At 38.5% G+C, this 61323-nt stretch overlaps 1 long non-coding RNA gene across 2 annotated transcripts; it reads left to right on the forward strand.

Moving 5' to 3' along the window:
- The first annotated feature begins 6638 nt into the window (after positions 1 to 6638).
- On the forward strand, positions 6639 to 54192 carry LOC127491035 (uncharacterized). Of its 2 annotated transcripts, XR_011380012.1 has the most exons (5): positions 6639 to 7010; positions 42643 to 43736; positions 48481 to 48649; positions 50497 to 50737; positions 53708 to 54192. It is a non-coding gene; the product is annotated as an uncharacterized lncRNA (long non-coding RNA). The 2 variants fall into 2 exon arrangements; XR_011380011.1 differs by lacking the exons at positions 48481 to 48649; positions 50497 to 50737; positions 53708 to 54192 and having other exon boundaries at positions 42643 to 44606.
- Positions 54193 to 61323: the final 7131 nt, after the last annotated feature.

The raw sequence follows: 61323 nt of genomic DNA on the forward strand, positions 1-61323 counted from the left end.
ATGCTAAAAAACAGCTCTTAAAATAACTACCATTTCTAATTAGACATATAAACTCCAGATTAGAGAGAGCGAGAGAGCAAGAGAGAGAGAGAAAATGCAGTAACACTTCAGACTGTTCAATTAACAACAATAGAAAATATCATATTAAAAAGAAATACTAAAATAATTAGCATTGAAAAGTAGAAAACAAAGACACAATGATAATTTAAATAATGTGACAATGTTGTCTGGACAGACTCTCAGATAGTATTAAAATAATATATACTAACAATGGAAAGAGACAAAATATTATTTGCATGTATGTAATTGTATATCTGGCAACAAAAGACTAGAAAATACCAATTACAGCAATAACAGATTTGACAATGTGATTGGAAATTAAATGAATAAATTGAAGGAAACAGTATGGCCTGGATCAAAAAAATACTATATATTCAAGTTATTTCTTCTCATATTAATATAGAGATTAAATGAATTCCCATCAAACATCTAATTGGACTATCTATTTGGAACTAGACAAAATGAATTGAAGGCTCATTTGCAAAATAAATACAAGGTAAATGCCAAGAAATCTGTGAATATAAGAATAACCGGAGAGGGCCCTTTCTCATACTAGACTGTTAGACTTTGGGATGTAAGGATCCAGAGAGAAGGCATTTTGCCCCAGTGGTTTCCTAGAATGTCTACAATGATTGGAGCACAGTGTGCACTCAATACTTGTCACTTTAATATTTAAATAATTTAAACAAATGTGATCATAGGGGTACGCCTTTGGCCTGTGAAGAAGCAGGTCAGCTCAGTGGGAAGAGAGTCCAGAAGGCAAGGTAAGTTTTTATTGTGTAATGAAAGGCACATTCAGCTTGGTAGAGGGAAGATTCAGGATTTAACGAAAGGTTTTAAGAATGATGGCTTTCCTAACAAACTGAGATTCCTACTACAAAAATTACCAATAAACCAAGGATTTAAAATGTAAATATAAATGCTCAAGACATGCATTACCTAAACTTCACTTATACTGGAGATCCCTGACTCACATCTGCCTGAATCCTCCAAGTCCCCAGGTTTCACAGGCCTGGTGGGATTTCCTCATTCAAATTAAACTTGACTCCCTTTCACCCTCTTTTCACCAGCCAGCACCTGCTCTTTCTTTCTGGTTCGTGTGATTATTCTCCAGATCCATACTCCAATGGGATGAAATGTTCTTAGGAGGAATTTGCTTTCCAGATGTGTCTTCCTGACTGTATTATCGTGTCCTAATTCATCAAGTAGGATTTGACAGAAAAACAAATGTGTAAATGTGTACAAATTAGTAAGATTGTAATATTAAGTGTCTATTGTGTAACTGTATGTTCTGAAATCATCTGTGTTGGGAAAATGATTATTAAAGGAAACAAAAAATAAACTGCCCATTGTGAGATAATGCAAGCAATGCAATAAGGTAATTTTAAAAGAGAGCAGAAAGTTAATGGATTAAAAATGAAGAAGGAAGAGAAATGAGGGGGCTTCAGAAAGTTCACAGAAAAATAGAATTAAAAGATTATGGGGTGGAAGTTGATATGCAGCAGGTTAAGCTACAACTTGCGACACCAGATCCCCTATCAGGATACTGTTTCAAGTCCCAGTTGTTCCACTACTGATCTAGCTCCCTGTTAATGTGCCTGGGAAAGCAGCAGATAATTACTCAAGTACTTGAGTCCCCTTTCACCCATGTGGGAAATCCAGATGTTATTCCTGGGTACTGGCTTCAGGCTGGTTCAGACCTGATTATTGCGATCATCTGGGGAATGAACCAGTGGATAGAAGATCTCCCTTTTTATCTTTCCCGTTCTCTCTCTCTCTCTCTTTCTCTCTCTCCTTATCTCTCTATTCCTCTGCCTTTCAAATAAATAAATCAAATAATTTTAAAAGGATAAGTTTAGTTTGGTGACAAAGTTTTTGAAATGCAGGAATTATTTTCATAAGTCCTATTTTCCAGGAATTTTTGAAGACCCCTCATAGGGATGAACAGAACTGTCACTCAGTGCTGAAAAAAATCAATTTTCAAAGTCCTTGTGGTCTTGTAGTCATTGTCTGATGATTTTTACATGCAACGACCTCTAGGCTGGGAAGTGTGAAGCTAACCTAAGTGTCTGGAAGACTGCTTTTCTATTCATTAATTACTTCCTGGAAAATAGGGACACTCAAATCTGTGAGAAATATCCTAACCATGAGACTGAACAAGAACTTGATACCGTTCTCCACTGCAGTGAACGGCTCACACTTTCAGAACCTGTTACTGACATGAGAAAGCCTGATCTCATGTCCTGGCCCCGCTTTTGAGTCCAGCTTTCTGTTAACATGCATCCTGGAGGTAGCAAATATGGCACAAGCACTTGGATCACTGCCACCCACATGGGAGACATGTACTGTGTTCTGATATCCTGCCTTCTGCCTAACCCAACCCTGACTGTTGCTGGCATTTTGGGAGTGAACCAGTAGATAGAAGATCTCTGTCAGTCTTTGTGTACCCCTTTCTGTCTATTTGCCTTTCAAATGAATAAAGAAACAAATAAGAACTTGTTATTGAGAGTATGATTAGCTTTATGTTGATAGAGATGAAGAAATAAAAATCAGAGTGGGACTTAACAAAACCTCACACTACCTACCTTTCCCAACAGGTAACCTGGTTTGAGGGAGGACAATGCAGTTGATTGTTCTGAAATCCTAAGTTCCTATATTTGTTTCACCTCTTGGGGAAATTCTTTAACTTTTCAGAACCTGTTTTCTTATATCTAAAACACACTCAATAACCCTCTCATTTGCAATGGTTTTCCCAGGACAATAGAATTCATTCCTTCTCCCTTCACAGCGCTTCCCAGCAGAATTTTTGAACAGGAGAAAAAGGAGCATTTTCAAGAATTCCATCTCTAATACAGAGAAAATGCATATCCAATTTGCTATTAGATAAGGCTCATTCGAAATAAGTGTCCAAGGCATTTTGTAAGCACCAATTTCATCAAAAGACATGTAGTCCAACAACAGCATATTGATTTTATTCTACATAGGCTCTCTGCAGATTCAAACATTTGTTGTACTGTGGGACAAGATTTTTGGCATCAGTTTAGTAAAATGTTGGGTTCTTAGTTTGCATAACTGTTGCGCCTGTAATGAGCAGATACAAAGCCTTGGCTCATTTTGCTGCCCTCCACTCACTTTGGAGCAGTGGCGATTTCTCTTTCCCATCTGCAGCCTAGGAAGGCTTTGTAAGGCCCTGCCAAAGCACCGAAACCTATGCTGAAACTGTAAAATCATCCACAATAAAGAATTTACCAAAAAAAAATCCATCTTTCAGTGTCCTGTAGGTTAAATTAGTGTTCAATGCCATTGTCATCAAAAATGTATTCACAACTCCAGTTATTGCAACTCTTTCCACATACAATCAGCACAGAAATTTTTGTAAGCCTCATGGATGTCACCAGAAATAGCTTCTACATGAGCTGTTAATGGTGATTAAAATCTCATCTACATTTTTCTTTTAAAACTAGTATCTGCTTTGATTGGGAGAGACAAAAATTGTTCTGATGAAACTGTTCATTTTGTGAAGCTCTGGTATGGGAAGATATCATTCAGCCTTTTATTTAAATGGCAAGTAGTAAGCATTTTCTTCAATAGTAGTCTTAGGAAGAGTTAGTTGGAATAGCTGTATATCATAGCCATTATGGCATGTGACAATACTACTCAAGAAATGTAACAATATTCCTAATAGCTCACATTTTCACATATATCACCTTGTCAGTTCTAATTCGTTCTCCCAATAGGTATTTATTGTGTAAATCATATATTTCAAACTTTGTATTAGGCTCCGAGGAAATGGATAAAATACAGCTCCTGCCCTGAAAGGAATGACAGATGTGTAAACACTCCTTTTCAGCACAGCATGGCAGGTACCACAATAGCAGTGAGAACAAGGAACTATGGGGGCACTCAGAATGCATACTTAACCCAATCTTAGCAGGGAAACGGGGTATTTCTTTCCTGTTCATTTTGCAAAGTGAACTGAATGAAAAAGTCAACTCTTTCTTGGTAATCTCTTTTAGGCTAAAATCTGAGAAGTGAGAAGAAGTATTCTATGCAGGAGGTACTTTTTTTTTCAATTCTTAGGACTAGAGTAGCACTATTAAGAGCAATTAATGGCTGATGAGTATTAGCAGCTGATTTGTATATTTGCCTTGGGCTAGGCATTGTATTAAGCACTGAATATGGAATATCTTATACAGCAAACCTATGAGGTAAATTTGATTGCCTTTGCCTACATACAAGGAAAGTAAGACTTAAATTTTATAACTTTCCCCATCAACCTCACACAGCTCAAAATAATGAGTCCGGGAAACCAACTTGGCCTGTGCTTTGGTTCTTTAAGCTGTTTCCAAATAGTGCTTCCAAATACCCACTTAGTCTCAGTAGGCTTTCTTTTTTAAAGACTCTGTCCAAAACTCTTCAAACTCTTCCCTCTTCTTTTATTATTTTCCTTAAATTTTATCTTGTCCAGTTCTAAAAGCATCAAAGGCACAATTAAAAACTCTCAACCTATATGGCACTTTATGTATATCATTTGAGTAGTTTTCCACTGTTGCCAAGGACAGAGGAGGAATCACCTTGTCATAACAAAAAGCCAGTGGTATAGAAATGGGCTTTCTCTATAGTATGCCCAGACTTCAATTATCCTGTGTCTTTCTCCTGTCCTGCAACTATCAGGAGTAAGAGTGGAAAGAATTCCATATTCTTGACTTAATTCAACTGCAACAGCATATCTCAGGAGATTTGCAGATTCTCCTAAATGTTAGGTGCAACAGAAATCCTGAGATGGGAATAGACAAATAGGTCCTGGGAAACAAGTGGCAGAAAAATACAGGAATGATTTGAAGGGATATCCCCATTCCTGTTCACATGTGCAGCCCCAGTTGCTCATTAAGTGATTAAAAAGTCGTTTCTTATAACAAATTTGGTAGAGGCAACCTTGTTGACAAGATTCTAAGTTTTGGAGTGGGAGCAACTGGGAACTGAATCTTTGTTCTGTAAGTTATTTCCTGTCTATAGATGATTTACGAAATGGGTCTGAGTCTAGTTTCTCTTGCCAGCAGAGTAAGGATAAAAAGAATTGCCCACAAGGTTTTCAAGAACATTAGATTAAAACATTTATGGAAACTGCTGAGCATGGGACCTGGAGACTACTGGGTAAATAAGAGTCCGCATAGCTATTAGGTTTAGGATTATAGTGTCTGATGAAGAGTAACAATCCAAGACATTTTTCAACTGTAGGTTTTAAAAACTTATAGCTTCATAACTCCCCTGTAATATTCCTGCTCATATTGATTGTTTTCAAATGGAAATATTTTTAAAGATCTTTTCTTAGTCTCATTCCTTGAGTTGAACCAACGTGAATGCTCTATTCACTAAGGACTTTCAATGTTTGATGCTAATATAAGAATCTGAAATGAGAGTCTTAGAGAATTTATGGCTAAATGAGTTAAGGGCACATAAAAGCTCAAAATGATTTGTTCAAGGAAGAATAGCTACTCTTTCTCATTCGCCTCATTCAGGGGGTGAACTGCTCCTTCTCTTCCTCTTCATCCCCCACATCCTAAACAGATTTCCTGAAAGACCTTCTGGTTAAGTTCTCATCCCCTTGGCAAGGCAACTTGTGTGCTGAGCCAGTCAGCTGTCTCATTGAGATTCACTGCCAGGTGGACAGCTTTGATGGCAAGGAGGTGGCGTTCCGCCCAGTTAAGCAGCTTTCAAGCCTCAAGCCATAAAGATGAGCTCCTGGCCCTCCTTCCTCCAGGAGGATACTGCAGACATATTGCCTGCCCTTGGAAGTATGGCTTTCCTGTGGTGCAAATCATTGAGCTGTGCAGAGCACCTTACTTACTGCTCGCTCCTCAGAGCACTGGAGACAGAGACCTTGTCCAGTTTCTTGCGTCAGCTTTTCTCTGTTAAAGATGCTGTTCAAGTAATTAACTTGAGTTCGAAGCAAGCAATAAGTACGTTAGGGGAATTTTTTTTTCCCCAGGAAAAGCTGATTTTTCTATTCACCAGAAAAAAAGACATGTAGGAAATAAAAGATCCCACATTTCTGAATGAAACATCCTCTTCAATAGACCTTGCATAAATTTTCAGCTAAATAAACCAATAGCTATTACACTTGAGTTATGATGTTACCATTTCATCTGTACTTTATAGACATGAACCTGAGAACAAAAGACAGTCGTATGTTCAGCATGATACCTTAAAACTGAAACTCTCTTCTACATGTGTCTTCACATCACATACTGAATACGTGTCCATTAAAAATACAGATAATTAAGAGGAAGGGGAAATTACTCAATAAATCACCAATCAAAGAGAAGCACAATGGAGGAGACCTGTTTAGATGGCTCACCCACAAAGAACAGGCAGTTGCGGATTTTGCAATGAGGACTTGTTGGGCATGGAAAATGCCACACTTTCACCAACTCGCTGCCTCTCATAACTACAAGTGAGAGAAGTTTTCAAGGCCACTTCAGGCCTTGCCGTGCTTATGCAAGAGTTTGGTGAGTGAAGCCTGCCAATGTCCAACATTCATCTGGAAAATCTAAGAGGCAGAGGTGAGTCATCCAGCTGTGCAACTACTGAAACAAAAGCGATGAGTTGCCACACTGGGGTTAGCTGCATGCCCAGAGTGTGTCAAGCTGAAAGATGTGTGAATATTTACTGGGGGCGGAGGGTAGATCCAGCCGAACTTGACACCTTTTAAATCCTGCCCAAGTGCACACCCTACAAAGGGCTCTGGGCCCCTGATAGAGACAGCCAATGTGGAGGACCATGGGCAAACAGGAGGAGGAGCAGCTGAAAGCAAGTGGATTGACTACATCATGAGCTATTCAGTCAAACCGGGCTCCAAAAAGAAACAACATAGGCACACACATGTCCAAAAATGAGTGAGTCTTCCAAGCTGAGAAAATGTGCTGCTACCTAATAGGAGCACCAGTGAGGTAAGAATGTTTCTGTCTGTCTTTGCCAGTCTCCCTGGCCTCTATGTGTTTTTTTTTTTCACTCTCTTTGGGGTTAGTAGGATAAAGAAGAAAAGGTGAGAGGCAGCAGTGGAAATGGAGGAAAGTAAGGCTATATTTCCCAGTGTTACCTACAGACAGCTTGGCTAGAGTTCCTCCTAGCTGTCCAACTGAACTCCTGGGACAAAGTGAAGAGTGACATGTTGGTTCATATGGTAGATGGGCTTTTTTGAATTAATAGTTTGCATTACAACCTAATGTCATTGTATGATTTTTTTCCTTAATAGTGACCAAAAATATCATAGTACTCCAGAGACAAGAAAAGAACTTGAGTAAAAATTAAAAGGCTAGTAAGAGACATAAAAGAGTGTCATGTGTTCTCTTTCATAATGACTCAGTTCCACTGCTGTGGCTCCAAATGCATCCATAGAAAATATAGCAATGAATGGTTTGGCGGTTCTCTCATAAAAGTTTATTTACAGGTATAAGCAGTGGGTCAATTTGGCCCATGGACTACAGTTTGCCAAGTCTTGTTTTTATTGACTGCATGGAATTCCATTTGCAATTTTAACCAGATCTTATCTAGGCATTCCATGATTGTTGGACACTACGTTGATTTCTAGATTCTGCTATGAAAGGTGATGCTCAGTTGCATATCTTTGTCTGATGCTATTTTAATTACTTATAGTATGTTCCTGAAGTGCAATTCCTGGGTCAGGTTCCCTTTTAAGGGCTTTTGAACAATGTCGCCAGATTAGTCTCAAGAAAAGTTGGACCAGCTTTTAGAGTAACCAATGGTTGCCATGGAGAATACTTTGCACACACATCCCATAAATTTGAGGCTAAGGATATGGAAGCTGGGGCAGACAGCGTGCCTACAATGGTCTGTTCATTGCAGTCTTTGGACTAGAAGACAGTGAGGGCAAACTCTATTTCCTGACACTGCTTCTAACAGACATGCTGAGAATGGATTATTCCCAATGTCTGAATTCTCTGGCTACTGTCTGGCATCATACTTTGTTGATTTTGTTTCCATGGGCTGCCACGGTTACAAGCAGAGTGAACAAGTGAACCAAACCGAGAGTGGGCACACATGGCAAATGCTAACCCTACTCTAACCTTGTCGCACAGTGTGACCCTGGGCAAGGCCCTGCACCTCAGCTGTGTGGCAGCTTCGCTGCAGAAAATGGAATAGTGGCCTCCAGGAAGGAAGCAGAAGTTAAATGATGACACTACAAATATCAGGCATTAAGGAAAAGAGGTTTTTGACTTCATGGCAAGGAAGAGGCACACAAACTCTTTGTTTAGAGACAGATGTCTACAAATTCATCTAAAAATGGCAAGACAATAGAACCTTACTGCTTTTCCATTGTTTTAGAAAGCCAACAGAGTTGCTCACTCTAATCGTGAATTCAAAAAATCTTCTTCATCTTGCTAATCTATCTATAACTTCACCCATCAGTCTGGTCCTGTTTAAGCCCCAGGAAAACATGCATTGTGGACATGTGAAAGAGCTGCTCAGGCACAGTCACCCTTCCCTGCTCCCAGAAGTAGCCAACCATCTTCCTTGCTTTTGCTTGCTGCTTCCTGCCTCCTTCTGCTTCTGCACAGCTATTTTATTCCAACCTCATCTTCTAGAGGGTGGATCTGACCTCTTTATGCTAATAACCATTTCCTCACTGCTTGACAGGTGGACACTCCTTCATCTTTGAGAGTCTGGCTTACGCCCCACCTGCTACAACCTTCAATCCAATTCTAAGAGCAGTAGGGTGAGGTTATCACCCTTAGTCATTCCCCTACAAAGGTGCAATGTCCATGTTCATGACTAGACAATCATCTCCAAAAAGGAAGGCACAGATCAGGACTCCAGGGCTTTGAAAACATCTCCTTTAAAAGTTTTATAGTGTCTGGATAAACCCAAAAAGGTTGACTACTCAATAGCGTAATATCTACTCCAGCCTACCTACGCAATTACATCTATGTTTCTGCCAGCCTGCTTTTCTAAGATAGGAATCAGAAAAATTCACTTTCCTGTCTGAAATCTTTCAGTGACTGCTTTCCACCCTCAGGATTAAGTCCAATCTCCTTGGCAGGATCTAATGGGGCATGTTGCCATCTGACCTTCACCTTGCCAATCTCCTTGCTCATCGAGTTCATTTTCCTCCTCCAGTTCTCTGCACCCTCTACTCTCAAAACCAACTGTTTCCATACTCTAGATTTTAGCCAAGAAGGTGGAAGCCAGGCTGTGCATTGGAAACCTGTGGAGTGTTTTAAAAATAATGTTAATGTGAGAGGGAATGCATGGGAACTCTCTGTGCTCTCTGCTCATTGCTATTTCTGTTAACCTAAATCCATTCTGAGCAAAATAAACTGTACTAAATATTGCCAGAATATTTGGAGTGGATGACTGGTAGGTCTGTTGCACATTCAGGGTTAAGACCACTGCTGAGTCCATCCTGACAACTCATTCTTCAGAATAAGACACAGAACCTGAATGCTTCTACCAAGTCACTCGGGTTGTTATTTCCAGCAAGTGATTAGTCAGTTATCCAAGTCTTCATTTATATGTTACTCCATTGTGAAAACCTCTGACTTCCCAGATGAGACAGATTGCTCTCTCCATGCTGTTCCATATTTCTCTGGACATGCCCTGTTATGGCATTTGTCACAGAGTAAAATCACATCTCCTCTGTCAGGGTAGCTCTGTCAAGGACGAAGCTAAGATTTCCTTATATTGCATCCTGCACGTCCATGGTTAGTGCCAGACATACAGAGAACCTTGAAATGCTCAAGGAAGGAATGTACATGATTTGTTTTGTGAATACAAAAAGTGATTAGGTGGATAATAGCCAATATAATTTGAGAACTTATTATGTGTTGGCCCTGTTATATCAGCTAAATGAACATGCTATCTAAGTCAACATTTACAAGTTGGAGTGTATATTTTAATTTTTCATTTGATACAAGAGTTAAGTAATTTGTCACACAGCTAATATGAAATCAGTTCAGCCCAGAGCTAGTGGCCATTATTTTCTATGTAGTTGCCCATATATGCAAGGAGCATCAAAGCTTCAGAGTCTCTGCTATTAAGGATATTTTAATCATTTCTAAGAATTTAGTCTATTTGAATCTAGAGTATTCAAAATTATCACCCACTGTCATGTATGTATGAGAGATTGGTTTAATTAAAGAATGTAATGAATGTCACATTACAATAAACCCACAAGTACAGAATGGTTCAGGAAACCAAACTTCTTAGGTTTAAATTCTAGCTCTATTACTAACTGTGTAACCTTGAGCAAGTTTTTGCTAAGGACCTCTCCTTAAGGCAGGGATATCAATAGTACTATTTAACTGCTATGAGGAATAAATATGTTTAGCTGTTAGAACAAGGTAGGACATATAGAAAGTACTATGTATACAAGAGCTATGGGTGTGCTTTCTTTTTTTACATTTTAAATTTACATAAAGGGAACAAATTTCATGTATTTCATATACACAGTTTTAAGAGCATATACTGCCCACCTCCTTTCCCTGCCTCCCCACCTCCTCATTTTCTTCTTTTTAATTTTTATAGTAACATACTTTCAATTTACTTTTTTTTTTTTGACAAGAACAAATACCTTTATTGCATTCAAGGGTAAAATGTGAAATTGTACTTTTTTTAAATTTTTTTATTTTTTTTAACTTTTATTTAATGAATATAAATTTCCAAAGTACAGCTTATGGATTACAATGGCTTCCCCCCCATAACGTCCTTCCAACCCGCAACCCTCCCCTTATCCACTCCCTCTCCCCTTCCATTCACATCAAGATTCATTTTCGATTCTCTTTATGTACAGAAGATCAGTTTAGCATACATTAAGTAAAGATTTCAACAGTTTGCTCCCACACAGAAACATAAAGTGAAAAATACTGTTTGAGTACTAGTTATAGCATTAAATCACAATGTACAGCACACTAAGGACAGAGATCCTACATGAGGAGTAAGTGCACAGTGACTCCTGTTGTTGACTTAACAAATTGACACTCTTGTTTATGGCATCGGTAATCACCCTAGGCTCTTGTCATGAGCTGCCAAGGCTATGGAAGCCCCCTGAGTTCACTGACTCTGATCATATTTAGACAAGGCCATGGTCAAAGTGGAAGTTCTCTCCTCCCTTCAGAGAAAGGTACCTCCTTCTTTGATGACTCATTCTTTCCACTGGGATCTCACTCGTGGAGATCTTTCATTTAGGTTTTTTTTTTTTTCCCCCAGAGTGTCTTGGCTTTCCATGCCTGAAATACTCTCATGGGCATTTCAGCCAGATCTGCATGCCTTAAGGGCTGATTCTGAGGCCAGAGTGCTGTTTAGGACATCTGCCATTCTATGGGTCTGCTGTGTATCTCACTTCCAATGTTGGATCATTCTCTCCCTTTTTGATTCTATCAGCTAGTATTTGCAGACACTAGTCTTGTTTATGTGATCCCTTTGGTTCTTAGTCCTATCATTATGATCAATTGTGAACAGAAATTGATCACTGGGACTAGTGAGATGGCATTGGTACATGCCACCTTGATGGGATTGAATTGGAATCCCCTGGTATGTTTCTAACTCTACCGTTTGAGGTAAGTCAGCTTGAGCATGTCCCGAATTGCACATCTCTTCCCTCTCTTATTCCCACTCTTATATTTAACAGCGATCACTTTTCAGTTAAGTTTCAGCACTTAAGAAGAATTGTGTATTGATTACAGTATTCAACCAAAAGTATTAAGTAGAACAAACAAAAAAAATACTAAGAGGGATAACATATTAAGCTGCTCATCAACAGTCAGGGTGAGGGCTGATCAAGTCACTGTTTCTCATAGTGTTCATTTCACTTTAACAGGTTTCCTTTTTGGTGCTGTTTATAATCACAAACTTAACTCTTCACTAAATAAAGAATTCAACAGGTAGTAAGTAGAAAAACTACTGTTCCTCAAGAGTATAGACAAGAGTTATAAACAATAATCAAACATCAAAATGTCAATTTCACTGGTACACATTATATTTTTTCACTCTGTATATTGGTTACGGTGTGTGTTTTCCGTAACCAAATCCAGTTGAAACTGGTTTCAGCCAAAAGTCATTCAGAAAGATGTCTTGCAACCTCTACCCTCATGGTATTTTTTATGTTGCAGAATTTGCATGAATAGCATATTACATGTATTGCATAATCTCTGCCCATTCATGACTATTTTCTTTTCATTTAATTGAGAGTTCACTGCACAAATAATCACTGTACAAATAACTTCCTGGTCTGTCCCCTGGGAATCACCTTAGTAGGTGTTGTGTGGTCACAGGCTTAAGATTTATGGCATGTTTCTATAATTGCTGTAATTTATGGTTCGTTTGAAGTCAGCATCGGAGCCAGCAGGCGACCAGTCCTACCTCAAGGGTAGCTACAACCAAAGCCTCTCCAGGACCAGGTCACAGCCTCAGCCACTTCAGGATGGTTCCCAGTACTCCTGCTGGTTGGCAAGGAATAGAGCAGAACCTGAGCTGCAAATCTGTCACCTGAGCTCACGCCAAACTTGTAGGACCAAGCTTCCAGTACGAGGACTGGGAGCCGAAAGGGGCCCCAAGAGACCAGTCAGGAAGCATAGGACTCTCTTTTAAGTGCCAAGATAAATGATCTAGCACAACAAGAAACAAAAACAGAAAGTTGCTAGAGATCTCAAATGGCCCATAAAATATTAGCCAAGTCAACAGATGTTTATTGAAAACTTACATTGAACCCCAAGTTCTCTTTAAGCCTAGCCCCCTTGTTACTACACTGCAATATCTGCTAATGCAATCTGAATAGCTTGACACTCTCAAGGCCTCTCATACTCACATCTTTCAGCAACATTTTGCTTGGTGTCTAGGATATTTCTTAAAAAATCTGCTCTCAAAATTTTTAAGTGGAGAGATGATGTCATATAAAATCTGTATTTCTGGATTCTTTTGGGAAAAAAGAGAAAACATCAGATCCGCTGCTCTGGGCTTACCACTCTGCATGCAACAGTTGGCATCTACTTTATAGCAACTACCTTTTTACATAGTGTACAGAGTGTGCAAGTCTACTATAGATACCTATACCTCATCTTCAGTTCTGTAGGTATTTGTTTTCAACCCCTGGGATTTCATGCAAAAACATTTATGGAACACCAAGTACTGAGCGATTGTTCAATTTGTGTTTGAGGTCTTAAGGGAGGAGTTTATGCTGTCAGGTTATATGATAAATTGGTACCTGGTAAAAATGTTCTGATCTTCAATAGTACAAGAGCAGTTTTATACAGCTATCATATATATGTGCTTACCTTTGTCCTCACCCTCTGAGCAGGGATACAGTTTGGTGGACTAGAGAAAGACAATGCTTTGGGTCAGCCAAAATGGATTAAAATGCTGGCGCTTCCTCTCTTAGCAGTATAACTAACTCTCCCTGAGCTCGCTCTCAGAAGTTCTGTTTTCTCTTTTCCATAATGGAGATAATTAAATCGGCCTCACAGGGATATTGTGAGGTTTAAATTAATACTTTTGTGCTGTGCTCATGCTGTGGAGCTGTCCTGGAAATATTGGAGAAGCCTACGCTTTGTCAAGCTGAGAAACTTCTTTTATGGATCAAGACTTAGTGAGAAAAAACACAATTTATTCTCCAAAGTCTTCCAGCCCTCACTGTTCCTATAGCCTCCATCATTCTGCCCAGGGAACAGTGAAGGCTCTCACTTAAGGACTTCTACACTTACCTGTGGCAATGGGGTTTAATATATGTTTAAAATATGTTTCCCAATGGGAAACATTCTTAATATTCCTGGAACCTAATGCAGTGCTTTTTCAATATATGTTCAGTTAACAGTGACCCAGTAACAAGTGATTATATGCCCTTTATTTTCTTACCATTTGACTCATGCTTAATCACAATAATAACAAATCTTATTAGCTCAATTGCCTAGAACAGCTACATATACAATTGTGGTTATCCAAACTGTCCATTAAAAATATCTGAAATGAGCCTATGAAGAAAGAATTTTCTATTCATGCAATTTTTCTCAGACCAAAAAATATAATGACCAATTCCATGGATGTGTTTAAGATCCACATTCCCCAGAAACATATGATAAATCCTCTTTCTCCTTGAATCAGTAAGTAATTTTGAATGAATACATTTTTAGATTTCAGACATTTATTAAAATTTAAACTAAGCTCTTTGAGGGCAAGGTACTTATATGTTCTCTTTATTGATATATACCAATTCTGAGAGCACAGTTTGGCATATTAGAGACATTCAATATTTACTGAAAAATAAAACACAAATGAATAGGCCCAGAACACACTAGACTTGCAAGCACTTTGTAGGAGGTAATATCATACTACATGCCAGCTGATATAGGACTCATTTTCTATATATCAACTTCATTTATTTCATAGCTCCTCTGTAGGGTTGTTCCATTATCATTATACTGTTTTAGAGTAAAGTGGATTCTTCAAAAGATTTGCATTGTCTACTCCACTAGTCATGCCTACTTTTTTTTAAGATTTATTCATTTGAAAGGCAGAGGAGGAGAGAGAGAGAGAGAGAGAGAGAGAGAGAAAGAGAGAGAGAGAGAATCTTGCATCTGCAAGTTCACTCCCCAAATGACCACAATGGCCAGGGCTAGACCAGGCCAAAGCCAGGAGACAGGAGCTTCTTCCAGGTCTCCCATATGGGTGCAGGGGTGCAGAGGCTCAAATACTTCAGCCATCTTCCACTGCTGTCCCAGGTGTATTAGCATGGAGCTAGATGGGAAGTGGAGCAGTGCCCATATGGGACTTGAACCAGTGCCCATATAGGATGCTGGCACTCTAGGTGGTGTCTAAACCTGCTATACCACAGAACCAGCAGTGCCCATATGGGATGCCTGTGCCACAGGCAGAGGCTTAACCTACTACGCCACAGTGTCTGCCCCCATGCCCACTTTTGAAGTTTGTATCTAACAAGAAAGCATAGACATGCAGTAGTTATACTTCTAGGAGACTGATGGGATAGGAAAGGCATGGGTATTTTCACTTTCCTTGTGGATATTAACTCAAGTCATAAAGTTGTCAATGGACATAGGCAACATCTCAAGTAGAGGAGCTGCTGTTGAATTTCCTGATTAATATGACAAATAAGTTTTTACTTTTAGTCCTGATCTGGCTAGCTTGGCAAGCAGAATTAAAGTCTTCTAAGAGATGAAACACCTAATATATCTGCACATGTGATTTCACCTTAGGAACCTCATTTTCATTTATTCAAATGTGCCTCTCTGGAGTTCATCAGCTTTGATGGAGGAGGTCCTAGTTTGCCTTAGACAGTCCTGGTTTTTGTTTCTTGTTCTAGTGTTATTGTTGATTGGGCTTCCTTTGTCTCTATCTATAGGATCTCAATGAAAAGATTGATGACTACTTTCATGGAACAATACTTTCTTGAAGATCATTATTTGCAATTGCTAGAGGAACAACAACAGAAATTAGCATAAATTTCCTCAACAATTTTATAGGTAAACAAAATCTAGTGACGAAGATCACATGTGTGTCCAGTAGAATTTTTTTCAGAATATCCCACCTACACCTAGTACCCCAACTCATCTTTCTGTGTGTTTTTTTTTACATTGCAGTTTTTTGAACTTCCTTTTTTCTTTAATGTAAAGGAAACAGATTTCATGCATCCCATAGGTACAGTTCCAAGAAAACAACCACATTTTCCTTCCTCCCTCTCTACCCCAAACCTCCTTCCTCTCTCCCTTCTCTTCCTTTTGTCAAGGATTTCAAACACATAATTATTATCCACTCTATTCACAGGTTTAATTCAGCAATAACCATAATATTCAACAAGTAAAAACTAGGAAGACCACAGTACCAAAGGAGTATAAATAAGAGCTAAAAACAATAATCATATCACAAAATGTCCAATTCATTCCTGTAAATGACTTGGTATGATATATTTACTGCTATATATCAGAGATAACATACAGTATTTGTCTTTTTGAGACTGGCCTGTTTGACCATATGGGTTCTAATTGCGTCACTTCATTGCAAAAGACAGGAGTTGATGCTTCATGGATGAGTAGTATTCCATCCTATATATATGTAAACATATATCACATTTTCTTTATCCAGTATTCAGTTGATTGAAATCTTATCTATTTTTTTCTTTTGACAGGCAGAGTGGACAGTGAGAGACAGAGAGACAGAGAGAAAGGTCTTCCTTTGCCGTTGGTTCACCCTCCAATGGCCGCCATGCCTGGCGCGTTGCGGCCAGCGCACTGTGCTGATCTGAAGGCAGGAGCCAGGTGCTTCTCCTGGTTTCCCATGGGGTGCAGTGCCCAAGCACTTGGGCCATCCTCCACTGCACTCCCAGCCACAGCAGAGAGCTGGCTTGGAAGAGGGGCAACCGGAACAGAATCCGGCACCCCGACCAGGACTAGAACCCCGTGTGCCAGCACCACAAGGAGGAGGATTAGCCTAGTGAGCCGTGGTGCCGGCCTCCATATCTTATCTATTTTGAATTGAGCTGCAATAAACATCAGGGTACAGGTAACCCTTTCATATGCAGATTTCATCTCCTTTGGGTAAATTCCCAGGAGTGCGATGTCTGGGTCATATGATAGATCTATTTTTAGATTTCTGAGGAATCTCCATACTGTCTTCCATAATGGTTGTACCAATTTTTGAGTTGCTGGGTTCGTTTAGCTAGTGTTTTGTTGAGGATTTTTGCATTTACATTCATCACTGACACTGGTCTATAGTTGTCTTTCATTGTGTATCTGTTTCTGGTTTTGGAATTAAGGTGATGCTGGCTTCACAAAGGAATTTGAGATGATTCCCTCCCTTTCAATTGTTTTGAATAGTTTGTGAAGAATTGGAATTATTTCTTTAAAAGTTTGTTAAAATTCAGTGGTGTACCCATCCAGTCCTGGGTTTTCCTTTTTGGGAGGGTCTTTATTACTGATCAAAACTCTGTCTTGGTTATTGGTCTATTAAAGTTTTCTATGTCTTCAAGATTCAGTTTTGATAGATGTATGTCCAGAAGTATATCCATTTCTTCCAGAATTTCCAATTTGTTCCCATATAGCTGTTTGTAGTAGTTGCTGATGCCTTTACTTCTGTGGGATCCATTGTAACATCTCTTTTTTCATCTCTGATTTTCTTAATTTGGGTCTCTCCTTTTTTTTTTTTTTTTTTTTTGGTTAGTTGTGTCAATGGTGTTTCAATTTTGTTTGTTTTTCTAAAAAAAACTCTTCATTGCACTGAACTTTTATAGTTTTAGTTTCAATTTTGTTTTATATCTTCTCTAAATTTAGTTATTTTTCCTATTTGTTTGTGGTTTCAGCTTTTTCTTGCTTTTCTATGTCCTTGAGATGCATTGTTAAATCATTTATTTGATGCCTTTCTAATTTATTGATTGCTACAAACTTCCTTCTTAATACTGCTTTTGCTGTATCCCATAAGATTTGATATGTTTTATTGTCATCTTCATTTGTTTCCAGGAATATTTTTATTTCCCTTTTCATTTCTTCAATGATCCACTGTTCTTTCAGGAGTGTGTTGTTCAGTATCCATGTGTTTGCACATTTTCTTGAAATTCTTAAGTTGTTAATTTCCAGATTCACTCCATTGTATATATGGTATAATTTCATTTTTTTAAATTTATTGAGATTTGCTTTATGGAATGTGGTCTATCCTAGAGAAAGTTCCATGCACTGATAAAAAGAATGTGTAATCTGCAGCTATGAGACAAAATGTTCTGCAGATATCAATTATGTTCATTTGATCCATAGTGTAGATTAACTCTCTGCTGTTTCTTTATTGATATTTTTGTCCTTTTTAAGATGTATTTTATTTATTTCAAAGGTAGAGTAGAGAAGAAGTGACAGAGAAAAAGAGAGGCCTCCCATCTGCTGGTTCACTCCCCAAATTGTTGCAGCAGCTGGGGCTGGGTCATGCCAAAGCCAAGAGCCAAGAACTTTTTCTGGGTTACTCATGTGGGTGCAGGGGCCCAAGCACTTGGGCCATCATCTGTTCCTTTCCCAGGTGCATTAGCAGGGAGCTGGATTAGAAGTATAGTAGCTGGGACTTGAACCAGTGTCATATGAAATGCTGGCATTCTAGGTGGTGGCTTAACCTGCTACACCACAGCACCAGCCCCTTCATTGTTGATTTTCTAATTGATCTGTCAGTTGATGAAAGTGGTGTTTAGAAGTCTATCATTACTATTGTATTGGACTCTATATGGCACTTTAGACCCATTAATATTTGTTTTAAACAGCCAGGTTCCCTGGCATTGGTTGCATATCCATTTACTATGGTCACATTGTCTTGTTGAATTGATCCCTTAATCATTACAAAATGCCCTTCTTCACTTCACTGGTTCACTCCCTAATTGGACACAATGGCTGGAGCTGTGCCTATCCAAAGTCAGGAATCAGGAGCTTCCTCCGGGTCTCCCACATGGATACAGGGGTCCAAGGACTTGGGCCATCTTCTACTGCCTTCCCAGGCCATAGCAGAGAGCTGGATTGGAAGTGGAACAGCCGGGACTAGAACCAGTTCCCATATGGGACTGCAGTCAGTGGCTTTCTCGCTACAACACAGCACCGGTCCCTAAAATATTTCTGGTAAGTCAGCTGTTAGTCTAATTAGAGATCCACTGAAGTTAATCTGGCATTTCTTTCATGGATTTCAGAATCTTTTGTGTTTTACTGTTTAAAGTTTGACTAATATTTCATGGTGAAGATCTTCAGAGTTCCATGTTCTTCTTGTTTTTGGATGTATATTTCTCCAAATTAATGAAGTTTGCTGCTGTTATTTCACTGAATAGGCTTTCTAATCCATTCTCTCTTTCCACACCTTTGGGAACTCCTAAGATAGATATGTTTGATCATTTGATAGTAACCCATAAATCTCCAATGCTATTTTCAGTTTTTCTATTTTTTTTTCTTTTTTTTTTTCAGACAGAGATATTTCCAAGGATTTGTCTTCTAGCTCGGCTATTCTTTCTTCCACCTCACCAAGTCTGTTGTTATGCCTTTCACTGTATTTTCTATTTAACCCACTGAATTGTTCACTTCTAATGTTTCAGTTTGATCTCTCTTCAGTGTGTCTATCTCTTGGCAAAATGCTTCATCTATGTCATATATGGATTTGTATATCTTATGTGTTTGCTTCTCTGCGTTTTTGAGTAACCTTATGGTCATCTTTTTTAATTCTTTAACAGGCATTTCATCAATTTCTTCATCTTCATATTCCAATATTACAGCATTATTGTGTTCCTTTTGATAGTCCTACTGTCTTCCTTGTTCATATTCCTTGTGTTTCTGCATTTATGTGTAGACATTTGTGCAAACACTGTTTCTCTTCTCTGATTGATTTTAACTTTGATATATGCCTGTGTGGCTTAATGAAGTGTCTACTCCTTCAGTGGATATCCAGAGTCATGTGCTGGGTGGAGTCAGGGTACTTTGGTCAGTGCTCAAGTGTGGGCAAGGGTGCAAAGTGACACCCAAGTTGGGCATGGCAGATCTCCTCTATTGTCAGCTCAGGGAGCATATGATCACATTGGCTGGCATGGTCACAGCCTCATCTCCTCTCTGCCAAAGTGATAAATGCCCAGGGTTAGCCTACAGTGGCTACCCACCACCACTACCACCCATGAGGTGCATGAATCACACAAAGAATCTGTGTTGTCCTTAGTATTCACACAGAACCCTCTGCAATGACTGATCCAAGGCACTCAGGAAACTCTGAGCCTCTGAAGTCAGACAGAGTGATTTCTCAGAAACCCAGTTTCACTACACAACCTCTAGTAAAGTCATAAAATTCACATAGTCATAGTCATAGTGTCATTGTTCCCAGAGTCATTGGGAACAGGGGATTCACTCATAGAATTAATGTTAAGGGAACCTGCCCTGTCCATGGAGAGCACTTGACATTCTCTGAGCCAGCTGCCTGTCTTATTACTATCTTTGTATAGTTTGTACCAGGTAGAAAGTGATCATTTAACCAGTTTTGTTGGCCATAGGTGCTTCAGAACAACTTTTCACTTGTCTGCATTATAGAAACATTACATCTAAAATATTATTTCATTATAAGTTGCCAGTCTGGGCTTTTCTAGGTATTAGTCTGCAAGAATCAGTTGACCTCAGAAAAGCTTTTATATGGTTGATGATTGTTGTGTGTGTGCTTTTTGCTTTCTTTTGGAGAAAATAATTAGGAAAAGTGATTATTTCTTTTAGACTATTGATACTTTCTTGCCATTTGAGTTCACAAATGGGAATGAATCAATTTGAACAATAATGCAGAGATTTAGGTTAGACTCTTGGCTATTTTTTTCTTTGCAAGCATCTGTACTATAACACTAGCATTGAAGTACGACTTCAGGTCACAGTAACTCATTGAATCACATAAATTCCACAAGGAAAAAAACAAGCAATTTCTGATTTTATATCTTTTTTAAATTATTAGAAGCTTTTAAGTTATTTGAATGTATAATCTGTCTACATGAACATTTCCAAAAATGTTAAAAATTCTCAATATCCCTGTGAAGACTGCATAATAGAGGGAAGGAATCTGGCCCAACAATTATACTGCCAGATAAAAATGAGAGAAATAAACAAAATTGGCAAACCATTGGCTCACCTAACCAAAAACATAAAAAAGGAGAGAAGAAAATTAGTAAAAATCAGAGATAAAAATTGAGATGTGAAAACTGATGCCACATAAGCAAAAATATTAACCAGAAATTTTCACAAATAAGTATATGCCAACCACCTAGAAAATCTAGAAGAAATGGGTAGATTTCTGGATATACAACTTACCAAAATTAAAGCATGAAAACATAGAAAACTTAAATAGATTAATAACCAAGATGGAGATTGAATCAGTAACAGACTCTCCCAACAAAGGAAAGCCCAGAACTAGATGACTTCACTGCTGAGTTCTACAAAACTTTTAAGAAGAAATAACTCCAATTCTTCTCAAACTCTTCAAAATAATTGAAAGGGAGAGAATCCCCCAAAATCCTTCTATGAGACCAGCATCCTTATTCCAAATCCAGAAAAATGAAACAAAGGAAACTGCAGACCAATATTCTTGATTAACATAGATACAAAAATTCTCAACAAAATTGTAGCTAATCGAATCAAGAAACATCAAAAAGACCATCCATGTAGACTCAGTGGAATTTAGCCTTGACATGCAGAGATGGTTCAACATAAGAAAATCTATAATCATGATATATCAAATTAAAATTAACAAACTGAAGAATAAAATTAATATGATTACCTCAATAGATGCAGAGAAAGAATTTTATAAAATACAATACTCTTTCATGGTAAAAATGTTCAGCAAATTGGATATAGAAAGAACATTCCTCAGCACAACATGACAAACACACAGCCAGCATCATACTGAATAGGAGAAAAGCTAGAAGAATTTCCACTAGGACATAGAACCAGACAAGGATGTTCACTCTCACCACTGCTATTTGATATATTTCTGGAAGTTTTAGCCACAGTTATTAGGCAAGAAAAAGAAGTCAAAGGGATACATATCATAAAGGAGAAAGAGAAATTATTGCTGTTTGCAGATGACATGATCCTATACATGGGGGATCCAAAGGACTACACTAAGAGGCTGTTGGAACTTATAAGCGAGTTTGGCCAACTTGCTGGATATAAAATCAGCACACAGAAGTCACTAGCACTTGTATACGCAGACAATGCCATAACTGAGAAAGAATTCAAAACATCAATCCAAACCACAATTGCTTTGAAAAACAAACAAAAAAACATAAGTGACTTTGGATAAATTTAAGTGAAGATATGAAAAATCTCTACAATAAAAATTGCAGAACTTTAAAGGAAGAAACAGAAAGTGACACAAAAAAATGGAAAAATCTTCCATGTTTGTTGATCAGAAGAATTAATGTTATCAAAATATTCATACTGCCCAAAGCAATTTACCAATTCACTGAGATCCCACTCAAAAGACCAAGGACATTCTTCTCTCAGATCTATAAAAAAATACTCTAAAATCCATACAGAAACACAAGACTCTGAAAAACTATGCAATGTTAAACAATAAAAACAAAGTTGGAAGCATCAGAATACCAGGTTTCAAGACACACTGCAGGGCACCTATAAACAAAATAGCCTGGTACTCACACAAAAATACACATAAAGGCCAATGGAACAGAATAGAAACCCCAGAAATAATTAAATGCATCTACAACCAGCTAATATTTGACAAAGGAACTAAAATCAATCCTAGGAGAAAGGACAGTCTCTTCAACAAATGGTGTTGGGAAAATTGGATTTTCACATGCAGGAACATGAAACAAGGCACCACTTTATAAATTACATAGAAATCAACAAACAATGGATCAAGGATCTATATCAATGGCCTGATATAATCAAATTACTCAGGAAAATATAGGGGAAAAACTGCAAGACAATGGCCCACGCAGACTTTTTGGAAAAATCCTCAGAAGCATAGGAAGTAAAAGAAAAAATATAAATGGGATTATACCAAGGTAAGAAGCTTCTGTACCACAAAGAAAACACTAAACAAAGTGAACATGCAACTGACAAAATGGGAGAAAATATTTGCAAACTATGCATCTGATAAAGGAAAAAAAATGAGTTCAAGAATCTCAAACTCAGCTCAATGGGCAAAGCATAATAACTGTAATTTTTCAAAAGAGGAAATATAAATGCCTACAGACACATGAAAAAATTCTCAGGATCACTAGCCATCAGGGAAATGCAAATCAAAACCACAACAAGGTTTCACCTCACTCCAGTTAAAATTGCTATAAGCATATGAAGCGATTATCTGTACTTCCATTCACAATAGCTAAAATATGGAATCAACCCTTGAGATTCTATGATGATTGTTTATAGCCCTTGTCTCTACTGTTGAGGAACAGTGTTTTTTTCTTCATACTATTTGTTGAACTCTATACTTCGTGTAGCGTTAACCTTATGATTATAAAGTAAACTGAAAATAGATCTTTGTAAAAATTAAGGATGGGTGGGGTGGTAGTGCTGTGGTGTAACAGGTTAAAGCCCCAGCCTACAGTGCTGGCATTCCATAGGGGCACCAGTTCTAATCCTGGCTGCTCCTCTTCTGATACAGCTCTCTTCTATGGCCTGGGAAAGCAGTAGAATATGGCCCAACTCCTTGGGCCCCTGAACCCATGTGGGAGACATGGAAGAAGCTCCTGGCTCCTGGGTTCAGATCAGTTCAGTTCTGGCTGTTGCAGTCATTTGGGGAGTGAACCAGCAGAATGGAAGACTTTCTCTCTCTCTCTCTCTCTCTCTCTCTCTCTGGCTCTACTTCTCTCTGGAACTTCTCTGTCTTTCAAAAAAAATAAAAATAATTTTTTTAAAAAATTAAGAGTGGGAATAGGAGAGGGATGAGGAAGAAGGGTGGCACATGGGCAGAAGGGAGGGTAGGGTAGGAAGCATCATTATGTCCCTAAATCTGTACATAAGAAATACAAAAACTAGTATACCTTAAATAATTTTTTTAAAAGTATGGATATCATCTAAAACTTAAAAAATAACAAATGTTGATGAGTATGTGAAGAAAAAGCTACCCAATACACTGTTGGTGGTACTATAAACTAGTACAGTTACAGAAGATAGTATGGGGAGTCCCTAAAATTCAGAAAGCAGAGCTACCATACTACCCAGCTATCCCACTCCTGGAACTACACCCAAAGGAAATGAAACCAGCACCTGAAAGGATTATCTGTAGCCCCATGTTTATTGCAGCTCAACTCACAATAGCTAAGATATGGAATCAACTCTGAATTCCATCAACTGATGACTGGATAATGAAAATGTGGCATATATACACAGGATGCAGTATTGCTCATCCATAAAAATAATGAAATCCTATCCTATGCAACAAAATGGATACAATTGGAGAAGACAATTATGCTTAGTGAAATAAGTCAGATCAAAAATGACAAATATGTTTTCTCTGATTTCTAGTTAGCTATTATTTAGATTACAAAAAAAAAAAATCCTGAATGTGTAAGGGTGAAGTTGACATCTTTTGATTTCATTAGCATTTATAGCCCTTGGCTATATTCCTGTGGAACAACAATCTCTTTACTTTTTACTTGTTGAATACAACATTTAGTGCAATATTAAGCCCATGATTATAAAGTAAATTGGAAATATGCTATCGCAAAAATTAAAAGAGAGAAAAGGAAGGAAGGAGGGGGGATAAGAGAGATATCCTTATGTTATTAGAATTGTATCTTTGAAATACATGAAATCTGTTCTCTTTATCTTAATAAAAACATATTTAAAAACATAAACTTACACCACATCATAATACATGAGTTCAATTCCTTGGCTCTAAGATGGACATTTGGACATAACTGAGTAGACATTTTACCAGATTATTTCAATGCATTTATTCTTTAAAACAGTAGTTTTTTTTTTCCCTAGAGAAAAAAGGTAGTCAAGGAGTTAAATAAAAATCTGCCTGCAAAAGTTTCATCACAGAGTTGTTTGTATACTGCTGAAAAATTGGAGACAACCTAAATATACCACAGAAGACTATTTTAAAAATTTATGGTATATATAGTTCATGGAACACTGCAAAAACCCATATTGTAAAGAATATTTTGTGACATAGGAAAATATTTATAATGTGATTATTCATGTTCTTTGTTGTGCTTAGCTTATTTTGAAATTTTCTAAAATGATTATGTATGGGTACATAACTTTTTCATTTTCATAAAATGAATAAGAAATTGCATTACTTTATAAACATAAATTTAAAGAAATAAATCAATTACATCTAGAATCTTATCACCCTGGATTATCACATTACTTTTAAAAGTATGTTGTTTTTTATTTTGTTGTCAATTTTTAATAAAAAAGATATATAGCATATGAATGTTTTGTTATTTGACTGTTACCTCACCAACTGAGAGATGTGAGCCAATTTATTTTTTGCCCTCCACACACTACCATAAATTTTATTTAGATAGTCAGAAATCCATCTCATATTCAAGAAAAATAAGCACATGATTTTTATAGCCAGAAAAGTAATTTCTAGCAATGGGATCACAGAAAACACATATAAAATTCTGACTTGCAGATCTGAAAAAGCTATTATTTAGGCTCAACATTGAATCTTTGGAAAATATTCACTGATATAGTTATGTTTACTATTTCTCTGTACCCTCCATGTAGTGATAAACAATTATTGGGTATAGGAAGGTTATAGAAGTTAGCAGCAAAAAGTAAACAATACCTCCCATCACCCAGAATATTGACTCTAAATAAAGTGTCATAGAAATTGAAAGTAGGTGTTAATTTTCAGAATAGAACAGATCTGTATCCCAGGTTCTGATGGATCCATTACAGGTGTTTCACCTATGCCCTTAAGCTCCCAGGGGGACAACAGAGATTCTAAGATGGCTATAAGGTGCACTGAGACTGAAGATCATCCTAATTAAGTCCCTGACTTCTCCAACAGGAGAAGATGGAAGAGGTAAATGCTTTTAATGGTGTCTGATATTATTGGATCTGAAATCCAATGTCCTAGACCTGGAAGGGAGTTGCAGTTTTGAGGAGGAGATACTACACTCGACAGCTGCTTGGTTTTGGCTGCCCTGTGACTAGAAAAGAAAAGAAGAACAAAAAAGATGATGCCATCTCCATCACATGATCATGCTCAAGGATCAGATAGAACTGTGCTGCATGCCATAGAATGCTGATAACAGACCAAAGAGCAAAGCTAACATCATCACTATGACTTGTAAAACGTGATAAGAAGCCTAGACTGCAGGGAAAGAAGCTTCTGAACTGACTGTATCTAAACCAAAAATGACTAACTGTACCCAAATTGGCCTGAGATAATATTTTCTGCCAAAATGTAGAATGAAACTCAAAATAGGAATTGCGTTAATGAAAAATGAAATTCAGTTGAGTCCATATCTCAGTGAAAGACTGATATACTCACACTTATCACCCATTTCATTGTGAACATATTTCTGTGCAAAAAATGTACATGCAATCATCAGAAACTTATACCATCTCAGTCAATTTTAGTGAGAGAACACATATAGCTCAACTGGGTTCAAAAGGCGTTAAAAGGCAATTTAATGTTATATACTAAATGTCCATGAATGGTATAATAATATATATGAAAATGAAAACACAAAATGAGCATGAGGAAATGTGAAATATACATAATTTAAAACTTCAGAATAGTCCTTTCTACATAAATACTATGCATATCATAAAAGAATGACATTTAATTACATGAAATTAAAACATTTAGGGAAAAATTCCCTTAAAAAGACCAAAGACAAAACAGTAATCAGAGAAAATCCTAGCATTTGCAAGCACTTTGATAGAAAATTACTAATTTTCTTAAAAATATAAAAATTACTGGAAATAAGAAAAAGACTAATAACCTCATAGACTAACAGCCATGACCAGACTAACAGGACATAAATCTATACATAAAAATGAAAGAAAAGTTCAAAGAAATGCACAAACCAATTTGTAATTCTTAAAACTAAAATATTTTTCACTATTTATATTGATTAAAAACAAATGATAGAATATTGTGTTGAAAGTAGAATCAGGCATTTTGTTATGTTGCAAGTGAGAAAGTTATTTCATGCAAAATTTTGAACATTTGAAATATTTATCAACATTTAAAATCCATATAACTTCACAAATAGGAGTTGTACATAAATGGAATCTTATTAGTGATTAGTATATTCAGAAAGCAGACATTGTTATATTATTTACAATGGAAATGATTACAAATAGCCCACTTTTTAATTGATAAGACCTGCACAAATACATTGTATCTATACAATGTAATAAGGCAGTTCCATTTAAACAGACACAGAATTATTCCAGATAGATACTTGTAGGTGAAAATAAAAGCAACATTGAACCATGTGTGTAGTCAGCATGATTATTATCATTCTGAAAACAATACCAGGAGATACACATTACTCATCTATGAGTATGTGCATACCTTTCTTGAACCATACACAAGAAATTGATTACTAACTATAGTATCTCTGGGAGGGTAGGTGAAAAACTTAGAGACATTAATTGATAGGGGAGAAACTTCTTTTCCATTATGTAAAAGGCCTTCAAAAAGTTCATACATGCATTATTAGAAAATTATGCAGGAATTTCAAAAATTGGTTTCCCCCAAAATGAACTTATTCTTAAACTCCAGGAAAGGAGGGGAGGGGAGAGGAGAGGAAGTGGAAAAGGAAAAGAAAAAGGTGAAAGAAAAATAGCTCGATATAAATACAAAGAGGCAACTCTGCACAACACCACCTAAACATTGTCTTCAAGGGATTCTCTCACTGAGGCCCTTCTGTAAGCAACTAGAAAAGCTCAGTTTTATCATCCCAAACCCCAGCCTGCTTTAAGACTTTTCACTGACTCTGTTATGGACTCATTGTGTCTCTCCTCCCCATCTTCCCTCTTCCTTCCTTCCTGACTGTTCAGACATATTAGAGAGTATTTCAAAAAGCTTGCAGAAAATGGAATTAAAAGATAACTTTCTTGGTGCAAACAAGTTTTAAATGCCACGCATACATTTCCATAATATGCGTTTTCCATTAACTTTCTAAAGATTTTTCTTCCAAACAAACATTTTTCAATTCCATCTTCCATTTTGGCATCCTATATCCAGAACCTTAGGAGGTGATCTTATTTGGAAAAGGGGAAAGGTTTTTACAAGTTAATGAAGTTAAAATGGCATCATTAGGGTGGACCCCAATCTGGCATGACTGCTGTTCTTATAAAAGGGAAATCTGGGCACACATAGAGAGTGAAAATGATGTGAAGAGACACAGGGAGAAGACAGTGCTCTTTACATGGAGAGAGAGGGAGGGAAAGAGAGAGAGGGAGAGAGATAAAGAGGCCATATCCTCCCTAGTTTGTCATGTTGTAGAATAGTAGTCCCAGGAAACTAACACAATGATCTACCCTATTCTTTCCCCCTTCCCAAACTCACTTCCCTTTTCCAAAAGTAGTATCCACAGACTTATGGAGTATAAGTTATTCCAATTTTCTTTCTTCACTCCATGTAATAGTATAGTTTTTTCTGTTCTGCACAAAACAAAATAAGAAAAAATAAAAATCTGGCAGTTTTTCCAAAACCAAAGAATTCTTCCTCCCAAGAAGGCAATGATGAAGCAGGTAGACTTAGAGTACTTCTATTCATTTATGTTTATCCTGGTTAAATAAAGCTAATCATCCTGGCAGTGGCCACAGGGCATTCTACCGTACAGCTATACAATAATTTACCTAATCACAGTCTATATCATCAGATGTGAATTTCATTTTCCAGTTTCCATAACTGGATAAATTCCTTAGAGGTGGTCTTTATGACTCAGGTAGTCATGTCTTAAATTATTTGAAAATATTATCACATAGCCCTCTAGAAAACATGAGCAATTTTCAGCTTGTTTTTAGTTTTAATAATCACAAAAAGCATTAATGATATTCTAGTCATGCTCTATTATTTAAAGTGTAAAACATAGGCCCACAAACTTTCTGTAAAGTGTGAGAAAGTAAATACTTTAAGCCTCTTGCAATTCTGCCACTGTAGTCCAAAACCGGCCATGAACAGTATTGTAACTGAATGATCATGGCTGGCTTTCAGGAAAATCTGACTTTGGATATTGAACTTGAATTTCAAATAATCATCACCCATCACAAAATACTATTCCTCTTTTGATTTTCTCAGTTTTTTTTTAACTTTTATTTAGTAAATATTATTTTCCAAAGTACAGTTTACGGATTACAATGGCTTTTCCCCCCCATAACTTCCCTCCCACCCACACCCCTCCCATCTCCTGCTCCCTCTCCCATTCCATTCACATCAAGATTCATTTTCAATTATCTTTATATACAGAAGATCGATTTAGTATATATTAAGTAAAAATTTCATCAGTTTGCACCCACACAGAGCATAAAGTATAACATACTGTTTGAGTACTAGTTATAGCATTAATTCACATTGGACAACACATTAAGGACAGAGATCCCACATGAGGAGTAAGTGCACAGTTACTCCTGTTGTTAACTTAACAATTTGACACTCTTGTTTATGGCATCGGTAATCACCCTAGGCTCTAGTCATGAGTTTCCAAGGCTATGGAAGCCTCTTGAGTTCACTGACTTTTATCTTATTTAGACAAGGTCATAGTCAAAGTGGAAGTTCTCTCCTCCCTTCAGAGAAAGGTACCTCCTCCTTTGATGGCCCGTTCTTTCTACTGGGATCTCACTCTCAGAGATCTTTCATTTAGGTCCTCTTTTTTTTTTTTTTTTTTTTGCCAGAGTGTCTTGGCTTTCCATGCCTAAAATACTCTCATGGGCTCTTCAGCCAGATCTGAATGCCTTAAGGGCAGATTCTGAGGCCAGAGTGCTATTTAGGACATCTGCCATTCTATGAGTCTGCTGTGTAAACCGTTTCCCATGTTGTATCATTCTCTCCCTTTTTTATATCAGTTAGTATTTGCAGACACTACTCTTGTTTGTGTGATCCCTTTGACTCTTAGACCTATCAGTGTGATAATTGTGAATTGAAATTGATCACTTGGACTAGTGAGATGGCATTGGTACATGCCACCTTGATGGGATTGTATTGGAATCCCCTGGCATACTTCTAATTCCACCATTTGGGGCAAGTCCAATTGAGCATGTCCCAAAAGGTCAAAGTCATAGTTCACAGTCAATATAAAAACAGGTGGCAGTCAGGATGTGACCCACAGGCTTTAATTTGCCAATCCCTGGTGTAGAATTTAGTGATTTGAGAACCCTTTTTTTGACAGGCAGAATTAGACAGTGAGAGAGAGAGACAAAGAGAAAGGTCTTCCTTTTCCATTGGTTCACCCCGCAAATGGCTGCTACGGCCAGTGCACTGTGCCGATCCAAAGCCAGGAGCCAGGCGCTTCCTCCTGGTCTCCCATGGGAGTGCAGGGCCCAAGTACTTGGGCCATCCTCCACTGCCCTCCCGGGCCACAGCAGAGAGCTGGACTGGAAGAGGAGCAACCGGGACAGAATCCAGCGCCCCGACCGGTACTAGAACCTGGGGTGCCAGTGCTGCAGGTAGAGGATTAGCCAAGTGAGCCACGGTGCCGGCCTAAGAACCCATTTTCCAATCTAGTACAAAATTCCTCCTTAAGAAGAAACTTCAACTTGCCTGCAGGCTCACATGTCTTTTGCCTATTCTCTAATATTAAGACTAATGGGCACCCCACTTCTTAGAATAGCCACAAGGTGAGTTTATGTGACTGCACATTAATTGCTGTCAGTATAAGTGCAAATTACAGTTGAACACATTGTCAAAAGATTTAAAGACTATCTATGCCTATAATTTCTCATAAAATTTCCCATGATTTAGACAAGACCATTGGCTTTATGTTTAGAATCAAAATGTATTGCATATTCCTTTCTTTCCTTCCCTACTGCCTTCTCTCTATTTAGATGTATAAGATGGAACTTCTAAAAGCTTTCAGAAAATAAATGAAAAATGAATTTATTTTGGTGCAAGTTTTTTAAATCCCTGCATAATTTTCATAGTACACATTTTCCATGAAATTTAACATTTTTGCAACAAAATGAATGTTTTTATACTATTTTCCACAAACTTTTTAAAGTAGCACATGCATCCACTCACCCCACAGAATTCCTCTAGAGTACACAGGCTTTTGCAAAATGCAGTAGGCTTATTTTGAGCATGAAAGAAACTGCCATTAATCTATCAATCTGGTACTGATGAACTATTGTTGAGGATATTGTTGACCATGCAACAATGCATCCTTTGTATAATCTTTGCCTCAGAGAAACAATTAGACCTCTCCTATTTTTGGCATTTTTTTGCTGTATAAATGTACCAAGTCTCTTTCTTACCTCCTGATTCTATTTTCTTATTAACTCACCTTCTTTATGTGCATTTAAATTTTTTATTACATGAATTTTATGTCACTTTGTAAAATTTGCCTTCTCTTCTCCTCTTTTTTTCTTGATCGTTATATAGGTGGCTATTCATGTGTCCAAACTTAAGAATGGGGTGGGAAGTACCATGAGGACTTGTTGAAAGCCCAGTTGTGACAAGGGTGAGAGGAGGATGGCCCTAACGCAGGGGGATGATCTTTCTGCTTTTTCTTAGAATTGCCTTTGAGTCTCCAGCCGTTGCCAATAAAATCAGATCTATCTTGCACATCTTTTGTGTAATGACTGCATGTGCCATGCTGCCCTGCAAGCCTGGATAGTGATCCCTCAAGGGTCTGCGGACCCTCAGGCTGGAAGTTCTCTGTGCACACCGGGTCAAAGCACAGGAAGGAGCAGGGGCCAGAGAGCCTGCCCTGGGGGTTTATTTGCAAGTTGTCGGGAGTGACAGCAAAGAGCTGGGCTGCTTGATGAATCCAACGAACAGAAAAATCTGTCAAAACACGCAGAACGCTTATTGCAGGGATCGTGGAAACATTGCCTATTTGTTTGGAGCACGTTTAATTATTTTTAAACATATGCAGTCTGTAGTTCAGTGAACATGTCAGGGATAATAGAGGAAGAAAAGCAAATTGGGGGAAGGCGGTGCTGGTCCTGGAGCGACTCCTCTTCGCAGCTGGCTGGTGCGAGAAGCAGTCGATTCCCTCCAAAGTGTGGCACCCTGTCTGTCACCTAATGAAACGCAGTGGGGGGATTAATGTCATTAGCACGGGGCCGGCATGCTGTGTAGTAAACAGATATACATCCTCGCTCATTTGGGGGAGTGCTGCTCAGCTCCAACCCACTGGCCTGCAAAGGTCACTCACAGCCATCTATTAGTTAAATGGGAAGAAATGATGTCCGTTGAGCCTTGCGGTTGGTTTTAGAGAGAGAAGTCGCTGGGGATTCTGGCACCTACCCTAACCCCTCCCTCCCTCCCTCCCTTTTCACTCAACCTAATTGGAGCTTAGATTTCTTCTTTGGGGGGAACCTGAGGTAACTAGAGAAGATAAAAGCCCTAGAAGTAAATGCTTTACAGAAGAAAAAAATTGTTTTATTTTGATAACCAACTTTACTGTGGTGCATGGAAAAAAAAATTAGGGCATTGCTGCTTGGATATCATGACCATCTCTCTCTGTTCTGAACCAAGAGCTCTTTCCACATATGCACATAGGCAAAGCTGAAGGCCCAGAAATGCTGGTGTTCACTTTTCCCTAATCCACAGGAATGTGAACAGCAAATAGTTATGAAGGACTAAAAAATAGATTTTTGTATTCTTAGAAAACATAAAACCCTGATCTTAAAGTAATAGTCAAAACTGTTGGAAGGCGGAAAAATAACAGAAAAAAGTTAAGAGGAAGAATAGGTACTTCCCCAGGGTGGGGATGAGAAATGCACAGCCACAAACAGAAAACTTCAATTCAGTGGAACAATATCCAGAAGCCTCTAAATAGAATCTGGGGGAACCTAGGGAGCAACAGAAGAAAAAGAAAAGGAAGAAATAACAACCAACCAAAACAGGAGGGTTGTTTGAGGGAAATGTGGTAGAGAAAATTTAGAGTTGACCGAATATAACACAAACAGTTGATAAAGCAAAGAGAAACATAAGTGTTGCCTTGTAAAATTTTGCCTTGATTTTTTCTTTATCTAAGCATAGCACTCTATACCAAAAGCTTTGTGCTATGTTCTGGTGTTTTTGAGTGATATGATGAACTGTGACAATAGATACTATTATCAAATAAACTATATAAATGAAAAATAAAGGAAGAAGAAATTCAGAATGATGTTTACTTGTTACGTCACAAATGCAATTGGCAATCTCTTCCACAACCCCCTGTATTGCTGAGACTCGTGTCTCATGAAGAACACTGCGGCAGAGTTCATCTTTCTTGCTAACAACAATAAGGGAGAAGAGTTGTGGTGGACAGAAAGAGTTTACCATCAAAAACAACACAAGCAAGGCAACAAAAAACAGAAATAGCCTAGGAAGGGACAAGGACAAATTTAAATAGTTCTAACTGGTCAATGATTGTGTTCAACCTCCAGACTCACAGCTTTGGAGTAGCAATGAAGTAAGAACTTGATGCTAATGTTTAGAATGCTGTCTGCACCGGTCAACAGGTCAGGACAGAGCCTCAGACCCTCTCCTAGAACCGATCCATCAAGCAGGAGGAGAGTGCTCTGGTGCCTCTGGCTGCTCAGGAGGCCAGGCATGTAAGCCCAACCCTTTATACCATGGAGCCTCACATTGTCCCGAGGAACACGGTGATCCCAATGAAGAAAGACTACTGTGCTGCCTGACCAGCTGCTTCCTTGTCCACCTAAAGTCACTGATTTTTGTACTCCTCACCAGGCTAGAGTTGACTCTCTCTTGATGCAAATAGAGAGGAACCCTTTTGTTCTTGATGATTGGATTTAGGCTCTGGGGCCAGGCTTGGGGAAGCTGGTCCTGGCTGATCTCTTCCTGGCTCTACTCCTTTGAATCCAGGTTTCAATGCAGTCACCTTCCCTCTTGTTCCTTTCTCTTTTATCAAGACCCTCATGCCCACAGATGCTTGGATTTGTAGTAGGTTAATGGTGGGGCAGAGCCAGAAGAACCCTGTCTGGGGATGATCCTAATTCTGTCCCCCAGAATTTTGTTTACCAAAATTTATTTTTAAAATTTAAATTTAATATGACTTAATATATTGTAGTAAAACTCATGCTTGTGAACAAGAGGGCTAACTAATGGAATTAGGCATTGTTGATGTTCTTTCAGATGTAACTGTGTCAGATACAGAAGGGATCTCCTCCACGTTTAATTATAGGGAAATCCTAGATTCCCTGCTCCCATATAACTGATTGGCTACTGATAATGAGCCTTTTTTCTTCTTCTTCTTCCTCTCGCTCTTCTTCCCCCTGCATCTTCCTCTTCTTTCTGTTCTTCCCCTTCTTTCTCCTCCTCCTCCTCTTCTTTCTTCTTCTATATGTAAAAATATCTTAGATGACTCCCTCTTGCCTGCCCGAATCTAGAAGTTCTCATAGCGGATAAAAAAACCTTTCCATCTGGGGCCATGTTTTTATCTCTGGTGTCCGATGACCATATAAAGGATAAGAACAAAGCCAGAGTGATTTATATGTGTCATTAGAAACAATGTGCTTTAAGGTTTTGTAAACATGTACAGTATGGGACATATTAGATATAACATTTGGATAACACAAAACATATAGCAACCTTGCACAGTTATAAATTTGATCCAGAGAGAGAGTCAAGGTATTTTTCCATTCCCTTCTTTGCTTGTCATGGGGCCTTCAGGATAAGGAAGAGTATAGCGGTCTGGGGCCCTGGCTTGATTTCAGAATAGGCAATGGGAACCTGTGTCTTTCCTTTGGACTTTTTTGCACTAGAATTATCTGGAAGACTCATTAACACAAATATGAATGCACAGATTCCACCTCCAGAAATTCCAATTCAGTAGTCTGTGCTGAAGCCTAAGACTCTGCATTTTAATAAGTGCCCCCTCCAATCCCCAGGCAGGGATTTTATAAGGTGGGGATCATATTATTTGAAATATTTATTCTATCTTATAGTGACATCCTAGGAAATAACTTATCAGGAAGGCAAGAGGTGTAACAGTATGCATGAGGAGATCTAGTCCCCTTCGTTAAATGCATAATAATCACTTTAGGACAACTAGGGTCACCCTGATGATATTGTCCTGTTTATATTACAGAGGATTATCTAGTCTCACCCCCTCCAACAGTCTGTCTATAGCTTCAACCAAGTGTCCATACATAATTGCAGGGAATTTGGAAGTTATTCCATTTAATTCCTCATATTAAGGATTAGGACTAGAACAAAATGTGTGGTTCACGTGGCCATATGTGTATGATTATAGTTATATGTGCAACTTATAGACATAAGGCCTTGAGCAAGAAAGGACATCTTTCTTTTAGAAAGTGGCTTAGTGTGTGGTGCTTTGTAAGTAGCATAACACACACAAGCACATACATGCACACACACATGCAGAGCAAGATGTACTGTTTGGTACTTAATAGTTTGGACTCATACCAAAGGCAAACCACTTGAGAAAAACCTTGCCAGTTCAAGGACTGCATAAGGTGACAGAATCCCCTCTATGAAACGTAAATTTCCCTCTCACTGCCCAGCTGGCCAATTGTTCCAATCCAGTAAATCGCAGATTCAACAAACACATTGAGAGAAGAGGAGGAGATGAGTAACACCAAGCTGTGCTGATAAGAAGGCCAGGGGTGAGTCTTTGAATTTGTGCACAATGGAATAAATACCTTTTATTCACTCGCCCCACTAAGCAAACAACACTAGGAAAATCATTTTCCAATTAGTCAGCAGGTTTCAGCATCATTACCTTTGAGATCAGATTTGCTACCATTCAAAAATGCATCAGAGACAGTGTAGGAAGAGTTAAGCATCATTCCTGGCATGTGAAGTCTGGGAGGAGGTGAAATTAGATTAGCTGCAGGAAAATGGGAGGGTTTACATTACCAGAGGGGCTCTACCTGGCTCCAGGCTTAACAGTGAACAGCGCTTTCAGCATATGGCATTACAATGGATTAGTGATCAAGTACGATTAATCCTAATAGATCGTCTTTTGAACCTCAGTGGCTTGTTAGGTGAGAAAAAAATTGTCTGTCCCCAAAGTGTCAGGTGAAACTCTCGTTTGAGGTAAGACTACCATGTGGAGATGGGTCTCCATCTGGTGGCTTCCTTTTGTGAAACTCCACCAGAAGGTGTTTTAATGAGGCTTTTATAGCAGGCACCACCTGCCACTAATCTTCCCCTCTAAAAAGGTGTAATTGAGGGTTGGTTTTACAGTATGGCTCATATCCTAACCTGGGGAATTCATCAAGAAATGCAAATCTGGGTGGGATGGTATAATCATGAAATGCCATTTTGGCTTTTGGTTTAGACTGAAGTGGTTATAGAAATTTGTGGTTGGCTAATTACAACCAGCTATATAGTAGCTTCCCCTTTGAGTTAGATTAATACGTGTGTCATCTTAGAATTAAATAACCAAGTTGATGGTGACCATATGTCTTCATTCAATTCTTTGCACATGTAAAGAGTTGCAACGCTGCTAGTGCTTCACACAATTTAAAGGTTTCATTTACACTATTAAGGTTTAACTGGTTTGGATTTATCACACATTCATCCTAGTAGGTGTTTCAGTTCTATGATGTATTATTTCAATGAGACATGAACAAATTACAAAACCACTGAGATGCTTTCATCTATGGGATTTAGGGAGTAGTCGTTTTTCTTTATTCCTTAATTGAAGACACAGATTATTGTCACACTGCTATCCTAGCTGATTGTTTAGTGGTGATCCTGCTCAGGATTGTGCCTTAATGCTAAGATCCTGCAGAAAGATGAGTACAATAGAGAAAATTTGATTTTTTAATTAAAAAAATGAACTCAGTCCTTACTATAGTTCAGATTTTTTGTTATAAATTAAGAAATACTAATGGCAATATCAATAACACATTACAATAACACAGACCCTGTCTTGCAATAGAGCAATATCATTTTGCTTTTTACTCCTGTGCTGCTCAGAAGAAAGTCATTTTCTTCGCCACTGCCACCTCAGAATATCATGTTAAGAAACAGCTTAGCTACGTATAAATCAACAAAATAATATGTATGTTTAGGTAAGCCTCAATATTTGAAATTTTTTTAAATATTTGAATTTAATCTGTACTCTGTTTTGGATATCAAAGATATACATAATCCCTTTTTTGTTGACATTTGATTTCTTGTGTAATAAGAGTATTATAAATTATTCCCCAAATATTCCCAAATTCAAGCTCAGCATACAGTCTGAGTTTTCAATGGTGTTTATAAATGTCAAACATGATTTTTAAAGCAGGAGTCATAAACTGGTAACCCCAAAGGCTAAATCTGACCTGTAGTGTTAGATGTGGGGTTTTGTTGTTTTTTGGTCTGAACAAGCTTTGTGTTTCTTAATACAAATTGTAACCAATATGGACATGATATGCTCTTTCCTGTCTGCCAAGACCCTATTTATTCTCTAATCACACACCTAAGCACATTGACAAAACCTAACCCCAGACATACGATAACGAGGCTCATTTTCACATAAGTTTGTGAAAGGTGGTCCCATTACTGTAGAATCAGCCCCTGAACATAACTCCATGCAAGTGCTGAAGCCCTCAGGGATGGATCTGTGAGGAAGATGGCAGGCTCCCTACCCAATTAGCAGGATCACAGAAGACAAATCTGCCAGTTGTAGAACTAAATATTTTATAACCATTTTGCTTCCACATCCACAATATCCTTGGTGTACAACCAGGAACCGGAAACTGGAAGGACAGGATAGGTAAGAGGAAAATAAAAATACATTACTTAAAGTAGTCTCCTCTTAGGGAAAGGTTTTATGACCAGAATTTCAAAACATCTAATTGTAACCTCAACATTCCTGATGCCTTTCTCCAGAAAATTTTCAGTTCCCTTTGACATGCATCATTACAACTAATCCTGCCAAGGAAAAATAATGCTGGCCTCCATGTTTCCTTCACAAGAGGATGGGGCAATTATTTATTTTGGAAATTTAGCTTTGGACAAATGAGAGAAATTGGTTCATCCTTCCTCCCAAAAATCCATTGATGTTAATGTAGGGAGAATTAGCCCCTGAACATGTTGGCATGCATGTGTTGAAGCCCTCCAGGGGATGGATCTGTAAGTAAGATAGCAGGCCCCCACCTACAGTGTGAAGCTTAAATGGCTGCAGGTTGCACAGCCTAGCTCCTGGGACTGACTCTGTTCATACATTCCCTTAAACCTGGACCCAACTCCTCCAGGCCTCAGCTTCTTACTCTTCCTTTAATCCCATCATCAGACCCAGCCTGAGGAATTATCATGATGCAAGATGTTGTCATTGTTGTTTCCTCACTTAGTGCTACCATTAAGTCTCTTTTATTGTCGCTGGAGGCTCTTGACTATTAGAGTGCCCTGCCCACCCCCTATTTGCAGGGCATGCAGGCTCATCCTTAGGCAACCTATAGCCCACACCTGTTCACTCCTCTCTCTCCAATTTAAATTTCTAATCAACAACTGTATACTTTTATTAAGCACTGTGTTGTGAAATATTTTTATGCACCCTGTGATTTGGGGCTTTTAAGCATAAAACCTTAATCCAAGGGAATGGTTGTTTGGATAAAAATTAATAGCAGCAGAGGGACTGCAATGGTAGAAAAGGATGGTCTTACAGTAGCCCCAAATTTTACCATGTTTTGCTACTACTTAAGACAGGTTTAGAGTAAAACATTTGATTCCTTATAGACAAATTTAGTCATTTTTAAAAGAATTATGAGAAGTAAATTGACCTTTAAAATGTACCATTTCAACAGTCTTTGTGAGGCTGGATCAGTTTTCCAGGTGTGTTTTCTGGTACTTTTAGGACTTAGAAGTAGTCAGAATGGAGGGATATTGGCTAAAACCTTGTGGTCCCATGTTTGCAAATATGAGCAGGTGAATAATCCTGAATAATAATTTCTTTGGTCCAGATGTCAAAGAAATTTCTTTAGTCTTTTCTTCCTCCTGCAACATCCTCCAACATGTTTATACTAGGTTGTCTTTTGGGTCATATTCGCATACCCAGCTATCTTCAGTTCACTACCATTTGCCCCCATTCATTATGTCTTCATTTCACTCTTCAGAATTCAGCTTCTCATCCTTCCTGTGATCGCCCCAGGAGCCTTGCAATGTGCCATTCTTCCCCTGGAGAACCCACCTGGAAATTAATTTTCCCCTCTCAGTCTTTCTAAACAAATCCCAAAAATGAGGTTGGCTAACCTTGACATTTTATTGTTGCCTGGCATTTTACCCTCTATCGTCCTCAGTATGTCACATATGTTTGTAATTGAGGCCAGGAAAGTTTTAAGAGAAAAGAAGAAAGCAAAGATGAGAGAGATGGGGAAGAGGAGTAGAGAACCAGAAAGGAGAACTACAAAAATAAAATCTTTATTTCAGATAAATAATTTCGGTAATGACCCATCTCTCTAGAATCAGATAAAAATATAGGCAGCCAAAATGTTGGAGAATCTCAGTAATCAAGAGAATTACTCACCCAAGACACAATAATAGATCCAGTGGATGTCTCTGAAAACAAGTTGGTAGCATCTGGCAAAGATTCACAGAAGCACTTATCTGGCTTGTGTGTCTGGAAGATTCCTGAACCAGCATGAAGGATTTTGATTCAGTAGACTTGCATCAAATTCCAGGAATCCTAGCTTCTAACATCCATCCATAGTGATTTTGATATTATTCTCAAGAAAGAATATTTCAAAGTTGTGGGATATTTCATCAAAATTTTCAGTACACTCGTTGGCCCTTTGAAAATCCTGACTGAGCAGTTTAAGATGAATATGTCTACAGAAAGAGAATCTTGACAGAGAAATATTAAATTTTATTGATTTTTTAAAATTTAGAGAAGGGCTTTCTTGGACCAGTTGTGCTAAATAAAGCACACGTAAGCATTAAACAAAATGCAAGGAAGCATCCAGCTGCTGAAGCAGTTATTGTCCCCTCACCAAAAGAAGAGAAATGATTATAGACAGCACAGGCCAGATATGTAATGTGGGTGTTAAGACGCTGTTTACAAAACCAATGTGGGAAGGCTGGAATTTCCAGGCTGAAAGCCATGTGTGTATACAGTTCCTCAGCTTGCATTCTAGAGAAACCCAAAGTTTGTTTGCTACAGGTGCAAATGTCACACTGCAGCAAAACTGGTACATTCCATGGCACCTAAGCTGAAACGTTTCCCTGCCTTTCCTATACCACTTTCCTTTTCTACTTGTGCCACTTCATTTCAAAAGCATCTGATTCCAATAAACTATGACCATTTACAGCATTAGTGCTAACACCCTCATGCCAGCTGACACCACAATAAAGTGTGAAACTAGGAAACAGCAGTTAAGTATCTTCAGATATTCATGATGAATAAGCTTGAGGCAACACCAGTTTGTTGTTGTTTCTAAATAGCCTCTTCTAGTATTTTTAGGGTGGAAGTGATGTTTATCATCATTGGATGATCTCATATATAGAGAACTTCAAATCAACTAAAGCAACATTATCCAAACATGGAAAGTAATGGTAGCATTACAGTCTTTGGGCAACATAGTGACTTGATTCAATAATTTTTGGCTGGATCAACCAGAACTTGAAATTTAAGTTTCTCTTTCTATCATAAGATTGCAGACAGATATGATCTACTACTGTATAAAATAAACTACTTTTTTTAACACTTGAACCTGTATATGCATTCATTATGGAGCTTATCTTTTATTTCTAAAGCTTGAATCTTGATGCAACAGTAACTATCAGCAACCCAGCCTGGCTGCTTATTTAGAAGAAGGTTTCCTTCTTACTTTAATCCATAGGACTTGCTATTTTGACAGTATTTGACTTCATCCCTGATTGATCTTGAACTGGCATGCATTAAAAGGCTCTACTCAAATGAGAAGTGCCATGGAAATAGGCATCTTTCATCTCTGGAAGCTAAAGAGCCCTGTGCCACATGGTGAGGTGGCAGTTTCTTTGATCAACCTTTCTTTGCTCAAGCCCAGAAACTGAGTCACCCTACCAGGCATAGCAATACAATAGGCAGTCACTATCCCAATGGAACCAATGCTAAGCAGTGATTGGGAATTTCCATCAGAGCATCTTAATCCACTAGCTTGAGTTGTCACCATGAGTTCCACTAGGCCCATTAAAATGACTTCAGGTCACCTCCACTGAGCCTTCCCATTCACTCCAAAACAATTATCCTAATCCCCTTAGCAGGCCCAATCCCTTAACACTTATGAAGTGCCCTCCTATGCAGGGTGCTGACATTTTCCAACAACACTAGCCTCTTTGAAATGCCAATCAAAAGTCCCTCTTGTTAAAATACACGACCCTCTCTGCAAGTATAAACAGACCTTCATACATCATCACCACCACCATCATTAAAAAGCACTTACAGAGCACCCACCTGTGTCTGATGCTGCGCTGCTGGGCCCAGAACATGCAAGTGTTGGAAGTGCTGACCTGAGGAAGGAGCAGTTACAGACCCGCCACTTCAAGGTTCTTCTGCTGCTTATTTAATGTAGACTCTGCCTAAGGGCATGGGCCTGCAGCAGACCATTTCTGGTGGCTGGGTAATTGCCCCAAGAGGATTAATTAGCTGCTTGACAGAGCAGATCATGGAACAGTAGTGTGTAACAAAGCTCACCATTAAAGTTTTACCAAAATACTACTTCCCAAAACTTTAGTTACTACTCATAAGTACTTGACTAATTGGTTCTGCATGGGCTGATTCACAAGGACCTTTCACAGTGTTTGCCTTTCTCCTACAAATTGTCACCATTTTGACTGTTCACCGCTAAGGGAGGTGAAGAGAGTCACTGATGGTTCAACTTTGGGCTGTTGGCCAGCAAGTCCAGATCATTCTACCACCTACCAGCCAGGAAACTTTGGGGAAGTCAATAAACTCTTTGGGCTGCAGTTTTCTCTAAGGTAAAATGAGAACCACACCACATATAAAGGACTGTTTTGGAGGTTAAATGAAAAAAAATGGGGTGAACATTTAATGCTTGGGACTCAGTGGTGTGAGAGAAAGCATGCTTAAATCTTAGACAAGACCAAGAGGATTCATTAAGTCTAAGGAGGCTTTTGAGAGGTGAAGCTGGGGAGGCCTTGCATTGCTGAGGAGCTTAGTGAGAAAGAAGTTCCGGCTAGAAGTAAATGAGACAAAGGGGAGACATTTAAAGCAAACAAAAATAAGACAGGAAAGAACAAAGAATCGCAATGCCTAAGACAAAATAATTCATTAGAAGTAATAAAAGAGTGTGAAACATGAGTGAGAGAGAGACAGAATAGACAGGATTAGTTCTACCATGTATCCATTTATTCCTCACCCATGTTCATTTATCAAGCCTTTACTCTTGTCTACACTCTGGCTGACACTGTGCATGACTAATTTACATAATTCCTGATGCAATAGCAAATATGGTAAACTGGGAAGAATGACAGTGGAGATATGAATCAGGCTCTCACCTCCATGATTTCAAGTCTTTCTTTAACCCCATTTAATCACTTTTAGTTGCTTCCTTTCTTTGGACCAAACAGAGACATATAAGAGGTCTTCAAAAGTCATGGAAAATGCCTGTTAAGAAAAAATTGGGCCAGTGTTTGGTTCACTGGCTTTAGTTGCCACTTTGGATGCTCACATCCCATAGCAGAGTACGCATTTCAAGTCCTGGCTATTTTGATTCCAATCTAGCTTCCTTCCGTGCACATTCCAGGAGGCAGAAGATGATGGCTAAAGTATTTCGATTGTTGCCACCCATGTGGTAGACTTAGATGGAGTTCCAAGCTCATGGCTTTGGGCTGACCCAGCCTTGAATGTTGTGGGCATTTGGGCAGTGAATCAGCAAATGGAAGGTCAATCCCTATCTCTCTGTCTCTCTGCCCTTCAAAAAATAAAAATTTAAAAAAGAGAAACTATGGATTTTGAAAGGTTTTTGGTACCAACATGAACTTCTAATGCCTTGTTATAACATGTCTTAACAGGTTCTAAATTTAAATACTAAGAAAGAGAAGAAATACCAGTTTGAAAACAGCCCCTATTGAAGAAATTTTGATAAAATTCAAGCAAGAACTGACATAAAATTTATGCTGAAGCTTGGATGGAAGAGTGATGATCACTGACATTTTACAAGAAGTTTATGAAGACAACACCAGAAAGAAATCTTCAATTTACAAATAGTTCATTCATTTCAAGAAAGGAAAACAGACCATGTTGAATATGAAGTCCACAGCAGCAGACCATGTACATCAATTTGCTAAGAAAAAATTAATCTTGTTAGCACCTTAATTAAAGAGGACAAATAAGGAGCCAGTGTTGCAGCACAGTGAATTGAGGCACCACTTGGAATGCTGCATTCCATGTCAGAATGTCATGAGTCCAAGCTGCTCTACTTTCCATCTAGTTTCCTACTAATGTGCTTTTGAGGCAATGGGGAATAGCCAAAGCTCTTGGGCCTCTGCAACCCATGCAGGAAACTTGGATAGAGTTCCTGGCTCTTGGCTTTGGCCAGACCAAGTCCCAACTATTGCACCATTTGTGAAGCAGGTCAGCTCTCCCTCTCCCCTCTCCCCTCTCCCCTCTCCCTCTCCCCTCTCCTCTCTCTCCTCTCCCTGTTCCTTTCTGTCTCTGCCTCTAATTCTAGCTTTCAAATAAATACATAGATAAATTTTCAAGAAAAAAAGACCAATAGTTGACAGTAGAAACAGTAACCAATATCATCAATAAATATTTGAACAAGGAGGAATAGACAACCTGAAGCATGCCTTTGAAGAATTGTGATAGGAGATGAAATGTGGCTTTACCATTATCCTGAAGTCAAAGCACAATCAAAGCAACGGTTACCAGGAAAGCAAAAGAACCACTCAAGAGCAAAGGCCATAGAAAGTTTTTGGGATATTCAAGTCATTTTCCTTGCTGACTTTCTGGAAGACAAAAGTTCAATATCAGCTGATTATTAGGAAAATATTTAGAGAAAGTTAGCCATATATAGTCAGCAGAAAACTACCCAGGAATACTTTTCCAGAATATCCTTCTCCACTACAAGAATATTTCTGATTATTTTTCTCATCAAGTGAAGGCAAGTAATTCAGTTTTGAAGGGAAATCCATAGGCTTCTACCTTAAAGTCCTGATTTGTCAGCTTCTGGCTTTTTTGATCTATCCTCATCTGAATCCATTTTTCTTCCATTAATAAAGTAAAAAGACTCCACTGAAATGGTTAAATTACCAGGACACTCAGTTCTTAAGGGATGGACTAAATGATTGATATGATTGCTTGTAGGTGCCTTGACCAGTTGGAGCTTATGTTGAGAACAAAAGTAACTTTTAGCTTTTAATTTTATTTTCCATGAAACTTTTAAAGTCCCCTTGTATGTTGCACATGCTTGTAAAACCTGGCATAATCAGGGGTCAGCATTGTGGGTAAAATGACCACCTGTGACTCTGGCATCCCATATGGGCACCAGTTCATGTCCTGGCTGCTTGACTTCAGATCCAGCTCCCCACTAATGAAAAGCACTGGAAGATGGTCCAAGTGTTTGGGTACTTGCATCCCCATGGGAGACCTGGGTGAAGTGCCTGTCTCCAGGCTTTAGCATGGCCAGTGTTGTCCATTGAGACCATTTGGGAAGTGAACCAGCAGATAGAAGATCTCTCTCTCTCTCTCTCTCTCTCTCTTTCCCTCTTTTTCTCTCTGCCTTTCAATATAAAGAAATGACTGAATCTTGGGAAAAAAAAACTTGGCACAATCATGGGGACACTGAGATGCTTCAAATTTACCTCAAAACAGATATTTTGACAAAGATGTATGTGATTTAATTTCCTTCTTTCCATTGCAATGTTTTCCCCATGATACGTTTGATGTCTTCCCTTTACTTAAACTATATACACCATGAGAAATAATACAGGCATTAACAAGAAACATAAAAACAATAAATCTGAATATGGGATCTTTTTTCTCCATTCAGAACAATTTGTCTGAAGCAGTCCCATTCATAGTTTTAAATTTTGGATAGGAGTTGTTTTCTTATGGAGCAGCTACTCCACACAAGAATGCAATCTCTGCAGAAGAAACATGGTGTAGATGCTTGTAAACTGCCATTGTGACTAACTTAGATCCATTTCTGTCTTTCCCAGAGTTTAATAGTGACAAGTAACAGATGTACCAATGTTTTGAGTGAGTATAGTTTATTACTGGATGGCTCAATTTAAACTGGAAATGCACAAAGGTTCTAGCAAATCGTATTTTACCTAAAGAAGAAAAGCAAGAATACAAAATGTCTTCAAGTAGTTCATGGAAAATGTATATTATGAAAACATCTGCATGAATTTTGAAATGTTTTGAACTGAGATAAACTCACCTTTAAATTCCTTTTTCCATGCACTTTTAGAAGCACGCTCCTATAGATCAATTAGAGCTAGAAACATCCATGGATTTCAGACATCCATTTATGGAGCAGGACGTGTTTAGCATAAGTCAACTAATTCTGATTGAGTACCCACCTTTTTCAGCTTACCCCAGCAGAGCTAACCTAGAGAATTTCACTTTTTCTACTTGTAAATGGGAATAGTGGTACCTACCACAGCAATGGAACTAGTAAAATTAAATAGGTAAAGGTATTTAAACATTCTGGAACAATTCCATCTATAGCAACATTTCAGTTCCCCATCTTACCATCCCTTTTACTGTTGATCCTAGGTCTCACCACAACCTGAAAACACTTCATTTATTTACATATTCCTTCATTGTTTTGCTTCACTATCCAGAACATAAGATCCAACAGAACAGCACCCTTACTTGTCATATGTCAAGACTTTCCTGCTGATAGGAGGCACTCAATATGAGCAAAATTTGTTAGATATTTAGTAGGAGATCAACAAATGAATATAGGCACCTAGGGGAAAAATATCCATTCATTTGAAGTCTATTTTCTGGATAGTTGTCTCTCTATATATATTTAGAATAAATCATTTTGTCTGAGATGTCATAATCCTCATTTACATATATATGTATATAAATATATGAATGTATAAAAATTAAATATTTTACCCAATGCCATAGCACTAGATAATGGCAGTCTTGGAAATTGAACCCACAAACTCACACCCAGTTTATGTTTCTTCCATTACAGCACAGCTGCCTACTCACTAATTTTCTCTTCTCAAGAGATGACCGTCATTCTTCCTTACCATACCCTGTTTTAGAGTCTACTTAATAGCTGGTAACTTCACCCATCCTTTCCAATGTTTCTACAATGCTCTTTCCAGCCCACAATTGCCAATTCTGTCTGCCCAGGCCTGAGGTAACCAAGCATGGCTCTCAAACTCTGAGCTTGTAATACAATTGTCTCAATGCTATAATTTCTAGGAACTGGTTACTCAGCATTCTCAGAATTCCTCATTTAATTCATTATTTAAAAATCAGATACTCTGGGTTCTAATTCCCACAGGGTTAAAGCCCCCAAGAGAAACCCTGTGGATTTTATTCCACTTTATAGGAAAGACTTGGAGGCCACACGTGAGCCAACTGCAGATGGACTCCACACGCGAGCTGTGCCATTTAAGGGTGACTGCAGTGGGCAAGGGCTTCCAACCCAAGCTGCTGAAATGGGGCCTCGGGAGTCTTTGGCAGTGTTAATTACTGACTCCTCTTGGCCTGCCAGCCAGGCTTCTCCACGGAAGGCCTCGCCATGTGGAATTTGCTCCTGGTGGCACTCCCTCTGAGCCCACATTTGGCAGCAAGCAGGCGACATTTTAAAAGATGTTTTTATTTGCTTTAGTGTTTGGTTTGTTCCCCCCCTTCACTCTGACACTTTGGGACTGAAATATGGTTTTTGCATTTGTGGCAGAGTTCCACAAAGTTCCTGGATCCCGTGTTTAATGGGATGGCTGCCCGAGGGGAGCGCACAACTGGAAGCACTGACCTGGGTTTTATTGTTAGGGGTCTGTGCCCGGGTATCTATCCTATGAACAGCACAAGAAAGGGCATGAGACAACTTCCTGACCCCCTAAGTCACTAACCCACTATGGTTCTACAGCCCTGCTACACAGGACATACTCCATATCCATACAAAGTCTTGGTATTATATATTTCTTTTAAGAACGCAAGCAAAAGGGAGCCTTGGTTGGGACAGAGCACTTTTGTGATGATTTCTTGAAAGAAAAGTCTCCACATTGTTTTTATGCTTTATTTAACTTGATCCTTCAGTTACAGCAACATAAGCAGCTTTGCTATGAAACAATGCAAGTCATACTCAGAAAGCTGTAATATGCCGTTCATTAGAATGGCTCTCTTAGCTTCTACTGTGTGTGTCCTCTTGCTCCACCGTAAGGCCTGAGGGAGTAAAAAAGAGCCAAGCCACTAAAATAGCTGTGATAGAAAGCACTGTGGTCATAGGGCCAATGCCAACACCAAGGGCACGCACCAACTGAAATGCAGATGTTCGATTTGGCAATGTGACATGGCATGTGGGTCTTTCAGAGTCAATGAACCAAAGAGGATGACGACGAGGGTTTTCATCTTCCAGAACTTGAGCCCATAATTCCAATTGCTAGATTGAATTCTTTCCCTTCAGAAGATTAACTTAGCCAGTTGTTATGGACTCACACGGAGAGAGTACTTTATTCTTTTTCTTCATTTTGGTACCATAATGTTTTCAGTGGGAGCAAAAGAAAAGTACACGTCGAGGCACAGATAGATTCTCCGGCTCATCTGAAGTGCAGCCGCTGGGGGAAATCCCCTTAGAGCAAGTGGGTGGAAAGTTGTTTTTTCTTGAGGATCATGATCTAAGTTTCTAATTTTTAAAAATCCCAAGCTTATTGTTTCTACAGCTTGTATTTTCTGACACCTAAGTTAATAAACCACTCCCCTCAAAGTTCAGCACTGTGTTGAATCGGATCCCTACAGAATTCATATGTGGAAGTCCTAACAGCCAGCATTTATGAATGTGATCTTATTTTGGCAACAGGATCATTCCAAATGTAATTAGTTAAATTAAGATGAGGTCATAGTCCAGTAGAATGTGCCTCCTATCCAATATGTTGGGTGTCATTGTTAAAGGGGAAATTTGGAGCAGAGACATTTACACAGGAAGAACACTCTGAGAAGATTGATGCTCTTAATTCATAGAGGGAAACCAAGATGTCAAGGAGCAATATCCCTGGAAGGAGGCTCTGTGATAGAACCTGGTGTGCACACTCACCTTGCTCTTAGAAGGAGATAAGGCAGAAGAGAAGCTGAGAGGTAGTGTGGTAGCAGCAGGAGGATGAAACGATGACCACCACTTGCAGCCCCAGAACGAGCTGCAGTGATTGGAAGTCTAGTTTGTCTCATCAATTTCCTGTCACCTTCCTAAGGAAAATAAACCAACCATTATCCTGAGGGAATCTTCCCCAGTTTGGGTGACATTTCCATTGAGGTTATAACCACCCACAAGGTGCAAGGATGGGTTATAATTGAGGCTGTGGTTGTTACCCAATCCTCTCTTTAAATTTCTTCGGATGTTGGGCACGATGATTGCTAAAAGCTCATTCATAACTGAGTTCCTCCTCCTTCATTTCCCCTGACCAAAGAGAGCTACCTCACTTTAGTACACATATTTAGGGGACAGCTTGCACCTGAGAAGCTCAAAGGAATCAAGCAGCAGTAATAACTCAAAGTTGAATATTTTTGTTGTTTCCTCTGATGGTAACATTCCCTATCTTAGGTTTAAGAGCTCTAGATCTTCAAAGTCAGAGTTGTAGATAGAGAAATCATAAATTATCCAAATAGATCTAGAAGAATAATTAGGGCTGACCCTAGTATCACTTTTCTTTTTGATCCAGGTATTTTACCTGCTGGAAACATAATACCATGCAATGGCCACTGATTTAGGTACCACTCCTGGGGGATGGCGTCCCCTCCTTGTTGCATCTTCTCTAAGTTGGAACCTCAGCTACTCTTTTAAAATGCCATTCCTCTGGTATGTCAGGCCAGCAGCTTCTGGGAAGTAAGGTAAATGTTAAAATGTGTGGATTCACAGCCATACATTCACAGTGACCCCTTCTGTACTGAAAAGATCTCTTGGTCTAATGTGATATTGTGTATGAATTTGTGTTGGTGAATCAAAGGTCCTTGGATAACAGTCTCAAATGAGGACCAGAGAGCAAGAAAACCATATCCATACTCAGAATATATTGATTCCAGAAAAAAAGATAAGTTATTATTCCTTCTAAGATAGAAAGAGTCTGTGTTAATCAGCTTATGCAGTGGTTGGTTGATCTCCTCAGGGCTGTTGCCACATAGGGGCTCACTCTTGGTTTCCATCATTTGTAGGTTGGCTAATCAGCAGCAGTTCCTAAGTCAGCTTTCATAAGTGCAAGCCTATAGTTTGAATCATATGTAGCCTCATTCCCCACCATCATAGCTACTCTATTCATCATCAATTCTGTAAGCACTGATCTATCTGGTGAATCAGACCCATCCTCAGATGTATTACATATTATACATCTTATGACTTGGTACATCTGGCAGAACCCAAATTATGTTTGGAAGTTCTGATCATTATGCTACCATAGCAGTAGTATGTTAGGAGCTATTACATGATTTTCTGGTGAAAATGGTATAGCTTTGCTCTGGAATATATGGATCTATACTATGTTTCTCTAATTATGGCTTGCCAAAACTTTGTGTAGCATAATTTTCTACCATCATTATCTCTGTTATAATACCATATACTCTGTATAATACCATAGTGTCTGTCAGGTCTTGTGGTCCAAGCAGGAGGACCATTTGCATTGCAGCCTAGACCTGTTAAAGAACTCTGCTGAGATGTCGCACACACAGCTGGCTGCTTTCTTTACCATTTGATTAATGGGTTGGACTAGTTTTTCCAGTGTGAAATAAAAGAATACATCGCTTCATAAATTCCCAGGAATTCTCGGGTGAGAGGTCCAAGAGGCAATAATTTTCCCTTTAGTTAAGAAGTGAGCCCTTCCATACCTCACTGATGTCTAAAACCTGATGATGTGTCTCCAAAATCTTCATAGAGTTTTCTCCTGTTAGAATTTAGGTGGCTTACCAAAATATCTAGCATGCCTGCAGTTTCTTGTTCCTCTGGTTTGATCAATGTTATGTCTCTGATAGAGCAGGCTATAGCAATGTTCCACAGAATGTCCAGATCACACATACCACTTAGGAATGTGTCATGAAAGAAAGTGGGAGAGTTAACACAGTTGTGAGGCAAGACTACAAATACATACTCTTGTCTCTTATATGTGAAGGTAAATTACTTCTAATTTTCCTTCCCAATATAGTTAAAAAATGAATGCATTATCCAGCTCACTGGCTGACCAGTGTGTTCCTAAGGCTATGTTCTTACAAGCTTGTGAAGACACCATAGCTGACAAAGCAACCACAATTGAAGCTACTACTTGGTTGAGTGTTTAGTAGTCTATTCTCATTCTCCTGGATACACCTGAAATTTGTAGTGGCAAGACTGATAAATTAAATAGTAAAATGATGTGGAACACCATTTTGCATACTGTAGACCCCAAAGGGTAGCACTAAGCTCTGTCACTTTGCCAGGGTGCAATCTTATTTTTTATTCCCTATATCAGTTGGTGTAAAGGGGAATTTTCAAAAGCTTCCACATTGCCCTTCTTGGGGTCCCTCAAGTCAAGAAATCAATGTGGAGAATCCTCCAATCATCAAGAGTGTTCATTCCAATTATACATTTGGAGTCCAAGAAAATGATTATTGTGTGGTTACCTAGTGGTAGTTTCTAGTGGGTTATTGAGAGTCAAACCTTGGTCAGGACTACATTTATTTTTAACTTTGCTACCAAATGTTTGTTCTCACAGGACAGTCAAGATGGCACTGTCCCCAGGTACCAATGTCAACTTAGACCTTGTGTGCACAGCATTTGAAATGTCTGGATGTTCCCTTTTCCCAAATTCGTGGCTACCAAAGAATTCAATTGAGTCTCCTTGAGGATAAAGTTGATAATCCCTATATACTTGTTACGAACGTCCTTCCTGGAGACTTGGACTCTTTTCCATTATGTGGATTGTGAGACTGAACACTAAATCAACAGAAAATTTGGTAAGGCTTGATGATTGTCTATTGGATGTTTTTCCACAACTTCTAATATGTTGACCACACAGAGCAATATCTTTGGTGGCTGTCCATCTGTATTTCCCCTATGTTCTATTAAACATCTGCACTATTTATGTAGTTCATGCATCCTGCACAGTCACACTGACCATGTGATTGCTTCTACTACACTTATTGTGCACACCACTTGGCTTCCGTCAGTCAGGGATTTTACCACATGTACTGTTATAGGAGAGGCCAGTTTTGTAGCAGCATCTCCTGTGGTCAGTCCTAATCTCAGAGCTGCCAATGACATGGGCATTCCTTATTTTTTGGTAAATAGTTTCCAGCCAGGGCCTTCTCATGGAATGGAGTCAGATGAAATGTTTGTAGCATGTCTATATTTGCCATCCTCTGGACCCCTTCCTCTGCTATCTCTCAGTTCTGGTATCTTGGATTCAGGCAGTGTGGGTCTTTGTGTTTTTTAAACCTACAGCAGGATCATTGCTTGGATTTTAGAAACTATTACTTTCATATTGATAAACTCTATTGTCCAGCTTTAAGTCCCTGCTCCTTTTTCCCAGCACCATAAAGATCACAGATAGATTGGGTCTTGCATTTATTTTATGATATGATCTCTTTCTTCCATCAGGATTGCATTTTAGGGGCTGGGAGCTGGGTAATGTTGTATTATAAAAGTAATTATTGTTATCTAGATCCCAAGAGAAGTACACATTAGCTTGCAAATACTAAGACTTATGTCTCATCTTCCAACAGGGAGAGAAAGACCATTATTACAGGGAAGAATGGGTCACATTGCAAAAGGTTCAGGATAATCTAGGGATTCCAGATTTTTCAGCTCACTGACCCAGATTCCCCTCTGTAGTCTCAGGATTCCACTCTGCTAACTAGGGCCATGACCTTGCAGTAGCAGAATTACTTGGGTTGAAAATGCAACCTTATCCAGATCTGTCTTTTCCTTTTAATAAAACATCATGCATGGTCCTCAGTGTTTTGTGCTTCTAGCTGTATGTATGCCTCTTTATAGGCTGTAAAAGGGGCCTCAATTTTCTTACTTTACCTTAAATTGAGAATTAATTACCTTTAAATTGTAATGTTTTGTTTAATGCATCAATGGCCCTAATAAAAAGCTATCTGATTGGTGTCCTTACTGTTACTAATTTCCTAACATTATTCACCCTGCTCTGGCCCTGCTCTGAATGTTGCAGGCACTATAAAGTGTATTCTCTTTCATCAGAATCCTATTTGAATTTATCATCAGGAAAGACTTTAAAGATTATACCACTATTGCATTCTTTTTGAGCTGCCATAACCACATGCCATAGACTGGGTGCCTTAAACAACAGAATTTTATTTTTTTATAATGTTGGAGGCTAGAATTCTGAGATCAGAGTGCCAGCGTGGTTGCACTAATCCTGGCTTGCCCAGTCATCTTCTCTCTGTATTCTCACATTTATTCATTATTAATTATATTAATAATTTATTTATTTATATTTGTGAGAGAGAACAAGAACACTCCCTTTTAATGTAAGACTACTAATCTCAGAAGATTAGGACCCTAAATGTTTGACCTCATTCAACCTTAATTAAAGCTTCAATAGATGAATTTTGTGGGAAGAAGCCACACTTCAGTAAATGTCATTCACCTACCATCAATGATGGGATCCTGTTCCAAAAGTCCATTTTATGACCTGCTTCCTTGAGCCATTACTGGCACCAACTTTTAATTTACTTAGGAAAAGACTGAGATGCTGAGATTTCATGCAGGTGGTTTACAGGGTCACACTCCTGAAAACAACACCTGTGGAATGGCAAAGAAAGCAGGACAGGGCCTGACATCATTTCAACAGAACCATCAGTTGATCTCACAGAGAGCTTCTTTTAACTTTTGTTTAATATATATAAATTTCCAAAGTACAGCTTTTGGATTACAGTGGCTTCCCCCCCGCCATAACTTTCCTCCCACCCGCAACCCCCCCATCTCCTGCTCCCATCTCCTGCTCCATTCACATCAAGATTCATTTTCAATTATCTTTATATACAGAAGATCAATTTAGTATATATTAAGTAAAGATTTCAACAGTTAGCACCCACACAGAACATAAAGTGTAAAATACTGTTAGAGTACTAGTTATAGCATTAATTCACATTGTACAACATATTAAGGACAGAGATCCTACATGGGGAGTAAGTGCACAGTGACTCCTGTTGTTCATAGAGAGCTTTGACAATGGGATAGTCATTCAGAAATATCTCAAATGAAGGCAAGGGAACTGAGTTTTTTATCACTCCATGACATGTAGGCTGCTTCCTGAGAATAGGTTAACTTTGAGTGAGGCAGGTTTACTCAGCAAAAGACAATTTCCAACAAAGGACTTGGGGATCAGTTTCAGCATCCATCATTTTCAGAAGCTACAGTAATGAGTACATTAGTTCTAGGGGGAATGTGGGGGTCATAGAGTAGTATCCACCTAGGGCAAACAAAGCCATAGGTCAAATATTATATGGTATTTGAAGAGTTAATGAATCATGAAAAATAGAGTAGGAAGGAGGGGATTTGTTTTGCTTAACTAAATAACTGAGCTTTTTGCTGCTTTTTGCAAATATTTTTGCTCAGTATATTTATATGACAGTTATAAATGGATTTCACTAAATAAATATAAAACATTTAAATATTATAAACCACATTAATTTTCTGTAGCATGATAAATAGAGATTTTCTTAAAATTAATTTATAAGAACAGAAGCTGAAAGCATTTGGAGCATTTGGTTATTATTTAATCCTTTGATTAAAAAAATTATTAATTTTACTGCTCTTAACCCAATTCTATCTTCTTAGTGAAAGCAATCTTGAAAATTAAAAAGTAAATCAAATGGATTTGTTTCATTTATTATTTATTAATTTATTTTTAAATGTTGTCTGAATTAATACATATTCTTAATTTGCATGTTCCAAAGAAGAAACTTCACTAAGATATAAATTATCGACATGGAAGAGAATTCTGCTTCGATAACTTGAAAAATAAATTGATCTTCAAATAAAACTTCAGAAGTTATTCTTAGAAGCTATAAAATATTCCGCCTGGAGAGACGCATTATGGCATAAGGGGTTGAGTCACCACTAGCAATGCTGGCATCACATTTCAGCATGCCAGTTCAAGTCCCAGCTACTTCACTTCCAATCCAGCTCCCTGCTAATGTGCCTGAGAATGCGTCAGATGATGGCTCAAATGCTTGGGACCCTGACACACACAGAGGGGACAAGATTGAGTTCTTGGTCCTTGACTTTGTCTTGTCCCTGCCCTGGACCTGCTCTGAATGTTGCAGGCACTTGGAGAGTGAGCAAGCAAATAAAAGTTCTCCCTCTCTCCCTCTCTCCTTTTCTCCCTCTCCCTCCTCTCTGCCTTTTAGTAGATGAAAATAAATAATACATTTTTTAAAAATGTCCTGTATTTGTGCTTGATTACTTGAAAGTACTATAATGGAAGCAAACATGTTTGGATTAACCTAAGACTTAGGTAGAAATGTTATAGGGGCCTGCACCATGGCCCAGTAGGTTAATCCTCCGCCTGTGGCATCGGCATCTCATATGGGCACCAGTTCCAGTCCTGGATGCTCCTCTTCCGATCCAGCTCTCTGCTATGGACTGGGAAATAAGTAGACGATGGCCCAAGTGCTTGGGCCCTGAACCCGCATGGGAAACCAGGAGGAGGCACCTGGCTCCTGGTATCAGATTGGCATAGCTCCAGCCATTGCAGCCATTTGGGGAGTGAACAAGCAGATGGAAGATCTGTCTCTCTGTCTCTCCCTCTCATTGTCTATAACTCTACCTCTCAAATAAATAAATAAATAAATAATGTGAATGCTTATCATAAATAAAATAAATTAAATCATTAAATAAATTGATTTAAGTTTACTTATAGCTTAAAGAGACAGAAAAGTATACTTAGAACACAGAAAATTAATATAATAAATATCTTTTTCTGAATGTTTTCAAGTTGATAATGGTCCAAATTTAAAAACTCTACATGAAAAGTTTCACCTGATGTTCTCAAAAGTTTTAATATGACTTAAACTTTATTTTTAGAAGTGAGCACTCATCACTTGAGAGGGATTTCAAGTATTCTCTTAACTTTTACTGATTGCAGAAATGATATGGCACTCTCTGTAAGTGGGTTAGATACTTCTCTTTTGCCCAAACACAAGAAGTGTGAGAATGATGTACTCTATCATAATTATATATTACTGTTGACTAATAGAGTATGACTGGGCCCTTTACCAACAGCTTTAACTGTATGTATTAAACATTTCAAAATGGATCTTTGGGAGAGAATATTTTTACTCTATAAGAAATCCCTATTACATAATGTAATTCAGTGATGTAACTTTCAAAAAGAATAAAACATACAATAAATACCAAGAATTAGAGCAATTAAAGCTCTGGCACCAACATTTGTCATAATTATTTAACCAAAACCAATTTGTACTAGGAGTCTCGTAGACATTTTTCCCAAAGCTTTCTCCACTCATTACCCCATTTTCTCACACTATTCTAATAAAGTTAAGACATAGTCTGGCTTTGGTCTTTTTCTCTTTGCATTTTAAAACTTTCTGTTTTATTCACATTCCCATATCTATAATTCCAACCCATCCTTCTTTTCTAAACTCTAACCAATACAAGTCTGATTGCCCACTGAGGATGATCTTGACTCCTTTCTACTTATCCTCTGAATCAGGCAAATTTCCAGTACCTCTTAATTCCCTCAGACATATCTTTATAACCCATTCCCTATTCTACATCCTCACCACTTGCTTCTCAACTTTGGTTTGGATTACTGTGAAGGCTTCCCGATTATTCTGCCTGCTTAGTGTTCTATTCCCTGCTCATCAATTCTGCACATCATTTGTATGCATTACTTAGAAATACTAAAAGGCAAGTGTAATCAGGTCATTCTTTTGGTTACAAACTTTAAAGAGACCCCATTTTCTACAAAAATTGTTAAGGTCCTTGATGTGACAGAGAAGAATCCCCAATGCCGGCCCCTGGTTTCTTCCCTAACGCACAGGATCTAAGACATTGCCCAAGAAACACTGCCATGTGGACTGCATAGCATTCTCCTGATTCACACATTAAACAGGCCCTGGGGGCTATTGCCTTTGTCAGTGATTTCCATTTCTGCTTCATTTGATTGGGAAAGTTCTTCTCACAATTTGTATCTTATTTCTTACATTTTCTTATAAAAGTTCTTCCAAAGATTGTTTCACCTTCCCACTACAACTATTGTGATCACTTCAGATGACAACTTGATTGCATTAAGGAATACCCAGATGGCTGTTAGAGCATTATTTCAAAGTATTTTTGGAAGAGATCAGTGTTTGATCAGTGGACTAAGGAAGATCTGCCTTCACTCAGTATTGGCAGGCACCATGCAATTGGCTGCAGGTGAACAAAAAGGAAGCAGCATGGTGAATTCTGTCTCTTCTTCACTTCTGGGGCTGGAACACCCAACTTTTCCTGTGCTTGGATGTAAGAGCTCAAGATTCTCTGGCCTCTGAACACCAGGACTCACACCAGTCCCCCTAGTTTCTCATGTCTTTCTCCTTCGACCATAAGTTACAGCATCAGCTCCTTTGGCTCTCAAGTCTTCAGGTGTAGTCATGCTACTGGCTTCCCTGGCTCTGCAGCTTGCAGAGAGCATATTGTGAAATTTTGCAACCTTCATATGTGCATGAACCAATTCTAAAAAATTCCCCCTCATATGTCTATATATCTATCCTAATACTCTCTTTCTCTTTCTTTCCCCACCACCCTCCCTCACCTCACCTTAATACAAATAGGGTCACCATGTAATTTTTTTTTTTTGTCTAAACTGGTACACTTTGAAAAGTGAAAGAGGATAAGATTAGTGCTAAGCTCCAAAGAATGCTAGAGCAAGGTCATAAAGTAGAACTTTCCTGGGCAAACTAAAATGCACATCCCTTACCTATAAGTCAAGCTAGTTATTTCCTTTCCTCTAAGCTTCTGCTCTTACCTTGCATCAACTACTATACCAGTACGCCTTGTATTGCACCAGTATTATCTACAAGCATGTCCCTTTCACATACTATATTTGGAACTAGACCCTTTGGGATTAGGTAATATGCTTTATTGTCTTTGCATACATGACAGCTACCACAGCAAATCTGATGAGGTCATCAATATATGTCATGGGATAGAAACTCTATAATTGGATTGTACAAAGAAAGGAACCAAGGAGCAAAGCTGATCTGCCAAAGCCATATATTTTACTAAATTTTAGATCCATGTTAAGCCAGTCCAAAGGTACAAAGTTCCATGCACTATCCTCAGGATAATACTTAGAACCAGATTTTGGAGAGAGTGTGAGCAGCCAGGATCAGGAAGCTGTAGACATGTTTGACAAACAGCATAAGGGTTGGTAGTGTCCAGAAACCACAGATTAAATAGAAGCCAGATGCAGATGAAATAAGAATTGAGGAGTTCCCTCCATGAAAACAAAGTTAAGGCAAATAAAAGGGTTAAAAATCAGAAGAAGAGAGTCCAAGCAGCCAACATATAACACAAATGACAAGAAATTCTAAAACTTGGAATGATTTAACAGTGGCTAGGTCTGTGAGTACAACTTGAGTTTTACAGTCAGTGACAAGAGAATGCTAGCAGTAAGTATATTTAGTTGGCACCAATTGGTTATATGTACATGGTTGTATATATACATAATGTTCATACTTTAATAAGATCTATTGATATGGACACAAGACGTGTGAAAATTTTAGTTTATACATATCTGTGTTTCAAGTCACGTGCTAAATACAATCAATAAATCATTTTTATCATATCCACTGATTTTGTTTCTAATACTTTAGGTTGTCTTAATGTGCAAGATAAATTTTTCTTATTTCTAGAAATTAGCTAAGCCAAAGATATTGTATTTTTTTCTAATGAGGTTAATAGGGAGACTATTTTGATTATGCAAAGTTTTATTGCTGACTTAAATGTCTTCTCTTCATAAAGGCCTTTTCAGACTTCGCCTTAAATTGCCCCATCTGGACTCAGAAGACAACAAGTATAAAAATACTTTCTAGTCTGTAATACATTTTTTATTTCACATTAGCTACATTTTACCTCTATTTGCTCATTATTCTGCACAGAGGCAGAAAGTCTGGAAAGAGCCAGAGTGATCATGAACTTGATATTACTACCTCTCTTAAATAAATTATTTCTATTGTATCATTTCCATTTAAAGATTTTTTTTCTGTGATTCATTCCCCAAGAAACATGAATAACTTTTCCCTTGGGTGTTTTGCTTCTTTGAAGCCTGGTCTGGCCAATTTTTTCCCACCACTGTTGTTTTCTTTGTTATCAAGAAAGCCACCATCTGCTTGAAAGCAAGGGTCCTTTAATGGGACTTGAAGTGCTAACAGTGCTGCCCGAGGCAAAAGTCTGAAGTTAGAATTTGGCCAACAACCATATTTGCTTTCATCGTGGATGCAAGCACTTCCCCTGGGCACCTAGTATTCTCCTGGGTTCTCTGTTTATAGACCTCCCTGGTAGCATACCGCCTTTCCAGACAATGGCTATGCCCCTCTGTCCATTCCATTTAGAAGGCAGTTGTCTTCTAAAAATCAACACTGAGAATCAATCCATGCTGAAATGCTGCTAATTTATGCCCTGCACTGACAAGGCTTTCCAACAAAAGAAAAAGCATGAGTTTCCCATGGGGTAATTCCTGGTCAGAATAGAATGCATTTGGTAAATCCATAATTCTGTTATCCCCCAAAACATGTGGTGAGAGCCAATCTTGCCTGGGTATGACTTAAGCTAGGGTGACATCAATATTTGGTTTAAATTTCCACAAGAGTTACTACTTTATGAAACTATCCTAAAAAAATCCTGTTAACTTTGTGTTAATATAACAAACTTAAATAGGAATGAGTTGGCTGAAAAGTTAAGTCCAGAGAGGCAATTTGGGAACACCTGACATTCAAAGAGAGATAGCAACCATCAAGAAAGCCTTTGTAGCGTTATAGAGGATGGCTTTATTCTGCCTAGAAGACATATTGCTCTTACTCTAATCCAGGCTTGTCTATAAAATCCTCCCCGACCAGCTGAAACAGGCATTTTGCAAATGACATTATATAGGAGGCATTTTACAGGGAGCATCGTGCAGTGCACATTAGTAAAATGTATTTTTGTACTTCCATGAATTTGTGAACTAGTAGACTGCACTAATGACAGGCATAGCAGAACTACACTTACTGAAGAAATTTTAATTGAGGCAGAAGAAGCTCTGTAATTTAAGAAATCACATCTTCAAATGCTGTGAGCCTTCTGAAATTAATATAAGGAAATAATCAAACCCAACATGAATGAACAGGGAGCAAAGTAAAAAAATTGAAGCAGAAAACACTGCTGGAACAGTTGACAAAAAGAAAATGTGTATTATAACAGATTATAATCTCTTAGAGAGGGGAGAGTGGTGATTATAAGTACATCTGTGTGTGTGTGTATATGTGTGTGTATTATATCTATGCTGGGGTAACTCACAAATTATATAATTTACTTCCAGATATTTACTTTTGATAATCTTCTTCTCATTAAAAGCTGTAAGTAGAAAGTATTATTCAAATAAAATAAGTAGAATCTTAATTCCAATTCAGAATTCTCAAGCATCCTATCATAACATCTATACTTAAAATAATTTAGCAGTTTCCAATAGCATTTAGAGTAAAAACCAACTTTATCAACAGTCTGCAGGTTGACCCCCCCCCCCCAGCCTCAAGCCAGCCATGGCTTGATCATGATCCTCTGATCATCTGGATCTTTCCTGAGTGCCTCAAAAACTAATTTTTGCTTTTGGGCCCTGCCTACCTCTGGCAGATAAGAATCTTCATCCCTCTGTTTTTATCATGACTGGATCCTAACATGGAGTCACTACTCTTTATATACAACCCTTGGGGTGAGCAGTGCAGCATAATAGACTCAGCCACTGCTTAGGACTCCCATGTCCCACGTCAGAGTGTCTGGGATTGAGTCCCACCTCCACTCCTCATCCAGCTTCCTGCTAATGCACAAGGGATACAGCAAATGATTACCCAAGTACTTAGGTTCCTCCCACTCACATGGGACACCTAGATGTAGCTCTTCATTCCTAGCTTGGCCTAGCCTGGCCTTGGCTGTTGCAGCCATTCAGGTAGAATGGAAGATTCCAGCAGATAGAAGATCATTCTCTCTGTCTCTACCTCTTTTCCTGTTACTCTCTGCCATTCTGTCTTTCAAATTAAAAGAAATCTTAAATAAGTACAACCTCCTCAGAGAGACTTTCTGAATCATCCATAAACTGATATCATCTTTCGTCCCTGCCACTCAACCACTCTTTTATCTTAGAAGTGAATTTCTTTCCTTTACAGGGTGGATCCCACTTTGTGCTTTGCGACTCTTTACCATTGTTTAATGGGGCACCGCTTGTCTCTCCCACTATGCTAAAAACCACATAAGGGTGGGGAACACATGTGTCTTGTTCACCAGTTGTTGGACGACCCCTAGCATGGTGTGTGGTTCACATTAGCTGCTTGTCTTGGCTGGCAAAGGTTCCATAAAAACATGCCCAAGGCAAATGCTAAGTGCTAATTCCACATTGGGAGAACAATCCCAGGACACAAAGTCTGACAGGAAAAGAAAGTGAAGTGAGGAAGGAAGAAACACAAATATGAAGTCATAGTCCGCGTTCTTGATTACCAAGTTGGCTGCAGCATCAGAAGACAGAAAACTTGAAAGATGTTTCCAGATGAACTAAGCAGAACCACTAAGCATTGGAATAATGGATTTCAGGAAGGAAAGGAAACCAGTTTATGTCCTTTTTTTCTCTCATTGACCAAAGTTCTCCAGTATGCAACCCTGCCCAATCTCTTGCACCCCCAACCCCACACTTTAAGGTGTCCACTAGGGGCACCAGATCACAAGCCCTGTCATGTGCCTCATTTAAGTTCTTCAGAAGAAGAGTTTTATGGGTTTGGTCAGGTCAAGCCAGGCTCCAGATCTATGTCACTTCTACTGCAAAGGGTATGATGGAGGTAGTGCCAGAGCAGACTATTCACCAGAAGAGGCTGAGAATGTGGGTGCTCCCCAGTGGTGAGTGACTACACTGCAGTCATAGCAATACCAGTGACTTTCCATGATTAAGTGGCTGAGGGACTAGCAGGCAGATGAGATGAAGGAAGTTGGAGAAGATGCTTAAGTTGGGTGCTTGATCAGTGTTTGTTGAACGAATAATGAAAGAATACTAAATTTAATGTGATAGTAAGCCAGCTTAGTAAAAGGGTCCACTTAGAGCCTGAATAGTTTGAATATTCCTTGTTTTACAGAAATTGTTCCTATTACCTTTCTAAATATAATGTAATGCTTACTACTTCCAGACTCTCAAAAGAACAGAATCTATTCAGTATCTTCCAGTTCAACTCGTGATTTCAGGCCCTATGTCCCAATGTTCTCATATTCTGCCCTGCTATAGCTCCACACATTTCCTATTTCTCACAGTTATTGGCTTTGGTCTGGCCCA

Source organism: Oryctolagus cuniculus, chromosome 1 (genome assembly GCF_964237555.1).
Source record: "Oryctolagus cuniculus chromosome 1, mOryCun1.1, whole genome shotgun sequence".
In the NCBI taxonomy this organism is placed as follows: Eukaryota; Metazoa; Chordata; class Mammalia; order Lagomorpha; family Leporidae; genus Oryctolagus; species Oryctolagus cuniculus.